Here is a 57,781-nt window from a genome sequence, read left to right as displayed (position 1 = left end):
AACTGCTTTTTAAAATAATCCACAGAGCAACTAAGGTGTGTTGCTTATGAAATCCATGAAGTGCTACAGAGAAAATTACATTTTATTTATGTAATTAACACATTTTGAACTCTTAAAGAAATATAACAAAAGGAAAGACACCCAGCTGAACTAAAATAATCCATGTAGTAAACAAAAACTGTTGTGAGCCGCCACCCTTATATCGCCTTTGGGCTTTTGGAGCCTTGACCTGACTTTTAAAAAGTAATTGGAAAAAAAAGCACTATGCTGCTAAAAAAAAACAAATATTTGCAAAATTCTGCCTAAATATGTATTTTACCTGGTTAATGTGTGTGGCGGGGCGTGGTCTGCAGCGCCGCTGCAAGGGAGGCGGACGCACGTGAGCGGCACCCGCAATCACGCCTCGCCACCTTAAAGTCTGTGCTCTCTGCTGTTGCGTTGTCGGGCTGTGAGCTGAAAAGCTACAGCCGGCTGTGTGCGTACAGCAACCGCGTGTGAAAAGTGGTCAATAAAGAGATGCTGAAAAGCGTGTTCATGCAAACACTGTCAGGTCTGCCGTGATATGTTTACAATAAGACTTATGGTCCCGAACCTCTGCGCACAGCGTCTGCAAATCGGGGCTTTCATCTTTACGCAGGACTGTAAGCTTTCATCTGTGAGGCGTGAGCGGTGTTTGTTTTTAACATAGTTCACGGTGGAGAAGTTACTGACATAATGTGGATCCGAAGATCCATAACTGGCCTATCTGGGTTTGAAAGTCGATAAATGCACGGCGTTTCGGCGGGTATACCGGCTTCCGCGAGTGTGACGCTTATTTTGAGCGATGAAAAAATAAGATATTATTTTATTTTTATATTTCAAAATCACAATAATCTTCCAATTTAGAACTACAAGTTTAAAAAAAGAACTAAACACAAATAAAATACACTTCAGCTAAATACTTCTAATTTCTTTTCCCAAACCACCCGGAGCCGCAGTATAAGGACTAAAGAGCCGCAGGTTTCCGTCCCCTGGTCTAAACAAACAATGATGCTATTTTGACAATTAGTGTATTGTGACTAACATCTTAGACAAGAGGATTTTTTTAAGTCTGCTTTAAATAACAAACTGACAACTGTGGATTTGTAGCCATCTTTCATAAGGAGGTGCAACTGAATTGATATATCAGCATAGATACAAAACCTTTATTTTCACAATATCAAAATTGACACACCTACAGAGAAGTGTAGATTAAAAGAAATTAAGAGGGCAATGGTTAATACATGACTCGTGTTGGGAGTCGTTACATCTCTGGTGTTAAGATGTGAGGGTGTGGAGCTCTCGGGAAGCTCTTGTTAAAAGGAGCACATGTGGTGGGAGACAGTTAAACAGCAAATAAAGAGAAGAGAGGGCATTTTGTTTAATCCTGGCAGCAACAATTATACAAAAATCAAAAACAGAGACAACATATGCATTGAAGGAATTTCTAAAATGATAAAACTGAAGCTTCCTACGGCTGCATACTTTAGAAAAATCATGAAAAAGGAGAAGGAAAAAAAAGAAGAAGAAAAAAACAGCACTCCTTCCAAATACGTCTAAAACTAAATGACAGTGTCTGTCACAGCAGGGGGACAAAAAAAAAAAAAACTACTACAATTGTAGTGAAAGTTGAGCCAGGAAAGGAGAAATTCATATCTACACAGAGTGAGGAAGATGAGAACAAATGGAAGGAGAGCAGAAAGAAATGGCCATCTTTATGTAGCTGAAGAGAAATGACAACAGTCATGGGCCCATTAACCACCTCGTCCTTACACCTTCCACAGTGACTGCTCTGTCAGGCTTGGGCAGTAGGGCAAAAAATCCAGCTCTTCAAGCTGAAGCTGTGCAGGAGCTTGGCAGGGTTTGGCAGGTTTTCTGTCTCACTGCTTTGAGTTCACACTGACAGAACGATCCAGCGGCAGGATGGAGGGCAGCTGATGTGAAACGGTACTGGAAATTTGGATGTGTCATGGCTGTCTGCTCAAAGACTTCACAGGAAATAGTCGGCTACTGGTTTCTTGGAGGGTATGCCTCTGGTCTCTTGTGGTGCTGCTTCAAATATGATGAACTCCCGCTGTAGATGCTCATCCAACTCCAAGATGGCTGCTACATTACCACATCTGTTAGGAGAGGAACAAACATTGGTTATACACAAAAAGAGCCTCGTGTATATTTAATTAGCACAGTTTCAAACATTTCTTTGGTATGAAACAACACCGAGATGGCCTTAACCATGCCTGATCACTGGAAACTTTTCCTTTTATTAGTCATGTAATGTATGTAATCCCATCTATTCTGATTGTCAGTGGCCTTTCATGCCGCCTGTTAAGAATAGAATGAGTTATATCAACTTTATATAGACCATGTTTCATATTTTGATCGAGGAAAATTTCTTTCACTTTAATTATTTTTAGTGTTTTATCACCCAGCCATAGCACAACGGTATAAACTGCTCTATAGATAAAAGTTTCCTTACTACTATGCTTGTTAAAATGCATTCCCCAAAGTGAGTATTGTTTTGTATCTATGCCAATTGGGTCAAAGCAGCAGACTGACATGCATGAAGCATTATGGGGAATCAAAATGTTACACAACGGCTTTTAATGCTTATTTGTCACAGGGGTAACCATCTCATATTTCAACAGTAGTAAGGTAAACAGAACAAATAGTCTGTTTATAAAGTAATCCACCATGAATGGAGGCTTGACTGGCCAATTCAGCTGACGTCAGTTGATGCTAGAACAAACCCGAACATGGTTCAACTTGTTGTACAGCAAGTCTCTACACAGCAGCAGGTATGCCTTTCCAAACATTTGCAATCTTAACATTGGCCTGCATAAGCTGTAGATTTCAATTTATAGTGCTGGAATTTCACTGGTAATTGCTGTTAATACTAAGACAACATGATCCGCCTTTGGAATATTTCAGGGACCAAATCAGTATTTACATGACGAGGACATCTTTCCCCATTCAAGATATCTGAGATTAATGTAGCTATGTACCTGTAGCAGTAGTTGGGTGCTGACCACACTGTGAGCACCGTCTCATTGAAGTGCCACTTGTAGCCTTCCATAACTAGCTGATGAGCTCGACAGATCATGTGGATGTCGTTGGCGGCGTTGAACTGAGCCACTACGTCACTCCCAAATAAGTAGCCGGCACCTCTAGGACTCACCCCCCAGCCTGTGGTGTCTGAAAGCAGAGAGAAACTGGTCACACAAACACATCCGTCATACAGTCCTTTAATTCTCCACTGCTGTTTCTTGTTAACGTCAATTTCAATTTTTAGATGTCCAAGTGAACTGTCTGTACCTTCAGGGTCTGACCACAGGAGGTCACACATTGGTCCATCATGGGGCACTTCCTGTTTTCTATCAATGGTCCGGATCTGATCCAGTGTCTGGATGGAGGGAGACAATCCCCCGTGCACACAGAAGATCTACAGACACAGAATTATATCAAAACAAATGAAACAGCTACGTTACACAGGGAGTTTTAAAAGCAGTAACATGTTCAGAAGAAAACGCTACATATGAAGTAAGTGCTGGATGACGTATCTAACCTTGCCATCGATAATAGCAGAGAGAGAAAGGTAGTCGAAAATCTCTGTGCAGTATCTCCAGACAGTGACTGAGCCATATTTGCGGAGGCACTCGTCATAGAAGCCGTAGACCTGGGTGATCTGCCGGGACTCGTGGTTTCCCCGGATCAAGGTAATCCGGTCTGGATAACGTACCTGGATCGTACAGCAGAGATAAAAGATGAAGAAAAGGGAGTTCTGACACCCCGTGGGAAAGTAAATGTAAAAACTGTGACTGGTGTAGCTCAGCAGTGGACAGACAAACTACCTTAAGAGCTAGCAACAGAAGAAAAGTCTCCACACTGTAGAAGCCTCTGTCCACAAAGTCACCCATGAACAGATAATTTGTCTCCGGGACATCTCCTCCCACCTGTCATGCAGAAAAATGAAAAAGAAGCCCTTTAAACAGATGCATACTGGTAATTTAATGTGCACAAGTCTCTACCTCCCCAACTCACAATAATGGGCTCCAAGACCTGCAATGCACCAAGATTGAACCATACCACTAGGGCTGCACGATTTTGCATAAAATGAGAATCACGATTTTTTGGCTTAGAATTGAGATCACGATTCTCTCACGATTTTCTTTTCCAGTATAAATATTTATCGCGCTTATTAAATGCACATCAACTTCGTAACAGTTGAGACTGAACATAAAAACAATAAATAAACATAAAAACAACAAATGTCTCACATTTTGTCGTTGCTGCAAAATGTTGTACTGCTTGAAATTCCATCTCCACCGTTGCTCGACGCTGCGTGTATAGAGCAGGTAGTGCAACAATAGAAAAATAGTTGCGGGACGGCACTGTGTCGCGTTTGTCTAGGGTGTTGATCATTTTCCTAAATCCCTCGTTTTGCACAGAGTTGATGGGAGCCATATCTTTGGTCAGGTGATAAGTGATAGCCTCCGTAATTTCTTTGTGCCTGCGGGAGTTCGACGGGTATAGGGAAGCGCTGTATAAGGTTCCCGTTATTGATGTTTGGGTGGTTGACCAGGACGGATTTTCTCCCGTCACTTTCTCGTCATCCCTGACGTGCTCTCCGTTGTTGTTTCCCTGCTAATTTTAGCATCACAGGCACAGCTTCTGTATCACGTGGTATAAGGCTCCGCCCTTGCCATTTGTTGAGCAGGAAGAGTGAGCGCTTGTTTTCATGCAGAGTACGTCCCGGATCAAAATGCGGTACAATCGTCGTCGTTTTTTTTTTTTTAAATCGTCATTTGGAAATGAGCTCGCACATAAGTATGAATCGAGATTGCAATTTTCTAACGATTAATCGTGCAGCCCTACATACCATATCTCAAAATATTACCTCACATGAGATTAGTAAAAGAAACTAGCATCAATTCACTATTTGGATGACATTTTGGTCCAATACTGACTCAAAGCTACACTGGGTATCGATACATTGGAGCAGCAGTGTACTGCTTGCACCCACTCTCGCTCTTCATTACGTCTGCTGTAAATCTTATTGAGAAGCCTCTACTGGAGCATTTACAGCAACATAACATGATGCCAAGTTTCTCGTCAGCTTCACTGTGTGAGTGTGTGAGGAGGTGTACTCACAGGAAGAGCCATAACAGGAGAAACTAGGATGTCCATAAGTAACAGCAGTATGAAATGAGACTCATGCATATTTTAGCTGAAAAATAAAAATGTACCCCCCCCCCCCCCCCCCAATTTTACTAATACCTTTTCACTGGATTTATATTCTTAAATATATTTATTGATGAATTTAGGAGCGCAGTGTGAAAGCTGAGCGACACGTTGCCTTAAACATAAAGAACGATACCCAGATTTTCATCAGAATTAAGAATACGAATTATTCATTTAATACAGTTATGGAATCAGTACTCAGTATGGTCACACACTCAAACTCCAGGCAAGAGTATCAAATTTAAAAAGCTGCATTTATTTCTAATAACTAACCAAGTTTAGTAGTGCTGTGCAGGATTGTAACTCAGCAACAGCAGTATCATACTTAAACGATGAAATATAACCCAATCAGAAGCAAAAGAGATTTTAAAAACAAATAGAAAAAAACTTACTCTAAAAAGTTCTTTCAAGTCATAGAACTGACCGTGTATATCTCCACAAACCTGTAAGAAATAACAGGAGAAACATTATTACCACATTTATCTGACATCCAGGCAAATTCGGAGACAACAGTGAGTAGATGTTACTTACCGTAACAGGAGAATCTACTCTCTGGACATTGCTTTCTTCAACCAAAATCTCTCTAAAGAAATAAAAATACATATGTGTATTTATTAATAAACAAATAACGCACAACAGCACAAGACTAACAGCAGACATAAAACAATCCTTGAGTTACAGACAAGCACCCCCTAGTGGCCACATCTACCGTTTCCTGTTGTGACTCCAGAAACACAGCTGACAGGTGATGTAACTGCAACTTGAAAAATATCCAAACTAAACAGATCGACTTTTTGAAGCCCAGTGACAGATCCGGGGGGGGGGGGGGGGGGCACCTTCACTCCTCCACCAACCACAATAATCATTTCAAATTAAGATCAGATTGCTTAAATTGTTTCTCCATCATCCTTATCTGAGTTACTTGATTATTTAATAATATCCAGGAGCAGCTGATTGGCTAACAAAGGTCAGTCAGGATAAGGCTCCATTTAATGAGTCTGTATGGCAGTTTGCATCCAGTAGACTTATCCCAGTTCTTCCTAGTTCACAATAGGCCTGTGATTGGTCTTGCGCCTTATCCTATAATGATCGTAGCATACCTTTGCGTATATTTTTTTTTTCCTGGACTCCTCCAAGATCTTCAATCTTGATTAAATTTAGTCTATAAACAACCTAGTCCTAAAATTCAATTCAATTCTATTTGTATAGCAACAACACTGACCTCAAAGTGCTTTATACAGTAAAGATCCTGTCAGATCCCCAGAGAAAACAATCAAATGGGCCTCTATGAGCAAGCACTTGGCGACAGTGGGATTCGTAACATTTATATGGTGATTGATTAAAATATTAACTTTAAATAAAAAATATTATTTTGTTTACTGTGCATTTGTGTATAGAAACTGCATGATCAAGGTCTACCCAACATACCCAGTAGCATGTTTATATGCACAGTGCATAGACATTTAACAGTCACCAGAGGGTTTAAGTTTTAACAACTCGTAAACTATTCCTGTTATATATCGTTAATAGATAAATATATTTTCTTTAAAATTCTCAGCTGTAACTGGTCAGCGTCTGATGCAGGTCTGGCTAGTCTAGTTAATCAATTTTTGGCATCTGTAAAACTGTGCCAAATCAAACATGCGGAGCTCACCCATGTAGTGACCCCTTTGTCGAAACAGCCATTGGTCTGCATATAGTTAAGACAAAGAGGCTGCCCCATTACTTTTGAACATTACATATAAATATATTTAAGCTCTACTAAATATCACCCCTCTTAAAGTACGTTTAATTCGCAATCCTTCCCGTTCTTTAAGTATTCAGTAATAAGACAACAGCTAAACAGTTTTCTGCCTTGAATCGAGAGTGTATAATTGATTAAATAAAAGTGCTGTTGGTCCAAGCACACTGATGCTTACCTAGCTTTGGCACACAGTGCTTTGACTTCATTTTCCTTGATGAGCTCACAGCGTCTGAGCTGCTCTATCTGTCGGTCCAGGTCACTGATGTCCCCCATTGTCACACACATAGGGAGAGCTGCTCACACACCAGGCACACACTCCTCTTCTCGCACACTGGGCTCGCTTAAATATGTGGCTCCAAGAGCGAACAGCCCAAACAAAAACTTCCTTGAAAGCAGCCGGGGGGCTTCAGCTCTTAAACGTCAGGGTATTGCTACGACGATGCTCGGAGTGACGAACTGCAGACAAAAAACATAAATTAGGTTATTCAACCGAAGTAATTCCGAGCTAAACATCGCAATAACAACCTGGTAGGCGGATAATCCAGTTTAGGTAATGTCTGCTGTATGATAAATAAGACCCGGTCGTACATAGAAATCCCTAACTAAACGCCAATTTAACACACCACTGTGAAAGTCATACGACTAGTTTGTTCACACCTAACATAAAAGTAGTCTCCCACAGAAAACTGATGTTATTCGTTAGGGAATGTAAGGCCTCGGGGCGTAGCAGTAAGCTAATATTAGCACGCTAGCTTACATCACAGCTAACGACGTCAGCGAACAACTGATTCTTTGATAACTTAGCCAACCATTTTGTTTGGGAATTTGAACAGATGCTTCACAAAAATGTCTGACAGTCGATACCAACAAACTACAGATAATCTATGTGCCAGAAAAAAACAAAATAAAAGCAATGTGTTAAGCGTAGTTGAAATGTTGCATGTTAGCGGGCTAATCGATGCCGACCTGGGCTAACTTACTTGGTTTTCGGCGTCAACGCTGGTTACTGCTAATGTCGCCAGTAAACTAGCTAACGCGAATAACACTATTTAAAAACGGCTCAACTCGAATAACCAAAAACAGCGAGCAAACGAAAAGAACCAACGTTAATATATTTCAGTCCATGGAGCGTCGGCTCACTCACTGGCCCCTCTTCTTCCCCCGGTCTCGTCTTTGCCGGTTTACGCCTGCCGTGCTCGTGAACACTTGCAGGTCGGCTGTAACTTCCGGTATAGGAAGCGCACTACTCAGTCTACTCAACCCGACATTCACTGTAGTGGTAATTTACAGATCGCTTACTAGTCCATCCCAAATACTGAATATCATGAAAAGTTTATTTTTGTTTTCTTTTTTTAAGTGATTAATTTAAAAAAATAAACTCGATATTTATTGTATGAAAAGTATTTCAAAACCCTTTCTTACAATTTTGATCAAGTTTAAGGACACTGAATAACGTCAGAAATACAGTATTTAATTTTGAGCCTCCCTATGGCCCCACAATAAGCAAGCAGGTTCAGGGTGGACTGAGCCGAGGTCAAAGGCAGGCCTCGGCTGTCCGATCCCCTCTTGCTGCTGTCTGAAACTGGAAAAGAGATATTCTAATATTTTGATTCAGGATTTCTGATTACCACCAGCTATAAACCATTATCATTAAAATCAAGAAAATATTGAACTACTGAAATATTTGACTTGTAACGAAGGTAGAATATACCCTTTTAATTTAATTATAAAGAATTAAAGTTTTTGTGTCATGTTCTGTGCTCCACTATGAAATGTAATGTAGTTCAAGTAGAAGTTTAACAAGAAAAATGTGTGTTATGGAACAGTAACCTATATTTATACATTTTAATTCATTTTGGCTTAGAAACATCACCTATAGCTTTGGGATACCACAGTATAAATTCTCCACTCTACAAGCATTTGTCTGATATATTAGGCACAAAGTGGACAGCAGAGAAAATACTGCAGATTGCTGACTATAGCAACCTTACTTTTTTCCCTAAATAATTTTGAATTAAATATTAGGTTAATAAATGGTTCACGAAACACCCCAGTTAAAGACCAACCTATGTTATTTTACATCACTATAAGTAATAAAGCACAACACATTCCAGTTTATGACACATACACTTTATATCAAAGAAAAAAATCGGTACAATTAGAAATGTCACGGCTCTCTGCGCAAGAAAGGACAACCACATGTTTGTAGCTAACTGGCAAGCTAACAAAGTCAAAGTGAACCTCATCTCTGATTTCCTGTAAAATTTGATTTGAAGCAAGCAGAAGATTAAAAATCAATATTATGTTGTAACAAGGTTCTTCCAGTTAAGCATTAGCATTAGCTTTATGTGGTCATTAGAATGTCAGTAGGACCGTTGGTCTGCGTTTGAGTGTTCAGGAGAAAACAGGACACATGAATCAAGTATTTAAGGACATAAACTGCATTCCAAGAAAAGAAAACAAATTCAACAGCCCACAATGTTACAAAAAAATAACAAAAGTGCTTCCAAGAATTTTAGTAAAATACATGTCAGCATGACGGCATGAGCAACCTCTATTTTCTTTATTTTACAACAAAAATATTAAAATCAACTTTGTTTCACATCTCAGCCATTCCCAGGTGTTCTGTGCTCCACCTGCAGTGACTAACTGTGCCACAGTTTAACAAGCAGTCTTTCATTAGAATCAGAAAAGCCACAGCTAAGCAAAATGATGTCAAGTTGCACACGATAAACATCACAAAAACAAATCTGTGTGTGACATTGTTTTTGTACAAATCTGAAACAAGTGGCATTTTAAAGCTCCGAATGATCTCCTGGTATTAAAAACTATAATAGAAGGCATTTTTGCTCGCTTTGTTACATACACTCACATTTTTGCTCGCTTTGTTACATACACTCATCATGGACATGAATGTCATGGTAATTTTGGACTTTAATCATTTCTTTGAATTGTTTTCTTCCCAGAGAGGAATGATTTTACAGCATCTGCAAAAACAAAAGACTTTGAAAATGAGAATTGGATGCACATGGTTGAAGTTAATTTGGAAAAATTTCCACCTCAATCAGGCATGATTCTGACGTTATATTTGACCATTATTCTTCTCTTGGTTTCCTGGTACCAACCTGGATTTTAAGCATAGTCCACAATCTTTCAGTAAGATTGAAGTCACCTATAGTCATGTCAAAAAAATAATGAAAATCCCAAATTTCAGATTCATTTCTACGATGAGTGTTTGCAAACGTTTGACTACAACTGAAATACGAAAGTAATCTCTGCTATTTATTAACATGAATTAAACTCTTAACTATAGAACTACTTATTATAGAAGGCACTTAGTGAGAGCCGTCAGGCTTCAGCATTATATTTACTCACAGTTTCTTCAAATAATAATAATAATGTATACTTTATTGATCACCGTGGGAAAATTCCTCTCATTTAACCCATTCACTCAATGAAGCAGTGGGCAGCCACCAATCTAGTGCCCAGGGAGCAGTACCTTGCTCAGGGTAGCTGTTCAGTAGATTCAAACCCCCAACCTTCCGATCATGGGGCAACCACTCTACCTACTGAGCTTTATTTGCCCCCTGAAAGCAATAGTTTTATAATTTCACCTCCCAAAAATTTAATTGCAGCATTCAATGACTGAGCTCTCTGACTTTTAAAATAGTTTGAAAATAGTAATGGCACATCCTAGCTGAGTAGTCATTCATAGAACTGTTTCTGAACCCAGAGTTCAGTTTGAGGAGTTAATGTTAAAATGAAGGTCAGTAAAATAACAGTTTAGATTTTAAGGTAAATCTTAGCGTTGAAGGTTGGTGTGGAGGGATTTCCTACACGATACTAGCTGCCTGGTCACAGCTCAGAGATACTTTATACTTAAAGAGGACTCTTTAGTTACCACAATTAAAACACAGTAAACTTGCTGAAATGACATCTCCTCTTCTGTGACTTTAAAATGTATTGCATTTATATATTTTTTATTCATTATGTCAAATTGAAATATATCCCGATCTTGTTTCACATTGAAAGCTTTTGTTCTGTGAACCACTGGAAGGTTTTTCATGAAGGAAAACCACAAAGAAACTGGTCATCAAAACAAGACAATATTTTCTGGCCTATCGGTTTCACTGATCTGTGTTTCAGGTTTACCTTCTGTGATCGTAGGTAGGATGTTATTGATATTATTTGATCTCTGGCTGAAGGTAAAAAACACTTTTGTGGACTCTGGACTTTCTATATAGTTCACTTGCTGTTATCTATAAATATGCAGCAAGTACAGGATGTGGAGTCAAAGACTTTATATTGACATTTTTATGTAATGTCTGCTTGTTGTCTCTAACCCAGTTCGGATTTAAAAATCGAACGCACCCACGTTTTGCTTACTCATCGTGCTGGTCAGTGTGTGGGCTTGGTTATAATGAACAGAAGTAAGTGTGGACAGGAAGAGATATGAGTCCAGCCACAGTTATGCCCAGGCTGTCTCCAATGCTGGCAGCAGCCATGGAGAACTCCCTGTGTCTGTCTTCAGTCTGTAGGAGAAAAGAGAAGACACTCTGAGGTAGATGCATGCTTACTGTGGAGTAAAAACAGCTCAACAGTGCACAGCTGCTTCTGTACTGATCTCCTAAAATAATCATTGTGACATTTGCAGAGTGTGTATGTATCCGTGAATGGATAAAAAATGAAATGCAGCTTTGCAGAGGTCGAAGAACAGAAAATATGGAATTATCCAGATTCCTAAAGTCAGAACTGTCTAGAATACTCCAGAGTCTAAACTATATGAATGGTTCTCTGAAGCTGTCCTTTACCTCCTTGCTGATGAAGTGGAAGGTGTTGACATATGCTGCTCCACCCAGCAGACCCTCATAGAGGATAAAAGTGAACACCAACCAAACAGTGGGCAGGAACAGGTAACGTACAGCAAACAGAAGAAACACAGCGTTCAGCGTCTGTGGAGAGGAGAGAGAAGCAGCTCTGAGAAACACAGCAGTGTCTGTAAAGTATACATTCACACACATTTAACAACCCCATATGCATGTACTATAGTTATCTGCATCACAAAGCAACACAAATTATTCAGTCACCTGAAAACAAACCATAAACTATGCAATGTATGATGGAAAATAATCATTTATTCAGCTCTCCTATTATTTCAGCCTGAGTGTCACTTTGTCCTAAACAGTTGTTGAGACACTCTGCAAAGCCACACCTCTCCTGGCTTCTTTCTTTTTCTACAGTCAGATTTTCTCCAAATTTCTTGCCTTAGAGGTGCAGGCTTCTCTCTTATACAACATCATCAGCACTTTCTCTGTTTCACCTGGAAATTTACACAGGGTCACTGTGTAAATAGTATGAACGTTTCCTTGTAAATATTACTAGATGAGGATCATTGTGTGGTCGTAATTTTTTGAGGACAGCTGCTGCGCCGTTTTGTTATTGGCTGCTCCTAACACTTCTATGCACTAATGCAGCTTCACCTACTGCCTAATGGACCAATTATGGATTTGTGCACAACATTTTATATGCACTACGTACACACAGATACACACAAGCAGCAAAAAATACTGATGTTCAAATCTATTGTTTGTAATGAGTAGCCAGTCAGAATAAAGTTGCAGGTTAAGCTCCTCTACCAAAAAAAGGGAGCCTAGCTTAACCCAGACATCCTTCTGGTGCTGATTTGTATTTTATTCTCATTTCTCACCTGCAGAACACTGAGAATCCACACTTTCCTGATCTTCACACAGTGCAGAGAGGATCGAGAGAGCAGTACACCAAGCTGGTACAGAGTCTGATACCTGAGGATGCAAACAAGAGACAAGTATAGCTGCACACCCCAAACAATCTGCATGAAGTCATTCATACTGAATACTCTCTGTAATGGATCACTGACCAGCGATACTGAGCTGCATGGGTCAGGAAAATATTGTGGAAGAACAGGAGTTCCATCTTACAGAGAGGGAAAAAATATTCCTGGTTCAATATTCTCACAACATCACACAAAATCAGAGCCAAGTTTCACTAACAGCATGCAGTGAGCTGAGTGTGCTGCTAGAGGGCATCAGAGGACTCACCAAACCCTGGTTGATGAAATACTCGGTTAAGTAGACCACTCCCAGTGGAAGCACAAACCTCCACAAGCCCTGCTCACAGAAATCAAGTTCAGTAACAGTTTGGCTGAACAGTTTCAGATCAAACAAGTAAACGGTGTACTTACTCTGATAACAAACAGTCTCTCTCTGAAACTGAGAGGCCCAGTGGGTTGGTCCTCTGCTACATTCAAGAGGAAGAGAACATTATTTCCCAATAAGCAACAGAACTTTAAAACGACAATTCATTCACATAAACTGTGAAGTTCCACAGCAGGAGATGAAGTCAGCAGCCTCATGTTCTCTGTCTTTGTTAAGTGTTAACAAACAGTTTGCAAAAAGAAAGCTGTGATAACGTGGTCAGAAATTACAAATCATTGAAACATTTCATTTCTGGGTACTAAATGATACGTATACACATAGCAGCCTCTCACTGAGGCCACTGTAAGGTAACATATACAAACTGTTGAGCAGCAATAGGAAGCAACTGCCAATACACTGAGTATCAGTATCAGTCACATGAGTAAGAACAGAGAGGAACATGTGATCCGTTTAGCTTAGCACGCAAATTTGTGTTCCAAAGGGTGGTCAGAAACTGAGACAGCTACTGCAGAGCCTGTGAGCGCTCGTATTTTACTCCGGCTACAATTTGGCCTTCTGGCACAGACGTACCGGAGCATTCAGGCCCTCACTGCCAGACCGCGAAAGTTTCTTCCCCCAAACGTCAGACTACTGACCACTCAGTGACTGGACTGACACACACACTTATCTGCACAATCTCATATACACAAACATGCACAACCAACTGTCATTGATGCACATTTCTGTTGCACTGTTGTGTCTGTATCGTTCTGTTCTGTCTGGTGCTGCAATGTTTTTTGCAGTTTTTGCACACTTGCACTGTATGTATGTATGTTGAAGCACCTTGAGGTGACTTTTGTTGTGATTATATAAAGCGCCAAATCAATTCAATTCAAATAAATAAAATTGAATTGAATTAAAATATGTAGTCCTGTGTTGATTGTCTTTTATATGTCATGTCATATATGTCATTGACCATGATACTGGAGGGACGCTGTCTCGCTTCACTGTGTACTATAGCACTGAACATGGTTGAAATAACAATAAAGCCATTTGACTTGACCTCAGGTTTTCCTGTAACCATTTCAAATTAAAAGCACTTTCGTGCTTCACTGGATAGAAACACTTAATTTCTTAACTGGGCTCTTATTCTGAAATATTATGAAAACAAACGTTTTTTATTTACTTGTTAAGAACCACCATACAGTAAGTGAGGAAGAGAGGAACATGCATAGTTTAAATGGAGGCAGTGAGAGTCAGGATGAAGCTGTGCACAGACGACTTTCTGCAAGTGAAACTAATGTTTGATGCCACTGCAGATGTGTCATTTGATATATGCAAAAACTCAGGTAACCTGCATGCACATGTGCGCTACACCTCTGCCAATGCAGTCACACTGTGGCTGTATCCCAATTCAGGGTCTGCAGCCTTAAAGGCCGCTTTTAAGGCCGATTACGTCACAGTGACGCGACGAAGGCTGTACCAATTCAAAGGCTGCTCGGTTTTAAAGCCTTTACTTTAAAATATACGCCGTTCAATAGCTGACCTTAATCCTACAGAGAATGTGATGATTTTATGGATATTTAACCTCCTAAGACCCGAACTTTTCCATGACATGCATTTTTAATTTCTCTTTGATATTTGGGCGTATTGAGGCCCGATGAATGAAAAACAAAGAATTACCAGATTTTTTTTTTATCTTATTTTTGTTTTTAAGAAAAATAAGAGCTACATATGAGGATATTTGTTTAAAATTTTGATAGAACAGTAGCAGTATAATGTCCTCGTAAGTGGATATCAGGCCCTTGTAGAGCAAAATTTAGTATTTTGGTCTAAATAACCCAAAATGTGATGTCCACATATGTGGACGCCAGGTCCTAGGAGGTTAAAGTAAACACTGAGACAAATTGAGTAATACCAACATATTAAAACAACAATATTTGTCTCTTATATATAACACAGTTATATATACAGTGTCAAAGAAACCTGTCTTTGAGTGAAGATTTAAGGTGACAGCAAATACAAATAAATGCAGCTTGAATCTTTACTGAAGCTCAGTATTTGAAACAGAATTCTTTCACTGCTTTAATAACTAATAATGATTGAAATAATGACTTTAATATTGTCCATATTATATTTACATTACCAAAGTAAGATGACTTTAGTCTCATGAACAACATTAGCCAATTGTTATTTACGAGCTAATCTTAAAATGACTGTTCAGTACAGAAGTGAAGCCCAATAATCATGATTTCACAGTCCTGTGGTCTCAGCCTCAGATACTCATCAAATCAAAGCTCATGTACAAACAAACAAACAAACAAACAAACAAACAAACAAACAAACAAACAAACAAACAAACAAACAAACAAACAAACAAACAAACAAACAAACAAACAAACAAAAGATTTTCTCCTTCATTTCTGTCAAATAATGCTGTATGAAACGTTTCCAGCTGTTAGTGTCATGGTTGCTAGGCAACCTGGGCAGTGCCACGGAGACTAGACCGTCCCATTTCACAAGCCTCGCACTTCCGGCCTTAGTCTTCCTTGAGTACGCGGCCCTTGTGGACCGTTAAGGCTGCAGACCCTGAATTGGGATACAGCCTTTGTGTAGGTCAAATGCTGATTGGTTAAAAAGGAAACAGCATGTTCACCTTGAAGACAGAGGCATTAAGAAAAATCAAAGACCAAAAAGTACACGAGAAAAACATGAACAATACTGCAGCAGACAGTTTTGAGGAAGTTTCACTTCCCCACTTCACCAGAGTCTCTTATGACTCTTCTGTGAAACAGAGGCTGAGCTAAAGAACCAACTGAAGGCCAAACATAATCCACCGTAGCCCACATTATTGGCTCTTTCGAGACACTGCACTTAGTGACAATAGGCAGCCACAACACATACAGTGGGGCAAAAAAGTATTTAGTCAGCCACCGATTGTGCAAGTTCCCCCACCTAAAATGATGACAGGGGTCAGTAATTTGCACCAGAGGTACACTTCAACTGTGAGAGACAGAATGTGAAAAAAAAATCCATGAATCCACATGGTAGGATTTGTAAAGAATTTATTCGTAAATCAGGGTGGAAAATAAGTATTTGGTCAATAACAAAAATACAACTCAATACTTTGTAACATAACCTTTGTTGGCAATAACAGAGGTCAAACGTTTACTATATGTCTTTACCAGGTTTGCACACACAGTAGCTGGTATTTTGGCCCATTCCTCCATGCAGATCTTCTCGAGAGCAGTGATGTTTTGGGGCTGTCGCCAAGCAACACGGACTTTCAACTCCCGCCACAGATTTTCTATGGGGTTGAGGTCTGGAGACTGGCTAGGCCACTCCAGGACTTTCAAATGCTTCTTACGGAGCCACTCCTTTGTTGCCCGGGCGGTGTGTTTTGGATCATTGTCATGTTGGAAGACCCAGCCTCGTTTCATCTTCAAAGTTCTCACTGATGGAAGGAGGTTTTGGCTCAAAATCTCACGATACATGGCCCCATTCATTCTGTCCTTAACACGGATCAGTCGTCCTGTCCCCTTGGCAGAAAAACAGCCCCATAGCATGATGTTTCCACCCCCATGCTTCACAGTAGGTATGGTGTTCTTGGGATGCAACTCAGTATTCTTCTTCCTCCAAACACGACGAGTTGAGTTTATACCAAAAAGTTCTACTTTGGTTTCATCTGACCACATGACATTCTCCCAATCCTCTGCTGTATCATCCATGTGCTCTCTGGCAAACTTCAGACGGGCCTGGACATGCACTGGCTTCAGCAGCGGAACACGTCTGGCACTGCGGGATTTGATTCCCTGCCGTTGTAGTGTGTTACTGATGGTGACCTTTGTTACTTTGGTCCCAGCTCTCTGCAGGTCATTCACCAGGTCCCCCCGTGTGGTTCTGGGATCTTTGCTCACCGTTCTCATGATCATTTTGACCCCACGGGATGAGATCTTGCGTGGAGCCCCAGATCGAGGGAGATTATCAGTGGTCTTGTATGTCTTCCATTTTCTGATGATTGCTCCCACAGTTGATTTTTTCACACCAAGCTGCTTGCCTATTGTAGATTCACTCTTCCCAGTCTGGTGCAGGTCTACAATACTTTTCCTGGTGTCCTTCGAAAGCTCTTTGGTCTTGGCCATGGCGGAGTTTGGAGTCTGACTGTTTGAGGCTGTGGACAGGTGTCTTTTATACAGATGATGAGTTCAAACAGGTGCCATTCATACAGGTAACGAGTGGGGGACAGAAAAGCTTCTTACAGAAGACGTTACAGGTCTGTGAGAGCCAGAGATTTTCCTTGTTTGAGGTGACCAAATACTTATTTTCCACCCTGATTTACGAATAAATTCTTTACAAATCCTACCATGTGAATTCATGGATTTTTTTTTTCACATTCTGTCTCTCACAGTTGAAGTGTACTTCTGGTGCAAATTACTGACCTCTGTCATCATTTTAAGTGGGGGAACTTGCACAATCGGTGGCTGACTAAATACTTTTTTGCCCCACTGTACCTGCCAAACTCATAGCTCCTATGGACTACCAGCACACATTCAAAAAAGGAAGAGAACTTTTAAGAAGTCTGTTGTTTATACTTTAAACAATAAAAATATAAAATTAGCCCCGTTTTGCAATTTTAAAATTTGGGCTATAAACCTGCTGACTGACAGATTAATAACATTACTTCTACCTTCTTAGCTGAGGTAAATATAAACTACTGTTGTGCTTTAAATACCTTTTCACTGTTTTCCATCTGAGCGACTCACATCTTCCCCTAAGTCATGACCTCCTTTTATCAATTTCAATAAAGATGTAGAATAGTGCGTTTCCTCTCACCATGTCAAACAGAAACTGACACGTGTTGATGACCATCTGATTAGATAACAGCAAAGCAACGCTCTGGGATCTTTCAGGCGTGTCTATTGGGCAACAGTGTAAAGTCATCATTGTAAGAAAACGTGAGTGTCTGTGGACAAACTTCAAATGTAAATGATTTTATATCTTCATCATATTTGTTGCATCTGCCTTTTTGTGCAAATTATTGCTTAAAATGTTAAAATTCATGTATTCTTACGGAAAAACAAAACTGGTGTCATGGAGGACTCAAACACTTACAGGAACTCATGTGTTCGTGTTCAGTTAGTAGATATATCAAACAATGAAACAGAGTTTGTCTTTACAGGATTTGGTTGCTGAACTTTATTTAAATTTCAGTTTATTGCTGATTTCATGCTACACCCTTCTAATGTGACATTTACCTGTGGTGGAGCTCTCGGGCTCCTCCTCGTCTGAACTGTCCAGAAGTTGCTGTCTGTCCTCAGAGACCAAAGCTGCATACTCAGTGTCCTTGGTCCTCCACTGAGGTAATGAAGGTGGACAAACCAGCAGGAGGAAATAGCTGGTAAAATTGTTGGGATGAAGAAGACGACAAATCATTTTGTAAGTTTCAGCTTCATTTATACGCAGTTTACAGGGAAAAAGTCTCAACAGGAAATACAAACTACATCCTGTCAATGTCTCATTTGACTGAAGTGAACTGGAGTCAACTGAACTCAATTAAAGTGACTATTTGGCCACCACTTCACCTCCACAGATGAAAGCATTGGGCTACCTACACCTTAGACCTACAGAAGCTTAATTCAAAATTGGACTCTTGTTAAGTCTCTGTTACGACCCAGCTCAAAAGCCGCAACATAAAAAAGGAGATGAATACCAGATTGTGGGTGAGAAGAGGTTTTAATCCTAAAATGCATAGCAGGTCGGCTAAAATGGCTGGCTAAAAAGCCTGCCTCAGATATGCCTTTATCAGCACCTGACTAGGTGAACACACTGAGGAGATTAGGGGCTGCAGAGGGACATAACACCTCCTCCCTCAAAAGGGTTCCTCTAGGACCCCTACATTTATTAAAAGCCCCCCTGAAGCCTTCAGGTCCTTGAACCACAAACCTGAAATAAAAGTAAAAGCTAACAGAAGCACAGTGTTCACATTATAGTAGGCATCTTTAAGCATGGATGCCCCTGCATGAGGATTTGAAGTTGCCACACTGAACACACAGGAAGTAACATGTGACCAACACAAAGGAGCACGACAGTCACAAACTCAAAATGATTACTTGACCTGCTACAACACAAAACCAAAAGTAGCAACAAATACCCACAATCAAGTGATCTGTTGTTTCCACCACACAAATGGTCACATTCAAATGGCCTTATACCACAAGTTACTTTAACCCTTTAAGACCTACCATAGAACCAAGTCCGCCAGAGCTTATATTATATTTTTACATGCTGTGGAGCCATTTTTGGGAGCATTTCAAGTTGCTATACATCAATACAACCATTATAGCCCAGATTTTAATAATATGTATTCATTAAGTGCATAGTAATTACATAAATTGCAAAAAAGTGCAATAAACTACAAAAAAATTGAAAATCGTTTTTGATTTTTTAACATATATTTGTAGTTAGAGAAATTTAAGAGGCTTATCCCTCAAAACTGTAAATACAAAAAAGTTGCACAAAATAGTTTCCCACCACAGGAAATTTATTTTGAGTGTCTTCATAGTTTTATTTTTGAAATACACCAATTTTTATATACTGCAGGAAAAACGAAAATAAATATTATACTGCAAATTTGCAAAAAAGCAGCATATGCATCAAAATAAACTATTTCCAGCAGTGCAATATGAGTCCTCAGCATCCCAGAAACGACACAGAAAGTCATAAAGTCAAAGATAACTTTTAAAAAGACCAGTATATGCCCTGAGGCCCTGATGGTAAAAAAGACTACATTTCCGCGAAAATGAAGTCACTTCCGGTTTCGGGCCGGTAATGGCGGAAATGCAAAAGTTCGCGCTGACGTCTATTCCAACTAGGAAGTGTTATGAACAGCTGATCGGATCGGCAAAGCGTGTTTCTGGAATATCATGTTTTTGTTCCTGCAAGCGCTTTTTATGCAGTTTTTGCAAAGCTTTATGTGGAAGGAAACCGTGACCTAGGACAATCTGATGGCATAAGATGTAAGTACAACTCCTCCGATTTCATATGCAAAAAAAAAATTTGCGCTAGCTTACGTGGTTGCAGAGCTACTGGGATTTAAAAATAGTTACGCAAAACAGAGCGTGTCCGCTCCGATCGGCTCTAAAGGGTTAATCCACAAGGTTCAGTAAAGAAAGCATACTAGTGACCAACCACAAAATGGAGAGCTATGGCCACACAATGATCACATCAAGGATGGCTCAGCACCCCTCAGTGTTATTGCCATCACCTGGCCAACAATACTCACAAGTGATCCAGTAGCCATATTTCCCACAGCACTAAAGGTCACAGCACAAAACACTCACCTCGTGAGGATGTCATTAGCATCCATCACCACTGACATATTAGATGCACACACGGTGTACATGCTATGACAACTTAAAAACAGCCTACCTGCCTAAGCCACAAGACCATAGTTAAAGAATGTCTTAATCCCCTGCCAAGTTTGGTGCCACTGATTCACTTTAAGCAACTCCCATCCAAAAATGCTAAAAACAAAATAAGATAATATGTCCACAAATAACAAAGCACAAACTAACTATCTGAGTGAGCGATGAGTCACAACACAAAAATACAGAGAATCCTTGTCCCTGCACACTTACCTTACCACCATAGTGAATGGGACGACCAGCATGATAAGCAGTGTAACCCGTGGTGAAAGGCCAGCTTGGATGAGGACTGAGTAAAGGAGGGCTCCAATAAGACCAGCAGCACCAGTGCCTGAGCCCCAGCCTTCCAGTACACTCCTGGAGCAGACAGAAAACCACCGTTAATGTTCCAGAGTAAAAATAAAAACACGGTTGGAAGACCATTCACAGCTTCTTAAACTCATTTCTGACCGGGACTTTATCTGCTGTGAGTCTAAGCTGTAAGCAGGATTACTGTTAGAAGGAAACTTGGAGTTACTGTGAAAAAGCTCTGTCATCGTGGAAACTGACATTTAAAGTCAAGCACCCAAACTACGTAACTCAGTGGAAAATGTCTGATATCAAGAATATCAGATTGATAACTCCTTCATAACTTTTCTTTTTGCAAACCTGTAGCAGTCCATCTGTTCTCTGCTAGGCATCAGCACAGCTGGTCACTGATGCCAGCTGATTTATGCTGCTGATGTCTTTTGAAGAAGGAATTATCTTACAGAGGCAATCAGTGGGCCCCAGGGCAGCTGTGGCTACAATGCAGCTTGCCATCACCAGTGTGTGAATGTGTGTGTGAATGGGCAGATGACTGAATGTAGTGTGAAGCGCTTTGGGGTCCATCAGGACTAAGTAAAGCGCTACGCAAATACAGGCCATTTACCATTTTTACCAAGATCATATAACTCTGTGGTGCAGACTGTCCAAGAAGTCTGGGAATTCTGGTGGTGTTTTTTATTAGTGTGTAACTTATTAATGAGCAGGTGTGTCTGTGTGCACAGCTCATGGAGACAGCACTCCAACCTCTGCTTGAGTCTGGCTCTATAAAACACTATGACGCTCCAGAAACAAATGGGTGGCATCAGGGAGAAAATGATGAATGGAAATTTGTGTAAAATGTATGAAAAATAAACTCACTTTGCTTTTCTTGTTATCATCTGTATTTTATTTCAGTTTTTAGTTAGAACTGTCAACAATCCCAACCCCTCTAAACTTTTGTTTTTATAAAACAACCAAAGCTCCTTACTCTCAACTTACATTTAAACTACTGTAAAATTACTTTCTGCAAACCTCCATTAATACTGCGCACTTGGTATTGTTCATTTAATTCTGACACATAGAATTAGTTTTGTTTTGTTTGTTTTTTTCAATTTTTCTTTTTCCATAGCAGTTAATTCACTTGGACTTTGTTATATCAACTTAATGAATTATTATTTTATTTATAATTTTTTATCTTTTCACAATTTTTACTAAGCAAGTGTAACAAAAAGTAATTTCCATTGAATGATTCTGGTTTCAAGCTATTCTTACTTCAGTCCTGGCAGAAACGGGATTCCACACAGCAAATAAAATACAAATAAAATTTTGTCTTTATGCAGGAATTCAAAGAATTCGACTGTGTAAACTCTGCCTTGTTCACAAACTTTACCCTACACTTTGGGCATCAACCCAAGTTCTGTCATCTGGACAAGCTCTGTTTGAATCTTTAATAAGAGAGCAGCAACTGAATTCAAAATTGGCAAAAAGAATGAGTGAAGAGTGTTTACCTGCTGAAATATACTGTTAGAGAGAGGAAGGACAACTCTCCCAGTCCTGAGCTGATACTGGCAAAGATCACTCCTGCAAACACAGCCACAGAGAACGTGATCAGAGAGAGCAAAGAGGAAGAATTTATTCTTTTGTTTGAAGAACAAACTTCAATAAAAAGAGCTCATTTACAGGACCTTTGTGGGCAGTCACAATGGTTACATTTTAGTTACTGGTGAACTGAATCGAATTTAGTTGCTCTTTACTGACTTATTTTATTCACATAGAGGTCTGCTTGATTCTAACAGTAATGTCTGAAATAGTGCTGTCTATTAAAAAAAAGAAACAATTTCCATCCACTGCTAATGGTATTTTGCTGCACAAGCCCTTTAGAGCCTATCAGGACATTTCTAGCAAGCAGGGGCCATCTTTGCATCTGGTATCCAGTTCTACCAGTAGATCTGTGGTGCCAGTATCACTACTGCTTTCAAGGTGGCAGCATTTAGTTTGGGGCTGGTACGTTTGGTGTCTGGAGGAGTGTATTTGATAGAAGCGTGAACTGGTACGATAAATGATTATTTATAGCAGCAGTAAAGCTCTATCAAGCTTCTGTGGAACAACCACAGATGCTCACAGTAGATAAGAAGAAATTAAACCGAAGAAAATAACTCAAAGTTTTATCTAATCCACCTTCTAAAAGCTCATCAGAGCCATATCAGACACCCTTAATGATAAAAGATCTGATCTGAATTATTAACAGGTTGCTTTACCGAGAATACTCATCCACACAGCTGAGGAGAAGGACACCAGGAGGAAACTCGTTGCTGCCATGATGGCACAGAACAACACTCGAATGCTGGGATAAAAGAACAGGAATTAACCAGGAAAGCTGGAAAGCACCATGACAGCGATGTTTTTATGCAGACAGCAAGAAGAACTCAGTCTGTTAACAACTGACTTCCTGACTATATCACACACAAAACATATAAAGTCCAATTTTTCTTTTCTTTTTCAGCTCTGATTAGTCAGCCGGGGCCACTGAAACCAGGCACAGCCATTAACCAAGTAGGTTTGTTTATTGCTCCAATTTCATATGTTTGGTCACTGCTAAGCTCTCATTCATAAATTTAACATACATGAAAACATTAAAGCCAGACGAAAACAAATGGAGATCATTATTGCCAAAAGACATCACAGCAGCTTAGCAGCAGTACAAAAAGAGCGCCAAAGGTGGGATTGAGTGGAAATAATATGCAAATAAAACAAAGTTCTTGTTGTTTTCTTCTTCTGTCTCTTTTTTTAAACCAAACTCAAACCTCATGTTGCCAGTGGGGCTAAAATCCTGACACCTGATACAAGCACACTACTGTAAAACAGGAAGGACGTCACAGTTTTTGTCATTTGCAAGTTTGTCAAAGAAACAACTATTTGTTTATTATCAGTGCAGTGAAATCAGATCGTACCAATAATGTGAGTGATGATTGTTAGTTCCTGTAAAAGCACAGCAAGTGGAAACAAAGAACAGCAATCAAAGTAATAATTACCCATAAGGCATTTTGTGGATCACAAAGGGAGCGAACAGTTTGATGAAGAGTGTTGGTAGGATGTCAGCTAACAGCACAGCCTGCCAAGAAAAATGTAACAACTGAACATCTGTGGACACAAATGATACAGCTTGTAGTTTCTGCCACACCATCCATCCTTATGCCCTCCTTCACTACCATCCATCAATCTCCTCTGAGGTCTTCCTCTTGTCCTCCTGCCTGGCTGCTCCATATCTAACATCTTTTGTCCTGCATTTTCAGTTTCTGTCCTCTGTACACGTTCAAACGCTCTGATATACTAATTTCTAATCATGCCCATCCTGGTCACTCCTAATGAAAAGCTTCAGCTCTACCTTTTGCCAGTGCCCACTGTTATCACACCATACATCATCACAGCTTTTACTACATTCCTAATTCCTCCTCTAATTCTTCTGTCACAAACCACCCTTTACAATCGTCTCCACTCCTCTCTGTTGTGCACTGCACATTACTTTGGATGACTGATTACAGGTATTTAAACTTATCTACCTTCTCCATTTCTACTGCTTGCATGTTCACCTTCTCTCTCTCTCTGACTGATGTTCAGTCCTCATCTCTCCCACGCTTACCTCCACCTGTCCACACTCTGTTCCACCTGCTCTCACTACATATCATAACGTCATCTGCAAACATCATCGTCCACAGAGACTCCTGCATGAACATCACAATCACAATCAAAAGGGGCTCACAGTAAAGAGTGCGGATGCCACCCCCAGCTTAAACCCATCCGTCACTCCTACCACACACCTCACCACTGCTGCCTCATACATCTGTCAATAGTTTTAATGAAGCTGGGAAACAACCAGAAATAAAACTCAGCTTTTATTTTTGGGTGTTAGGAGAAAACTCTGTAAAAAACCCAGGAGAAATAAAGACACAATGAGACAAAGTTACTTTCTTTGCTAAACGTGTACACGGGTGAGCTGCTGAGAACAACTCACACCATGCACAGTGGCTTGGCATTTTTTATAGGCACAGAGCACAGAGACAGTGAGAACAGGATAAGAAAATAATAAACAGATAAAATAAACAACTCCATATGTGGTACTAGTCTCGTCAGCAGAGAGCTGGGAGAGAGCTGTGAGAGATAAAACAATCTAAAACAATATGTCCCAAAACAATATGTCTTTGCTGGGAAAGTCTAAAAGGATAATTCTAAACTAATCTAACCATAGACAAAGGGCATCTTTGTACATTTAAAAGAAGGTAAAGAAACATAGAATCATTTTTCCTGTAACATTGGGTTTTGTGGATTAAACTGAGAACACATGTTAGACCTTTTTCTTTTCCACACTTTCAAATGTACCAACAAACAGAACGCATTATTTATGTGGAGCGTGCTACTACAGTGATGGTGTTTGGCTGGTCCACCATAATGTAATGGCCATGACAACTAAATTATATAATACATAAATGTATGTGCTCAGTAATGTCTCTATAATGATAATAACATTTTATGAGTTTTTCATAACCTCCAGGAACCTGAAATATTTATGATCTGCTAAATACTGTTGACTACAAACATGAACATGTTTCCTAACTTACTATCTAAGATACAATCTACAGTATATCTGTTATTATACCAGATATTGGACTGTATTTATTGATTGAATATACTTCTGTTAATATGTACACATTAGCCTTATTAGTGTAGGAAGCTTTCCTGCTGTTATCCTTCTTTGGTTAAGTGTTATACTAGTTTCAGTACCTCATCAATCATGTGACGTTTGTCTTTTTTAAAATAAACATTTAAAAGGCAGTCACCGCTTCTAAACGAGAGCACAAACTGTGAACCAGTCAAAAGTTTATAACATTTGTCTCGACACTAAACACCCAGAACAAACGTTTTACTGCATCAGTGCAGTGAACCTTTATTTACCGCAGTAGAGACAGGGTTGCAGTCATAGATGCTACTGTTGCTACTGTTCCCAACTTGGAAGTCCACGTGCAGTGAGGCTGAAGTCTGGGAAACAATAATAGAAATATACAGCTGAGAAGTTCACTTAACCCTAAACATAGAACGACTTTGAAACGTGACCACTGCCAAACTACACTGCTCAAAAAATAAAGGGAACACTTGAGTCACACATCAGATCTCAATGAATGAGATTTTTAACTTGAGAATATGAACTGGTAAAGTACATCATGCAGTTTATTGTGGAAAAATAAGATGTAACGATGGAAATGGAATCAGAGGAAACCAAAGTCATCCTCTGCCTGGAACATGATGAGTATATGAGCTCTGGCAGCGCTCCTCATCACATGACAGTCCTGCTGCAGGGTTAGAGCTGTGCACTCTGAATAGACTGCAGGTACCTTCTCTTACTATGAGCAGTGACATAGAAATAGTTATTGTTACTCCTCCAGTGCACCTTATGCATCTTTCATTTGCACCTAAGCAGGTGAAATGCATTCACAACAGTTTCTGTTTCCTGATTGGACAGATCAACATCTCTGAAGACTTTGTGCCAGAATCCAGTGATCAAGTATTCCTTTCATTTATTTGAGCAGTGCATATTTAAATACACATTTGTTTTCTTACAGACGCCGTTTCATTTCGTGACTCTTGTTTCTCGAGAATGTCATGTGCGGCGCTCAGCATCACCACGTAAGCAAAGTTGTTGCACAAACCGAGGAGCCTGTATAGATGTGGAAAGATAAAAACGAGATACGGAGATGCATCAAAAAATAACAACTTAATCAGCGGCTGCAAAATTTCTCTCAACATAAAACCCCCCAAAATATCGTGCACTCAGTACCGTGCACTTTCAAAACTTTTGCATTACCAAGCATTTATCAGCTACTCATAGTTTAGTTTTTTGAATTCATTTAAGGATACATTTTTTAAAATAATATTAAAACTTTTTCAACAAAGACCTTTTCACAGTCTTTGTGCTTTTCATGTCGTTAACCTTTGTTCTTTCAAGCTTCTTCAAAGTCTTCCTTTTCCAACCTGCCTTCCACCTTTTTCCTGTCCATCCTTCCAGTTTGCTTCCTCATTATTTTCTAGCTTTCATCTTCTTATAGCTTTGTGTATTTTTCCCTCCCTCCTTTGTTAATTGCTTGTTTTCCAGTAGCAGCTAAAGTGCCTTTTCATTTCACTACCTGCTATGCCACCTTGGGCTTTCCATCTGTGCTTCAGTTTACTTACTAATGTGAATTATCAGTGTGACAGAATTCAATGACAACTTTTCTTTTGTGACTTATTTGTGGCTTTTTGTTTTTACTACAAGGTGATGGTTGAATGGCAATAACGTAAAGAGACAGACCGAGGGAGAGACATGCAGCAAATGCAAAACACAACGGAACTCAGGTCTCTGCAATGAGTACGAAGCGGAGCACGAGTACTCGGTCCCTGGCCTTTCCTCTGCCTTTCTGTCTCCATTTTCCCTTTGCTCCCTTTCTGTCGTACATGCTTGAGACCTTTATTTATATCTGCGTTGCTCTCGTGAACCTTGAGCCGTGAGTAGGTGAGTAAGAGACGTGACATATGACACTGTGCTTCAGATACAGTGATAGATCTGAAGCAAAGACTCGAATGTACAAGAGAGGCTACTGATTATTCTCCTGCTCAGTCCTGATTATCATCTTTGCTTTCCCAGTGCCGACTCAAGTCTGTCGTTTTTCCACATAAAGACCTGACTGCACACACAGTGAATAGCCAATCTTAATGTGCCACCTTGAAGCAATTCCTGAAGTGCATGTGGTCTTAGGAAGGCTTGCTGGAGGAGCTAAATACATAAAAGGGGCGGGGCCCACAGCTGAAAAATCCGATTAATGGTGAGAGGAAGACTACAAATAAGACCTAAAAACATTTCCTCATTTCTGCGTGTGAATAAACATAGCAATGACGTGTATCTATAGGTTCTTATCACATCCCATTAAAGTTTAGGGAGAAATGAGAGATGACGAAGCTGTGGACTTCACTTTCACAGTCAGCACTTTTTATTCGCATAAGAAGTACTTACGAGCGAACAACGTCTTTTACTATAGATACGACACAACATGTATTTAGATGAAATAAGAGGGATCTTTCTTATTGGTGATCTGTTGAAAATATCGGGACACTCACCAAAATCCAATCCAGTTGCGGATTTGTACGCAACGACCTATAAATGAGAGGATAAAGCAAACGTTAGGGACTCACGGAGCAATAATGCTGATAGTTACACGAGTCCGCCGCTGACACACTCACCGGTACCGTCAAGTCGCTGAAGAGGATCTGAGTTGACACTGGCTGGCTGCTCCATGTTTACAAACCAGTCCAAGCTAAATGAAAGAGAAACTGAGTTGGTCTCGAACCGCTGAAAAGCACACAGCTCTCATTCTAACAGGCTCTGAGCTCCCACCAACACTGGCGAGAAGCTGTCACTAAGAACGCCCCGTAACTGCTTTTACGGTCCTCAGCTCAGCAACTTTCACAAACCTCACCGACGAAGCACCAGAGACGGCGCTTCAACCTAAAACCTCCCCGCGGAAACAATATCAGCTCTGAACGTTCCTGATCCGCCTGAGACATTAAGTTTGCTCAAATTCAAATAATGTCAAGAACACAGTTGGATTTTTATTATAATATGTCAAACAGATATTCGTGAGTGATGAAACGTTATTCTTATCAGCAGGTAGAAGCTGCAATCGGCTTGGGAAAAGTGATCGTTATGTTTCTCCTTTTTTTATCTGGTAAAAAAGTCTTTCCATCAAAAAATGCCTCCTTCAGAGATCGTAACAAATACAAAATCACAGTAAAGTAAACCAAAAAAAGACTTCTAAAAAGAGGACTGACTATAATATAGGTTCAATAACACATCATAAAGATACTTGCAAAACACTTTATTTTTAGAATCAGAATACTTTATTGATCCCTGGGGGAAATTATTTTTTGTTACACTTCTCCATTATAAACAAACATTAACAAGACAGACAATACGCTAACTAAGAATAGTACCGTGTGTGTGTGTGTGTATGTGTATATATATATATATATATATATATATATATATACCCTCAAGCTCCCAGGCCTCTGGTAGAGGACCCGAGCTTGAAGGATAAACCGCCCGCAGGGGCGTGCTGGGTGTTTTTTTTTTATATACATATATATATTAGGGGTGCAACTAGGGCTGCCACGATTTGTCGACTAGTCACGATTACGTCGACTATCAAAATCGTCGACGACTGATTTAATAGTCGACGCGTCGTTTGAAGCTTTGTAAGATCACAAAAGACGCAGGAATAAGTGGCAGGATTTAAGAGTGTAATACCGGACTGAAACAGAAGATGGCAGCATTGCATGTACAAGGATGTCAGCTACCGTTAAACCCCGAAGAAGAAGAAGAAGAAGAAGAAGCTGTGTCCCAGAATTCATAGCGCGGCCCAGCGCAGTTTCCAACAATGGCGGCAGCTAGTTAGTTTTAATGTTACTCTTATTATTCTTTCTGGGTCACAAAATAAACGTTTAACATATTTTCAGGCGAGAATGTAGCTGTGTAAACCTCAAATATCTGCTCAGTTTATCAGGACACCACATATTTTCAAAAGCGCTCCGACGTTTTCGGAGACATCTGTTACCCACTAGCTCGTTAGCGAGCCGGGGGCTAGGCTCACTAGCACCGTGAGAACACCGGACTCCCCGCAAATCGTTTTCAAACCCACCGCCGTCTTTCGCTACTCAGGTTAAATATATATATGAGTCACTTAGATAACTTAAAATGTTACTGTTTGGCTTTTTTTTAGTATTTTATTTGTTCCTGAGTAAATCAGTTTGTCTGAGATTAAAGTTATAGTTTTTACACAGCTGAATAAACGTCAAGCAGACAACTGATTATCAGAAGTTTTTTTTTTTTTTTTTTTTTTTTTCCAAAATCTTTATTTAAACATCAGTACAATACAAAATGGAATTAAGCAGTATTACAATAATGGTGATGTACTTACAGAAGAATTGTATGCATAGATAAACAAATACAAGAACAGCATTCAAAAACAACAATAGAAACATGCTAGGGGGAAAGTAACTAATCAAGCCAAAGAATAAAGTGATTGAAAGATCTTGATTTTTTCACAAACACCAATAGTTTTTATAGCTTTTGGGTTAGTGGAGTTCTTAATAGAGTTAAGATACTGTACAAGTTCAAAGGAGAATACATAGAAAGAGGGATGTCTTCCTAAATATTTGGACTTGTGAATATGAAATTTAGCCATTAAAAGTAACAAGTTAATCATATATCTGTTATCAAAATTGAATTGTTTTTGATTTTTGTGCAGACCAAACAAAACATATTTCCAAAACAGTACAAATCCTTTAAATATATTTTCTGAAATAAAAACACATAAGCTCTGCCAAAAATCTTGTACAAGGTTACAAAACCAAAAAAGATGTGTAGTAGATTCCTTGGAAGTTTTACAAAAGCTACAGCTTGTATCAATGTCTAATTTGAATTTGCTTTGAAGATAATCTTTAGAAGGATAAATTCTGTGTATTAATTTATAAGAAATATCTTTAATTTTGTTGGTAATTAAAAACTGATTAGGGAGTTTCCAAACTTCGTTCCACATAATACCATCTGACAGCCGGTTCCAGAAAAAAATAACATATGGTAGCGTGGTTATGGTACTCTGAAATAAAGCTCTAATCGATTTATTGTTGTTTTTAGATTGCTTAGAAAAGCAAATCTTGCCAACAAAAGTTTGTATGGGAGATGTCAACGGCCTGTGGAATGAAGTGATATTAGGTTGATTCTTAAACAGCATACAAACCCCTGATGGTATTGAGCCAAATACTTTGGTATAATCATGACGATTTATAGCTAAATTGAAGTGTAAACAAAATTCTTCATAGGAGAAAAGCATACCATTTGAGTCAAATAATTGGTTGACTAAAACAATGTCATTCCTAAACCAACTATCTAAGAAGAGAGATTTTCTTTTAAATAAAACATCCTTATTATTCCAGATATAATAACTGTGTGGACTAAAGTTATGCTTGTAAATAAGGGTCCAAGCTAAAAAAGCTTGACGATGAAAAGCAGAGATCTTTAAAGGGATTTTATCAATATCAAAATTACAAGTAAGGAAAAATTCAGTGCCACCTAACTTAGAAAACATGAACACAGGTATAGCATTCCAAATGGAAGTAGGATTAGTAATTAGATTCCTCAACCAATTTATTTTGAATGTGTTATTTAAAGTGTTAAAATCTAACACATTAAGTCCTCCGTTGACATAGGAGTTCATAAGAACTGTTTTTTTAATGTAGTGTGTCCTATTTTTCCAGATAAAGTTGAAAATTAACTTATCAACCTCTTTTATAAGCTTTTTATCAAGGTGCAATGCCAATGCAGCGTATGTAAGACGAGAGATGCCTTCTGCTTTAGTTATTACTACTCTGCCTTTTAACGACAAATCTCTTAAGAGCCACTGATTAAATCTGTGTTTGAGTTTCTCTAGAATAGGATAAAAATTTTGAGTTATTCTACTTTCCTGGTTCTTGGTTATTATGACACCTAAATAACGAACTTCTTGTTTAAGTGGAATGTTACACAAAGCTGTTTTCGAGCAGTCTTTTATCGCCATAAGTTCACATTTAGGAATATTCAAGTATAATCCAGAAGCTTTGGAAAGTATGGAGATTGAGTCAATAGCAATAGAGATTTGATGTTCATCTTTTAGGAATAATGTAGTGTCATCCGCTAACTGTGTTATGAGTAAATCTTTGCCAATTAGTGATATACCTTTTACATTGCTTGATTTCATATGGTTAGACAATAGTTGGGCAATTAACAAAAACAGGTATGGAGAAATGGGACAGCCTTGTCTTATCCCTCTTTGTATGTTAAATCTGGGTGAAGTACCGTTTGTTAATTTAATACTGCTGTTACTGTTATGGTATAATGTTTTAATCGCTGTAGAGAAGTAAGAGCCAAAACCATACTTATCCAGAGCTTGAAATATAAATTCATGCTCCACCGTATCGAAGGCCTTGTAGAAGTCTAAAAATAATATGAAACCATTGCAATCTATGAGGTCAGAATAATCCAGAACATCTAAAACCAATCTGATATTGTTAGTTATGTGTCTTTTGGGCATAAAGCCAGATTGTGTTTCATCAATAACAGAGTCAAGAACCATCTTAAGTCTGTTAGCTATAATTAGAGCAAATACTTTATAATCATTATTTAGCAAGCTAATCGGTCTCCAATTATCAATCATTAATAGGTCCTTATTAGGCTTCGGGATCAATGTAGTCAAACCTTGATTCATCGTAGTGGGAAGCTGTTGGTTTCCTATGCTTTCTGCAAATACCTCAAGAAGAAAGGGAGACAACTCTTCAGAGAAAGTTTTATATAATTCAGCAGTAAGACCATCCGTACCTGGAGATTTATTATTTTTCAATAGCCCAATTGCAACTTTAACTTCTTCTAATGAGATGGGTTGATCACATAATATAGATTCTTCTTGGCTGATAGATTTAACATTCAGCGATTCTAAGAGATGATTTGCATCTTCCTGAGAAAATGTAGAACTATAAAGTTCCTTATAGAAATGACTACAATATTTAGAGATTAATCTGTAATCCTCTGTTATAACTTCATTTATCATTAATTTGCTAATATTATTTATACTTGAGTGTTTCTTTTCTAAACTGAAGAAGTAATGGGAGTTACGCTCACCTTCTTCAAGCCATTTAGATCTTGATCTGATAAAAGCGCCTTTTGCTTTGTCTGTGTATAAACGATCTAATTTATCTTGTAATTTAGCAAGGTTCATTTTATCCTCTTCAGTTAAAGTGTCAATTCGTTTATTAGATAACTGTGTGATTTGAGAAATTATATTTTCTTCCTCCAATCTTTTGGATTTTGCATTAAGGCTGCCAATCTTTCTTAAATATTTGCCAATTTCAAATTTTAATAATTCCCAGTTATTACCATATTTTAAATCTTCTTGAGCTATAGACCAAAAGTTTGAGATCAGTTCTTTAAGATCCTTTTTCACATTGTCTTTTTGTAATAATGAGCTGTTGAGTTTCCAGTATGTAAATTTAACAACAGAAGAATTAGGTAGAGAAGTTAGATTTATTTTAATATATATGGCTTTATGATCTGTTGCTGGAGAAGGCCAAGCACCTACATCTATGCTATTGCTGTCAAAGCTCTCTGAGACTAACCAAAAGTCTATCCTTGAATGTCTCGAGTTAGAATTGTTGCACCAAGTAAACATTTTGGACTGAGGAAATTTGAATCTCCAAATGTCTGTAAGTTTCAGGCGTACCATAACAGCCTTCAATGTGGTATTAATTCTTTTCAAATGTCCTGGAGGAAATTTATCTAATTCAGCATCCATAATACAGTTAAAGTCTCCACCTAGTAATAATTTTGCATTTGGAAATTTATTTAACCAGCTAGATATTTTTTTTTCAATCGTCAAAAATAAATGATCATTTTCTAGCTTCGTGTTAAACCCATATATGTTAGTAACAATTAAGACTAAATCATTATATCTTATGACTTGACATATGTAATGACCTGCAGAATCACATTCTGTATGTAAAACATCCCCATTATATCTGTTTTTTAGGATTGATACCCCAGCTGATCGTTCAGTTCCATGAGATAACCAAATAGAATTTCCCCATTGAGATCGCCAAAAACTAACATCGTCGATAGTAGAGTGAGATTCTTGCAAAAACACAAAGTCAGATTTAAGTTGCTTTGCATAAAGAAAAGTGGCTTTACGTTTTAAGTTGTTACGAAGACCCCTAGCATTAATAGAAACAAAAAACAAAGAACACAAGTTGACAAAGAAAAGATATGTATTAAAAAGTAAATCGAAGATAAACTTTTTAACCTAACACTGAGATCAGCACTAGAATATGAGAATGTTCACAGTATAGAGTAAATATATATAAAAAAAACTTTAGACGCCTAATAAAAGCATAACAAAAAAGGTTTTACCTATTTAACAGTAATTTGGCTTTTTGCTAACACCAAAGAGCAATTTAGACAGCCAACTATTAATATCTACAAATATCAGGCACATCAATATAAAGAACACCTTGTAAACAAACCTGAGAAGAACTAAGGGTCAGGGAATATTGAAGAGTTTATGTGTGAACTTCAGCACCATTTACAAAGCCTCGACCTCCAATAAAGTAAGCAGACTTCCCTTCTTCACGTGCTTTCTTTATAATGGGCCACAGCTTCAGTCTGTTTTCTTTGTCCTCTCTCGTCAGGTCTTCAGTAAACCTCAGATGATTATTTTGAAGGAAAGTATTATTCTTGGCAGCTTTCCACACCGCATCACGAATTCTTCTTGAGATGAACCGGATGATGATCCCTCTGGGTCTCGGGTCATTTTGTTTTGGTTTCCCCACTCGATGAGCGATGTCTAAGACCTCTGAAAACTTTTCCTTCTCCGCAGGTAGAACCGTTTGGCATATCCCAATCGCCTTTGCGCGCACATCTTCCTTCTCCAACTCCGGTACCCCATACAGTCTCAGATTCCAACGGCGGTTGTAGCGTTCAACTTCAGAGATGCGTTCGTCACATTTCTGTGTAAGCGTTTCGTTTTTCTCAACCCTTTTCTCAATGACCATAATCTTATCACTTATGTCCTTTAAATCCGTACGAACTGTTCCTACCATTTCTTCAATTGCGTCACTTCTGGTGTTGATCAGATTAATCAAAGTGTTGACCGCATCAGCTTTCAGGGAATCGTCATCAGAGTGACTGGTAGACAGTGTTGGTTTTTTTGCCACTGGAGGCTTGGAAGGCGTAACTGGTAGGGGTGGAAATTCTTCTTCAACCATCTGCTGACACTCCATTTCTCTTATGTAGCTATGGTCGCTAGCTAGCATGCTAGTTGCATGTGGTTTGCCCGAGTTACTCAGCCTTTTCTGAGCAGATTTCGACATGTTGTTGTTGCAGAATTTGGTTTCAGGTTTAGCAGGTTTAGTGTGTTGATCTTCAAAAAAGTCTTGAAAGTTACAGAGACGTCAAATAAGCGTTGTAAAAATGCTTTATATCTTTCTAGTGCTGAGAGCTCGAAAAGACACTCCTCATCACGCCGCCATCTTGCTCGGCCCCCAACTGATTATCAGAAGTGTGAGATGCTCCAGAATATACTCCAGTGTCCTGTTATATTTTAGATAGCAAGGAGTTTATTAAACTTCACCGAAACAATCTGCAAATTTCATTAAAATTTAATAAACTATCATCTTTTCTTTATTTTTAGTTAGCACAGACCTTAAACACTTAAAGCTGTAAGCTAATGATAGTTATATAAGAGCAGATGCTGCTGGTGCAATAAGCTGTAGTTTTACGTCCAACGGATGATGATCTGATTAGTCGACTAATCGCAAAAATAATCGGTGACTAGTCGACTATCAAAATAATCGTTTGTGGCAGCCCTAGGTGCAACGATACACAAAATTCACGGTTCGGTTCAGTTCGATACTTTGGTGTCACGGTTCGATATTTTTTTGATACAAAAAAATGTTCATGCCTTTTTAATTTGTCATTTATTAAAATTATAAATATATATTTTAACTCAAAAGTACAGTTTTAAAATTTAACCCTAACTCTTGTGCGTGTTTTTTATTTTGACAGCGAATGCGTACCTGCGGACCACTTATGTGCAGCCCTGGTTATATAGCTCATCATATCACAGCCACAGAAATTATTTTGTCCATGAAACCATAAAGCTGCACTTTCTTTTTGCCTTATAGTCTGATTTGTCATAACTTTTCCGTTTTGTGGTAAGCTTTTCTTTGGCTGTCACTTCTTCACTCTGACCTGTCTTATTTGGCTCAGCAGAACTGAAATATATATCCTGATGCTTTTACACACGCACTCACATAAGCTCAGCGATTCTCTGCGCGATCAACCTCTCACATGTTTAAGCTTGCTGCGGGAGATTTCACTTGTCATGTTTGCATAGTAAGCTAACGATTAATAAGACGATGTCAGAGGAATTGGTGCACAAATTATCATCACTCACCAATCAGTGCTGTCTGAGCGATTGCAAAGTGAAAGCAAAAAAACAAGCGCAAATTCAAACGCGATTTCAATATGTCACATATTGACAGTGGCTCACCGATGCCAATGACATAATTACCCAGCTACATTTCCGAAAGAATGCAAAAGCATTGACATATATTTTTCCTTCCTACAATAGCCCGACGGGCAGGGCAGAGATAGATTTTGGTAGCTCGACTGGAAAAATCACTAGCCCCTGGACGTCGGGCTAGGGATATTGCGAGCCCTGTATCTGATTGAGGAATCATGCATCTTTGGAAAAGAGAGTTTATTACAGAGAAATGGCTCTTTCCAAAATAAAAGCTATACTACATGCTTCTTCTGGGCTATATTCTCAGCAGCATATTAAACATATCAGGTCCCCATAAGGAGACTCATGTGCTAACGGCTGTCTAAATGACTCGGCTAAAGTTTGTAGCATGCATGCTTGTTGTTTTTGCACTAGGATGATGTAAATGTGCAGTCATATTCGTTGTGTTCCCACTAGTGCTTTCAGGTTAATCTCGTTGAAATGACGTTGCCACAACACGGCAAATCTCCGTTAACGAGCTACCCCTGATCGCCCCGTGCATGGGGCTAGACGGCCAACACGTTAACGAGCTAACTGTGCTAACACACTAGTTCCCACCCATGTAATTGAGCATTGCGTGGCACATCCAACATACTGTTTTACTTTAGTCCATGACGCGCTTACCTTCAGGGTCATACGTCACATGAAAAAACCAAAATAATTCCAAACGCCAGATCTGAATGAGGGTGGGGGAGGTCCATGTTGCAAGGAGAGCTTAACTTCTGTCTCGCTAGCTTGCCCTGCGCTCTTCCTTCTGACGATGCTGTCTGTGTTGAGCGCTCAGTGGATCTGCGCTCGACAGTGCAGCCTAGGCGGAGTAGTCGAACGCAGATTCACTGAGCGCTCAACACAGACAGCATCGTCAGAAGGAAAGTTGATGAAATAAATTACAAATTTTGTATTGTTCGATACATATGCGTACCGAACCGAAAGCACTGTATCGAACGGTTCAATATCGATACGAATATCGTTGCACCCCTAATATATATATATATGTGTATGTGTGTGTGTGTGTGTGTGTGTGTGTGTGTGTGTGTGTGTGTGTGTGTGTGTGTAAAAGCTGAAAAAGAAACATGTGTAGTTGTAGCAGTATCCAGTGTGTTAAGTGGATGCGTTGTACAGGGAGCCACAGGCAGGAAAGATTTCCTGTGTCGTTCAGTGGTGCTTTTCGGTAATCTCAGTCTCTCACTGAACGTGCTCCTGTGACTGACCAGCATGTCATGGAGTGGGTGGGAGGTGTTATCCAACATTGTCTTTATCTTGGACAACATCCGCCTCTCCGACACCACCTTGAGGGAGTCCAGCTCCATCCCCACAACATTACTGGCCTTACGGATTAGTTTATCGAGTCTGTTGGCATCTGCGACCCTCAGTCTGCTCCCCCAGCATGCAACAGCATAGAGGATCGCACTGGCCACAACAGACTCGTAGAAAATCCTGAGCATTTTCTGGCAGATGTCGAAGGACCTCAGTCGCCTCAAAAAATAGAGACGACTCTGGCCCTTCCTGTAAAGTGCTGTGGTGTTTTTAGCCCAGTCCAGTTTATTGTCAATGTGTACTCCAAGGTATTTATAGTCCTCCACAATGTCAACACTGACCCCCTGGATTGAAACAGGGGTCAAGTGTTTCCTGGTCTTCCTGAAGTCCACGATCAGTTCCTTGGTCTTTGCCACGTTGAGCTGCAGATGATTCTGCTCACACCACGTGACAAAGGAGTCGACCACAGCCCGGTACTCTGTCTCATCAACCCTGCTGATGCATCCAACCACCGCATATTTTATATTATAATATAAAATATATTAATGAACCCTGTTCACTACAGTCTGTTTAACAATATAAGTAAAGATATTAGACATTAGCAAAACACAGAGAACAATTTTAAAATAACATCAATATGAGATCATTTCAGTGGAATAGGAGAAAGCAATCCCATAGTTGATCTGGTTTAACCTTTTATGCCTTACACTTTAACTCTATCATTACAATTTAAGTGGAAATTAAACACAGCAGTAGCAGGTAACTTTTCAAGCACACTGTGCCACACAAACAGGTCTGCAGTGCAGATAATGAAACAATAGAGGTGAAAACCTTGACACATTGGAAAAATGGTCAACCAAACTCTTCAACAATTTTTCCACTGTATGTTAAAATCGCATGTACATTTTTTTAGGTGTGGTTTGAGATGTAAAGGGCGGGACTAATGATAGTCATCTCTCCAGCAGTGCATATAAAGCTGCACTTGTTCCCCCCTCACCACACAGAGGTACTGCTACACTGTTCTTCATCACGGCCATGGCTTTCTGCAAACTTCTGCTAACTGTGTTGGTACTGCTGCACAACAGTGGTGGTGAGAGAGAAAAATGCTGAACCTTAATTTCCCAACTCCAGAGCCCAGATTTCAGAGTGCAGCCTCGATAGACTGATGCTCTAATGTTTATCATCCATTCTGAGCAAAATAGCAAACAGCTCTTACTTTGATGGGATTTAATTTTCTTAGATGCCTCAAACTTACATCCAGCATTTTGTTTGTGTTTTTCAGGTCTACTGGGAAATGAAGTGAGGAGCTCCATCATTGGTGCAGAGGATGCCAAAAAGGAAAGTTGGCCATGGATGGTTCACCTCAACATGACATCTCATGATTCGAAAATGGTGAAATGGGGCTGCGGCGGCACCATCGTTGCAAAGCAGTGGGTGCTGACTTCTGCACAGTGCGTGGCTAAGTAAGTCTGTGTGTGTTTGCAGAAACGTGTCTCATTATTTTTATGAACATCCTCCAGAGCAGTCATAACAAAAAAGCTTCACACTGCATGTGAGTATTTTGGGGGAATAATTACTCATAGGGACCTTCACTGTTGGCCAATAAAGACAAAATCATTTCAGGACACTTTCTGACAAGTGTCCTGAAATGGTCTGACAAGTTAGGTGAGTGGGCCTAACTTGTCAGACCTGGAGGCCTCAGTCAGTATTTAAATACACCATATGCACATTTCAGCACCTTAAGCTGTGTTTTTAGTGAGTAGCTGCATATTTACACACCCAGCAGACACCGCATCAAGTCCAAACTAATGTAATGTTTACTCCACTGCAGCTCCTTTTCTTTTAATTCCTGCCAACTATGAAAAAACATGCGCAGCCCTTTAAACTGCTGAATGCACCAGTGTCCACAAAACCCATGTGTAGTGTTGTTTTGTTGAAGGCTTGGTCATTCCAAAATACATGAGACTTAATGTGTGTGTTTCTCTTGTCATGCAGTTATGATCATCTTCGATCGTTCGTTGTTATCGGCGCATATCAGCTGCAAAAGGCGGCTCACCGTTACATGGGTATAGCCAATATTGTTCAATACCGAGACCTGGGCAACAGCAACTACGAAAATGACATTGCTCTGATCAAGCTGAGGAAACCGATTACATTTTCAAAAGATGTTGCACCAGTGGCTCTGCCTGACAAGGATGACACCTTTGGTCCATCATCTGAGTGTTGGATGACTGGCTGGGGGGAAGTGGGAAATGGTGGTAAGTTAAGCACAGGAAGTAGGCTTTAAAGTATACATGCTGTATCAAGGCAGGCTCACATTGTACTCCATTGTAATTATCCATACCGTCACCAATAAAACAGATGTTTATAACGTGCAAAGCACTTTACAGATAAGAAACATCACTGAGGAGCTAAATCATCGTCAGAAGTTTTATTAATTTGAAGTGATTTGAAAATGAAATTCCAAATGTTTATATTGAATACAGTGTGTATAGAAAAAAAAGAATTATTTTATTTGGACTGAATTATTCGTTTTCATTGATAATGTTTCGTTTTTTTGTTTTTTTTGTTTGTTTTTCACTTGTTTTTTTTTCTTCTTCAGTTTCAGACCTTTGAGCCCGTTGTGTGTTGTGGGCGTGTACAAAAAGGAGGGGCGGGGCACATACAAATGATTGACAGCTCCAGTTTTACCCCAGCAACAGAGAATATTGTTTTCTGATTGGCTGGGCTGAGCTGAGCTATAAACTGGAGAAGAATCGAAGACTCGACCTCAAATTCTAGACATCATTTTCAAATTTGAATCCCCCACTGTAATAGAGTGAATTGTTGCCCCCCAGTGGTAAAATACAGAAGTGCTTGTTACAGGGCTAGTTCTTGGTTGACCAACATAACAAAAAAAAGGTAGCTTGTGCACCGCTAAGAAAAACAAGAAGTTTGTGTGTGATGTCCTGCTGTTCAATAAAGCACGTATCGCGTCCTTCTGTCCTGATCTTTTCGAAGAGCCTAATCCAGAATATCACATCCACCTTAATACATCTATAATTTCAGTGTATATCAATATGGTCCATCACAGGCTCATCAGAAACCGTATGTCTTTATTGTTCGGCTAGTGCTGGCAACATTCATTGAAGGAGCGCCATCTTTAACCAAAGGCCTCATTTTTAACTTTTAACGAACACGACACAGGAGCTGTCAATCATTAGTTGATTTGATACATGCCTACAAGTCTGAAGCAGAAAAAAAAGACCTGAAATATGAAAAACGGGTTTGAAACAAAATTTTTTGATTTATAATAAAATAGGCAGCACGGTGGTTAGCACTGTTGCCGCACAGCAAGAAGGTCCTGAGTTCAATTCCACCATCAGGCCGGGGTCTTTCTGTGTGGAGTTTGCATGTTCTCCCCGTGTTTGCGTGGGTTCTCTCCGGGTTCTCCGGCTTCCTCCCACCGTCCAAAGACATGCAACTTGTGGGGATTGGTTAATTGGATAATCCAAATTGTCACTAGGTGTGAATGTGCGAGTGAGTGTGAATGGTTGTCTGTCCCTATGTGTTAGCCCTGCGACAGACTGGCGACCTGTCCATGGTGTACCCTGCCTATCGCCCTATGACAGCTGGGATAGGCTCCAGCGCCCCCCGCGACCCTGAAAAAAAAGGATAAGCGGAAGCGAATGGATGGATGGATGGATGGATATAATAAAATAAAGAAATAGAAGCCAAACCCCCTGAAACTATAAAAACAAAAAAAGATTTGCTTGAAAAAATAATTCATTCAATATAATAGTTTTCATTTAGTGTTTGAAAGACATTTTTTAATTTGTTGAATACCAAAATGTAAAATTTCTATTTCAAATCACTTTTTCAAATAAAACCGATTTAGCAAACCGTCACTTCCATACTTTTCCTGTGTGTCCATGCAGTACCACTGCCTGATCCAAAAACCCTTCAACAGCTGAGGATTTCCATCATGCCTCGGAGTACCTGTAACGAGACATATCCTCAGATAGCCCGTAATACACTTTGTGGTGCCAACAGGAAGGGAAGGGATGCCTGCAAAGTGAGTTTTATTTTATATGAGTTTTTTAAACTCTTTTTTTGCATTTAATTGAATAGATGATTATACCTTTGAAAACACTTGATTTATCACACATGAAGTACTTTAGTTTCACTCAACTGAAGTCACTTGACAGCTGTAGTTACTAGTTACTTTTTAGTGTATAATTGAATCTGCTGTGTTTTAAATGAGACCTAAACAGGAACAAAAAGGCCACACTAATCAGTGTTGTGTGTTTCATTTCCACAGGGAAACTATGGTGGTCCCCTGGTGTGTCGTAAAAGGGAGAAATTTGTGCAGGTGGGAATCATGAGTCATGGGAGTCCTGGCAGTTGTGGCCTCGCCAACCATCCTAGCGTCTATACCGAGGTTGCAAAGTATCTGACCTTCATAAATGATTACGTCCACTTGTCTGAGAAACCTTCAGCTTTCCTGTATTGCAAAGTCACTGCCTGTTAATGGAAGCTTACCCTGATTCAGTTGCCAGACTTCATTGCATAGGTCCTTTTTGTAATTTGATGAATTCCTGTTCATGCTTTAATAAAAGACACTGATGACACCTGCACATCCATAGCAACACCTTCATCAGGTACAGAGTTTCATTACTTGTGTGCTAATGTTTTGGTCTAATTTGTGGCATTTTAATAAGTCTATACAGTAACTTCACCTCAACCAGTGAAACCAGCAAAAATTGTACTGACTTGACATGTAAATATATATATATGTATGTATTATTGTGTAAAGTCTTGACCAGGCCTTACTTTCTTCATGTTTTGCTTCCAAGTAACCTAACTTTCTTGTCATTTTTTAAACTCTCTCGGCTTTCTGAAGATATTTTAAGGTTTTTCTTGAACACTGGCTTCTTTTTCACTCATTTTCAGTCCAGGCCTTATACCTGAACAGTTTTAGAGGCAAGTTTTGTTTGTTAAGCCTTCTGACACTGACCAATGATTCATTTCAAAAAGGCAACCAAACTAAAGTGACATGTATACTTTTGACCCTGCCTCTGGTAGCTCATTCCCCAGACTGACCAGTTTTGTAGGTTTTGTTGTCGTAACAAAAACAGAAGTGTCCATAGTAGAAGGAAAAACACATTCATTTATTGTTTATTGCTTAATTACTTTGTGTAATATGAATGTCCATAAATATGTTTTTTATCAGTAGGAAAAGGTGTAAAACTTATAAATATACAGTTAAAGGTGCAAACTGTATTCTTGTGCTTGTTTGTGGTGAGCAGCAGATCAAGCAAGGTAAGTATTATAAATGGCTTCAAGTGCAAATTCAGACACTCACATTAGGCAGATTAGACACACATATTTGTGTGTACACACTTTGAGCACAGCAGCCACAAATACTGATGTTCAAATCTATTGTTTGTAGTGAGGAGCCAGTCAGAGAAAGTTGCAGGTCAAGCTCCTCTACCTTGTCAAAAAAAGGGAGCAGACTCTGATGCTGATTTGTATTTTATTCTCATTTCTCACCTGCAGAACACTGAGAATCCACACTCTCCTGATCTTCACACAGTGCAGAGAGGATCGAGAGAGCAGTACACCAAGCTGGTACAGAGTCTGATACCTGAGGATGCAAACAAGAAACAAGTAAAGCTGCACACCCCAAACAATCTGCATGAAGTCATTCATACTGAATACTCTCTGTAATGGATCACTGACCAGCGATACTGAGCTGCATGGGTCAGGAAAATATTGTGGAAGAACAGGAGTTCCATCTTACAGAGAGGGAAAAAATATTCCTGGTTCAATATTCTCACAACATCACACAAAATCAGAGCCAAGTTTCACTAACAGCATGCAGTGAGCTGAGTGTGCTGCTAGAGGGCATCAGAGGACTCACCAAACCCTGGTTGATGAAATACTCGGTTAAGTAGACCACTCCCAGTGGAAGCACAAACCTCCACAAGCCCTGCTCACAGAAATCAAGTTCAGTAACAGTTTGGCTGAACAGTTTCAGATCAAACAAGTAAACGGTGTACTTACTCTGATAACAAACAGTCTCTCTCTGAAACTGAGAGGCCCAGTGGGTTGGTCCTCTGCTACATTCAAGAGGAAGAGAACATTATTTCCCAATAAGCAACAGAACTTTAAAACGACAATTCATTCACATAAACTGTGAAGTTCCACAGCAGGAGATGAAGTCAGCAGCCTCATGTTCACTGTCTTTGTTAAGTGTTAACAAACAGTTTGCAAAAAGAAAGCTGTGATAACGTGGTCAGAAATTACAAATCATTGAAACAATGGCTTGTACTTTATGCTGAATGAATTTCTGGGTACTAAATGATATGTATGCACATAGCAGCCTCTCACTGAGGCCACTGTAAAAGGTGACAACTATACAAACTTTTGAGGACGAATAAGAACCAATTGCCAATACACGGAGCATGACGTCCGAGTGGCATTGAGGAGAGTGAACACAAGGAAAGCGGCGGGGCCAGGCGGCATCACCGGCCGTCTGCTGCGCTGCTGTGCTGACCAGCTAGCAGGTGTGTTGACTTACATGTTCAACGAGTCCCTGGCGAAGTCTGTGGTCCCCACATGCTTCAAAAGATCCACCATCATCCCTGTGCCCAAGAACAGCAAACCCTCATCCCTGAACGATTACCGGCCAGTTGCACTGACCTCGGTAGTAATGAAGGTGTTTGAGAGGCTGCTGAAGAACATCATCTCCTCCTCCATCCCAGACACCACAGATCCGCTGCAGTTCACCTACAGATCCAACAGATCCACAGAGGATGCCATCGCCCACGTCCTACACACCACTCTCAGCCACGTGGACAAGAAACAGGGTAACTATGTGCGAATGCTGTTTGTTGATTACAGTTCAGCGTTTAACACAATAGTACCCTGCAGACTGTTCACAAAGCTCAGGGATCTGGGACTTAACAGCCGTCTGTGTGCATGGGTGTTGGACTTCCTCACTGGCAGAACTCAGGTGGTGAGGGTGGGCAGGTGCTTCTCCAACAGCATCACCATCAACACAGGAGCACCTCAGGGATGTGTCCTCTCGCCACTGCTCTACTCCCTCTACACTTCAGACTGTGTGGCCACCCATGGCTCCAACACCATTGTGAAGTTTGCTGACGACACAGTGGTGTTGGGTGCCATCTCCAACAACGATGAGGCGGCCTACATGGATGAAGTGAAGAATCTGGCATCATGGTGCCAGGACAACCACCTCCAGCTGAACGTCAGCAAGACCAAGGAGCTGGTGGTGGACTTCAGAAGGGGTCAGCACAGAGACTACAAGCCCATCATCATCAATGGAGCTCCAGTGGAGAGGGTGCAGTCCTTCAAGTATCTTGGTGTCCACATCTCCTCAGACCTGACATGGGCTGCCCACATTCAGGTCCAGACCAAAAAGGCTAGGCAGCGCCTGTATCACCTACGACAACTGAGGAAGTTCAGGGTCTCTCCAAAGATCCTCAGGATTTTCTATACAGGCGCTGTGGAGAGCATCCTCACACAGAACATGACATCGTGGTTTGGGAACAGCTGTGTGAAGGACCAAAAAGCTCTCCAGAGAGTGATCCGTACAGCAGAACGCTGCTGCAGGATTGCTCTCCCCCCGCTTCAGGACACCTACACCAGGAGATGCCGGACTAGAGCAGCGCAGATACTGAAGGACCCGTCCCATCCTGGCAACAAACTGTTCCAACTTCTGCAATCTGGTAGAAGGTTCCGCATCTTCCGGGCAAGGACAGAGAGACTCAAGAGGAGCTTCTATCCCCAAGCCATCCGTGCCCTAAACACACACACCCGCCCTCTCACATCATCTATAATTGACTGAGTCAGGACTCTTCCAGACACTAAACCAAGGCACAATGTACATTTCAATTCCTTTAATTTTAAATATGTTTATATTGTCTATCCTGTAAAATAGTCAGATGTCTATTCTTATTAATGTACAGAATTCACCTGCTTCACTGTGTGTTATACTTTTATAACTGTGCATGTGACAAATAAAGAACCTTGAACCTTGAACTGAGTATTATTATCAGTCACATGAGCGACTCCGGCTACAATTTGGCCTCATCAGAATCAGAATCAGAATCAGAATCAGAATCAGAATCAGAATACTTTATTAATCCATGGATAAATGTAAAGCTGCTAGAATGTGCCAGAGCAACGCACTGCTACTTTCTTCTGTCCTGACGAAAAAGAAGATTTGGTATCAGCTTTCAATCACATGACAGAGCCAAGAAAGAATCTGAATGGTCAAAACTGTCAATTGTCAAACTATGTAGAGCCAGATCTACTAAAGAGGCCCAGCGTCAGCTGAGCAACCCAAAAGCCTGGACAGTGATTCCACATATGGTTTTATTGTGTATATATTTCCCTTTTAGAGCACAACATTATGAGAGGAGACAATTTAAATGAGTCACTCAGCCACGAGATACTTATGTTAGCAGATTGCATCAAATTTAACACTGAAATAATTCTGTCCTGATGAGGTCGTGACAGCTGCGAGATGCATCAGTTTATCTGGAACGAGAGAGGGAGATGTTATCATGACGAGTACGAGTGCAGCTCGAAGCCAGGAGAGTAGTGAACGCGCAGTGTAGCTCCTCAGCAACTAAGCCTCATTAATAATACAGATATTTTATTGTAACAGTACTGAAGTGAATTTAGCGTGGAGCAGTGAAAAGACAGAGATACACATTAACATGTGTCTTTTGTTCATCACACAGCTTACACCCACACACCCACAGTCACCTATAACTGAACACACACACATCTAGACAAAAACAAAAAAATGTCCAACTGTACCCTCATACACACAATAATAACATGGACCGAACCACCACTCACAACCACTAGCACTTTATATAGCCACTGTAGAAATTAGCCACATATCTCACTGATCTAAACTGCACTACTGTAAATTCTGTACAGACAATCATTCTGTATGATAACAATTATAGTTCTACAACTGTTTATAACTTGTATAGTTTCATATTACTGTATAGGTCCAGAGCAGGTCCACTGCCGGTTCAGATAGAGGTAGAGGAGGTGGAGGTGGTCAACAAGTACAAGTACTTTGGTCTGTGGGTGGACAACAAACTGGACTGGTCATGCAACACAGAGCACCTGTATAAAAAAGCCCTGAGCCGACTGTACTTCCTCAGGAGGCTGAGGTCTTTTAACATCTGCAGGAAGTTCCTGAGGATGTTTTACCAGTCAGTGGTTGCTGGAGTACTTTTCTATGCTGTGGTGTGCTGGGGGAGCAGCACAGCAAAGAAGGACTCATCCAGGGTAGAGAAACTGATCAGGAAGGCTGGCTCTGTGGTCGGCATGAAGCTGGACACTCTGGTGACAGTGGCAGAGAAAAGGACACTAAAAAAGCTGCTGGACATTATGAACAATGCTGGGCATCCTCTGCACACGGCCATTAACAACCAGAAGAGTCTGTTCAGTGACAGGTTGCTTCTCTCAAAGACAAGAACCAACAGACTTAAAAACTCCTTTGTCCCACACGCCATCAGACTGTTTAACTCCTCTCTGGAGGGGAGAGGGAGGGGAAACAGGAGGACAAAGGAGGGGGGGGGGGGGGGGGGGGCAACTAAGCTGTAGTGCCTTTTCACTGTGCAATACTTTTTGTTAATATCCAACGGTGCAATAGACTTCAATACTTGAAATGTGCCATTCCCTTGTATTATTATTCCTATTTATTCTATTTATCCCTTTTGTATTCTCTTTATTTATATATGTCTCTGTATTTATATATGCGTATGGTATTCTGCTCACATTCTGTAACTTCTGTCAGTGCTGTGTTTTTGGAAACCGAATTTCTCGGAGGAACCCACCCGAGGGATTATTAAAGTTTTATCTAATCTAATCTAAAAGCTTGAATATTTATATCCTGTTCATATCCTGTACATAGCTTGTACACTCACTACAGCCTGTACATACTTATAGTTATAGCATATTCATAACATACCTTCATACCGTGTACATTGTAACATACCTATAATAGACCCATTTTTGTAATATATCTATATTATTGCCAAAGCACTTCTGGATGGATGCAAACTGCATTTCATTGCCTTGTACTTGTGAGATGTGCAATGACAATAAAGTTGAATTCTATTCTATTGCACATTGAATTCAGCTTCATACTTGCAAACTCTAAATAACCTCAGCACCGTCTCCCAGTTAACCCTGCTCTCTTAATAAGCTGTCAAATTATTCCAGGAAACAACAGTCTCAGCTTCCAAGACCCCAAATCAAAAAACTGTTAAAACCTGTCATAACACTGCATTTGTTTTGTTGGTGCATTACACGCTCCCTCTTGGAAACAGTTCATTATCCACTTCTCTTAGCCCCGCTCAAGTTTGAACTGAATTGGCTACACAGTTGCTCAAAAATGAGCACATTAGAGTAAATTATCACACCCTTCACACACACTCTTCACTCTGCTGCCTTCTGGCAAAGACGTACTGGAGCATTTGGGCCCTCACTGCCAGACCGTGAAACTGTTTCTTCCCCCAAACGACTACTGAACACTCACACTGGACTGAGACACACACACACACACACACACACACACACACACACACACACACACACACACACACACACACACACACACACACACACACACACACACACACAAGTACGCACACCTTAATGCATCAAGCTACATTTTGCACAAAGCTCAGAGTTTTTTGCGCAACCAGCTGTCACTGATGCACATTTCTGTTGCACTGTTGTGTCTGTATCGTTCTGTTCTGTCTGGTGCTGCAATGTTTTTTGCAGTTTTTGTATACTTGCACTTTATGTAGTCCTGTGTTGATTGTCTGTTACATGTTATATATGTAGCACATGTTATATGTTACATGTTATATATGTAGCACTATGGTCCTGGAGGAACGTTGTCTCGCTTATTCTTTTTATAGGAATCTGTTGTGGAAAACACAGACACCTTTTATTTACATGTTAAGAACTACCATGCAGTAAGTGAGGGAGAGAGGAACATGCATAGTTTAAATGGAGGCAGTAAGAGAGTGAGGATGAAGCTGCACAGATGACTTTCTGCAAGTGAAACTAATGTTTGATCGTGTAGTCAGTTATAGCTGATTAATATATGTACAATGTCAAAGAGGTCTGTTGTTGTTTAGACTTCAAATAAAATAATAAAATAATAAAGTGAGCCCTGTTGTGCAATTTGCAATTTTAAAATTTGGGCTATAAACCTGCTGACTGACAGATTAATAACATTACTTCTACCTTCTTAGCTGAGGTAAATATAAACTACTGTTGTGCTTTAAATACCTTTTCACTGTTTTCCATCTGAGCGACTCACATCTTCCCCTAAGTCATGACCTCCTTTTATCAATTTCAATAAAGATGTAGAATAGTGCGTTTCCTCTCACCATGTCAAACAGAAACTGACACGTGTTGATGACCATCTGATTAGATAACAGCAAAGCAACGCTCTGGGATCTTTCAGGCGTGTCTATTGGGCAACAGTGTAAAGTCATCATTGTAAGAAAACGTGAGTGTCTGTGGACAAACTTCAAATGTAAATGATTTTATATCTTCATCATATTTGTTGCATCTGCCTTTTTGTGCAAATTATTGCTTAAAATGTTAAAATTCATGTATTCTTATGGAAAAACAAAACTGGTGTCATGGAGGACTCAAACACTTAGAGGAACTCATGTGTTCGTGTTCAGTTAGTAGATATATCAAACAATGAAACAGAGTTTGTCTTTACAGGATTTGGTTGCTGAACTTTATTTAAATTTCAGTTTATTGCTGATTTCATGCTACACCCTTCTAATGTGACATTTACCTGTGGTGGAGCTCTCGGGGTCCTCCTCGTCTGAACTGTCCAGAAGTTGCTGTCTGTCCTCAGAGACCAAAGCTGCATACTCAGTGTCCTTGGTCCTCCACTGAGGTAATGAAGGTGGACAAACCAGCAGGAGGAAATAGCTGGTAAAATTGTTGGGATGAAGAAGACGACAAATCATTTTGTAAGTTTCAGCTTCATTTATACGCAGTTTACAGGGAAAAAGTCTCAACAGGAAATACAAACTACATCCTGTCAATGTCTCATTTGACTGAAGTGAACTGGAGTCAACTGAACTCAATTAAAGTGACTATTTGGCCACCACTTCACCTCCACAGATGAAAGCATTGGGCTACCTACACCTTAGACCTACAGAAGCTTAATTCAAAATTGGACCCTTGTTAAGTCTCACTGTGGCATGCAAAACTCTAAAAATGATGAATGGACTAACTGTCTGAGCTTGGAGGCCAGCTTGGATGAGCCCTGAGTAAAGGAGGGCTCCAATAAGACCAGCAGCACCAGTGCCTGAGCCCCAGCCTTCTAGTACACTCCTGGAGCAGACAGAAAACCACCTTTAATGTTCCAGAGTAAAAATAAAAACACAGTTGGAAGACCATTCACAGCTTCTTAAACTGATTTGTGACCAGGACTTTATCTGCTGTGAGTCTAAGCTGTAAGCAGGATTACTGTTAGAAGGAAATTTGGCTGATTTTCTTGAAGGTACTATTAAAAAGCTCTGTCACAGCTGGCTGCCGGCAGAGCCCGCGGGCACGCCACTGCAACCCCCTCTGGCCTCTGCTCCGTAGCTGCTGGGTGACCTCTCGTTTGGGGTTCTACTCAGCTCTTCCCAGGAGGGTGGCACGGTTCCCCTCCCCCTTTGGTGGTCCTCCTCGGGTCCTTGTACTCTGGGGCCTCTGGATATCTGGGGCCTGGATCTCTTCCATACCTGCTTGATCCACACAGGTATGCACACAAGTGTACACACGGGTATTCACAGACGCGGACTACAGCTTTCTTGGCTGCTGTATCTACTTAGTATCTACTGTTATCTACTGCTAGCTAGTTTATTGTGATGGTGCTGTTTTTTATTGTTTTACTGTTTTTTTTTCTCCATACAGGTGATCCAGGTGTTTTGTTTGTTTTTCTTTCTTTCTTCCCCCCTTTCTCACCGTCTCTTCTCCCCTTTGGTTTTCTTTCTCTCCCTCTCTTTCTTTCATTCTTTCTCCCTGTCCTATCCCCCAGTCATGTCTGTCACGTTTGTAGCAACAGAAAATAAATTCATAATTATAATAAAGGTCAATCAAATGGACCAATATGGCAAGGCCATGATGCTCCACTTGGTAAAATAAATCCGCTTGGCATCTTTCTTGGCCTTAAGACAACAATTCTGATGGCTAAAGATCCAAGCGGGACAAAAGAAAAAAAAAAAACCTGATTGAAATAATGGGCTGAAACTGGATCGTTGTGGTCGGTTGCAATTACAACCGAATGCTTTCTGCAGAAAAAAAAGAAAAAAGAAAAGAAAAAAAGCTCTGTCACTGTGGATCTTGATATTTAGAGTCAAGCGCCCAAACGACCTAACTTAATGGAAAACGTCTGATATCAAGAATATCAGATTGATAACTCCATAACTTTTTTTTGCAACCCTGTAGCAGTCCATCTGTTCTCTGCTAGGCGTCATCACAGCCAGTTACTGAGGCCAGCTAAATTTGTGCTGCTGATGTCTTTAAATTATCTGAAAGGTCATATAACCTACTCTGTGGTGGAGAAAAATCTGCTGGTTTGTGTTTTTTGGTTTTTTTTAGTGTGTAATTTATTAATGAGCAGGTGTGTGTGTCTGTGTGCACAAGTCATGGAGACAGCACTCCAACCTCTGCTTGCTTCTGGCTCTATAAAACACTATGATGCTCCAGAAACAAATGGGTGACATCAGGGAGAAAATGATGAATGGAAATTTGTGTAAAATTCATGCAAATTTTTTCATCATGCAGGAACTTAAAGATTGTGAAGAAAGTAGAATTTCAAAAGTGCAAACTTTACCCTACACTTTGTCACAGACCCAAGTCATTTAATCTGGACAAGCTCTGTTTGAATCTTCAATAAGAGAGCAGCAACTGAATCAGAATCGTGTTTATTGCCCATGTATATGTGCAAACACATACAAGCAATTTGGTTCCGGTAGATGGTGACTCCCAAGCACTGCAATGTAAATCACAACAATATGTAAACAACACAATAGACACACAAATTCAAAATTGGCAAAAAGAATGAGTGAAGAGTGTTTACCTGCTGAAATATACTGTTAGAGAGAGGAAGGACAACTCTCCCAGTCCTGAGCTGATACTGGCAAAGATCACTCCTGCAAACACAGCAACAGAGAACGTGATCAGAGAGAGCAAAGAGGAAGAATTTATTCTTTTGTTTGAAGAACAAACTTCAATAAAAAGAGCTCATTTACAGGACCTTTGTGGGCAGTCACAATGGTTGCATTTTAGTTACTGGTGAACTGAATCGAATTTAGTTGCTCTTTACTGACTTATTTTATTCACATAGAGGTCTGCTTGATTCTAACAGTAATGTCTGAAATAGCGTTGGCTATTAAAATACAGCATTTCTAATGCTACTGCGAATGATATTTTGACACAGTCCACAGAAAACACTGAACTCTCCCAGTTGCAGAGAGTGAGCACAGATCTAAATTACTATTTGTGCAAGCATTCACCTTTACCTACTGATACAAATATCAATGCTTAATTCGCCCCTCTTTGTGATGTAAAATATCATTTCCAGACTCACCTCTCCACTGTGTTATAAAATATTTCACTAGCTGGGCCCTTTACAGCCTATCAGGACATTTCTAGCAAGCAGGGGCCATCTTTGCATCTGGTATCCAGCTCTTCCAGTAGATCTGTGGTGCCAGTATCACTACTGCTTTAAATTAAATGTAAAATGCCAGTTTGGCCCCATATCAGCAAAAAGTCCACTCATCTTTAAAGGTTTACATGCATACACAGCCAGCAGGATTACTATAAAAACACTAGTACTAGTATCTACGGTGGCAGCCTTTAGTTTGGGGCTGGTATGTTTGGTGCCTTGGATCACCTGCTGCATCACCTTTAGACTCAGCATTTCCTGAAAGCACTCCCTCATCCACTCTTTCACTGGTACTTTTCCAATCGACAAAATGTTGGTCATCTTCAATTTGTGATTCCAGCAGAGTACTTTGTGGAGTCATTCCAAGTTAAATACAAACTAGTACACAGAAAAAGAGCAGGACAAACAGGGTCATTAAAATGGCTCCATAGCTCATCATGGGACATGCCGAAAATTCATCGAAGCATTATCGCTGTCCCGTAACCGACTGCTGATTCATATTAAACTGCCTACTTCTCATAAATTCTTTGATATGTGTATTTGACAGAAGCGTGAACTGGTACGATAAATGATTATTTATAGCAGCAGTAAAGCTCTATCAAGCTTCTGTGGAACAACCACAGATGCTCACAGTAGATAAGAAGAAATTAAACCGAAGAAAATAACTCAAAGTTTTATCTAATCCACCTTCTAAAAGCTCATCAGAGCCATATCAGACACCCTTAATGATAAAAGATCTGATCTGAATTATTAACAGGTTGCTTTACCGAGAATACTCATCCACACAGCTGAGGAGAAGGACACCAGGAGGAAACTCGTTGCTGCCATGATGGCACAGAACAACACTCGAATGCTGGGATAAAAGAACAGGAATTAACCAGGAAAGCTGGAAAGCACCATGACAGCGATGTTTTTATGCAGACAGCAAGAAGAACTCAGTCTGTTAACAACTGACTTCCTGACTATATCACACACAAAACATATAAAGTCCAATTTTTCTTTTCTTTTTCAGCTCTGATTAGTCAGCCGGGGCCACTGAAACCAGGCACAGCCATTAACCAAGTAGGTTTGTTTATTGCTCCAATTTCATATGTTTGGTCACTGCTAAGCTCTCATTCATAAATTTAACATACATGAAAACATTAAAGCCAGACGAAAACAAATGGAGATCATTATTGCCAAAAGACATCACAGCAGCTCAGCAGCAGTACAAAAAGAGCGCCAAAGGTGGGATTGAGTGGAAATAATATGCAAATAAAACAAAGTTCTTGTTGTTTTCTTCTTCTGTCTCTTTTTTTAAACCAAACTCAAACCTCATGTTGCCAGTGGGGCTAAAATCCTGACACCTGATACAAACACACTACTGTAAAACAGGAAGGACGTCACAGTTTTTGTCATTTGCAAGTTTGTCAAAGAAACAACTATTTGTTTATTATCAGTGCAGTGAAATCAGATCGTACCAATAATGTGAGTGATGATTGTTAGTTCCTGTAAAAGCACAGCAAGTGGAAACAAAGAACAGCAATCAAAGTAATAATTACCCATAAGGCATTTTGTGGATCACAAAGGGAGCGAACAGTTTGATGAAGAGTGTTGGTAGGATGTCAGCTAACAGCACAGCCTGCCAAGAAAAATGTAACAACTGAACATCTGTGGACACAAATGATACAGCTTGTAGTTTCTGCCACACCATCCATCCTTATGCCCTCCTTCACTACCATCCATCAATCTCCTCTGAGGTCTTCCTCCTTCCTCTTTTCCACTCATAAAAGCTGAGAAGTTCACTTAACCCTAAACATAGAACGACTTTGAAACGTGACCACTGCCAAACTACACTGCTCAAAAAATAAAGGGAACACTTGAGTCACACATCAGATCTCAATGAATGAGATTTTTAATTTGAGAATATGAACTGGTAAAGTACATCATGCAGTTTATTGTGGAAAAATAAGATGTAACGATGGAAATGGAATCAGAGGAAACCAAAGTCATCCTCTGCCTGGAACATGATGAGTATATGAGCTCTGGCAGCGCTCCTCATCACATGACAGTCCTGCTGCAGGGTTAGAGCTGTGCACTCTGAATAGACTGCAGGTACCTTCTCTTACTATGAGCAGTGACATAGAAATAGTTGTTGTTACTCCTCCAGTGCACCTTATGCATCTTTCATTTGCACCTAAGCAGGTGAAATGCATTCACAACAGTTTCTGTTTCCTGATTGGACAGATCAACATCTCTGAAGACTTTGTGCCAGAATCCAGTGATCAAGTATTCCTTTCATTTATTTGAGCAGTGCATATTTAAATACACATTTGTTCTCTTACAGACGCCGTTTCATTTCGTGACTCTTGTTTCTCGAGAATGTCATGTGCGGCGCTCAGCATCACCACGTAAGCAAAGTTGTTGCACAAACCGAGGAGCCTGTATAGATGTGGAAAGATAAAAACGAGATACGGAGATGCATCAAAAAATAACAACTTAATCAGCGGCTGCAAAATTTCTCTCAACATAAAACCCCCCAAAATATCGTGCACTCAGTACCGTGCACTTTCAAAACTTTTGCATTAGCAAGCATTTATCAGCTACTCACATTCACTCACATGAATAAGACTTTCACAGTCTTTGTGCTTTCCATGTCGTTAACCTTTGTTTTCAAGCTTCTTAAAAGTCTTCCTTTTCCTTCTTCCTCCTGTCCATCCTTTCAGTTTAGTTCCTCATTATTTTCTAGCTTTGTGTATTTTTCCCTCCCTCCTTTGTTCTTTGCTTGTTTTCCAGTAGCAGCTAAAGTGCCTTTTCATTTCACTACCTGCTATGCCACCTTGGGCTTTCCATCTGTGCTTCAGTTTACTTACTAACGTGAATTATCAGTGTGACAGAATTCAATGACAACTTTTCTTTTGTGACTTATTTGTGGCTTTTTGTTATTCCTAGAAGGTTGAATGGCAATAAAGTAAAGCGAGAGATTGAGGGATATGCAGCAAATGGCAAACACAACAGAACTTAGGTCTCTGCAATGAGTACACAGGTCTCAATAGTTGGAGCACGAGTACTCTGTCCTTGCCCTTTCCTCTTCCTTCCTTTCCTCTCCATTTTCCCTTCGCTCCCTTTCAGTCGTACATGCTCAAGACCTTTACTTAGACTTAGAGTTTTTTATTGTCATTGTGCAGTTTCTTGCACAGTGAAATTGGGTAGCTGGACCACAAAGGTGCAAAGGTAAGAAGAGAAAACAATATACAACAAGGGGAAAACAAATAAATAATTAAAATAAAATAAAAAGCATATATGGATACATATATGTGAGTGAAACTATATACATGGAGTATGCGTAAGAACCATTGTGGAAGGGCTAAGGTCATTTAGGGTGGAGATGGAAATTCTACTGAGACCACACCTTTTATGCCTTACACTTTAACTCCACCACCCCCCACTTTTAGATAATTTAAGTGGAAATAAACACAGCAGTAGCAGGTAACTTTTCAAGCACAATGTGTCACACTAACAGGTCTGCAGTGCAGATAAATCAAATAAAAGAGTTAAACTCTTTCATCAAAGATGGCATTCGATTGTTCAAAATATATATTTTTGTCACGTTGCCAGAATATTCAACCAAAGTCTTCAATTATTTTTCCACTGCATGTTAAAATCGCATGTACATTTTTTTAGGTGTGGTTTGAGATGTAAAGGGCGGGACTAATGATAGTCATCTCTCCAGCAGTGCATATAAAGCTGCACTTGTTCCCCCCTCACCACACAGAGGTACTGCTACACTGTTCTTCATCACGGCCATGGCTTTCTGCAAACTTCTGCTAACTGTGTTGGTACTGCTGCACAACAGTGGTGGTGAGAGAGAAAAATGCTGAACCTTAATTTCCCAACTCCAGAGCCCAGATTTCAGAGTGCAGCCTCGATAGACTGATGCTCTAATGTTTATCATCCATTCTGAGCAAAATAGCAAACAGCTCTTACTTTGATGGGATTTAATTTTCTTAGATGCCTCAAACTTACATCCAGCATTTTGTTTGTGTTTTTCAGGTCTACTGGGAAATGAAGTGAGGAGCTCCATCATTGGTGCAGAGGATGCCAAAAAGGAAAGTTGGCCATGGATGGTTCACCTCAACATGACATCTAAAGATTCGAAATTGGTGAAATGGGGCTGCGGCGGCACCGTCGTTGCAAAGCAGTGGGTGCTGACTTCTGCACAGTGCGTGGCTAAGTAAGTCTGTGTGTGTTTGCAGAAACGTGTCTCATTATTTTTATGAACATCCTCCAGAGCAGTCATAACAAAAAAGCTTCACACTGCATGTGAGTATTTTGGGGGAATAATTACTCATAGGGACCTTCACTGTTGGCCAATAAAGACAAAATCATTTCAGGACACTTTCTGACAAGTGTCCTGAAATGGTCTGACAAGTTAGGTGAGTGGGCCTAACTTGTCAGACCTGGAGGCCTCAGTCAGTATTTAAATACACCATATGCACATTTCAGCACCTTAAGCTGTGTTTTTAGTGAGTAGCTGCATATTTACACACCCAGCAGACACCGCATCAAGTCCAAACTAATGTAATGTTTACTCCACTGCAGCTCCTTTTCTTTTAATTCTTGCCAACTATGAAAAAACATGCGCAGCCCTTTAAACTGCTGAATGCACCAGTGTCCACAAAACCCATGTGTAGTGTTGTTTTGTTGAAGGCTTGGTCATTCCAAAATACATGAGACTTAATGTGTGTGTTTCTCTTGTCATGCAGTTATGATCATCTTCGATCGTTCGTTGTTGTCGGCGCATATCAGCTGCAAAAGGCGGCTCACCGTTACATGGGTATAGCCAATATTGTTCCATACCGAGACCTGGGCAACAGCAACTACGAAAATGACATTGCTCTGATCAAGCTGAAGAAAGCGATTACATTTTCAAAAGATGTTGCACCAGTGGCTCTGCCTGACAAGGATGACACCTTTGGTCCATCATCTGAGTGCTGGATCACTGGCTGGGGGGAAGTGGGAAATGGTGGTAAGTTAAGCACAGGAAGTAGGCTTTAAAATGTTCACGCTGTAAAAGGCAGGCTCACAGATCCATTGTAAATTGCCATACTGTCACCAGTAAACTGTATTTAATTGTGTATAAACATAGCCTACGTCCATACTTTGCATAGTAAGGTACTTCACAGATAAGAAACATCACCTTTCTGTCACTTCCATACTTTTCCTGTGTGTCCACAGTTCCACTGAAAGCTCCAGAAACACTTCAGCAGCTCAAGATTTCCATCATCTCTCAGAGTACCTGTAAGGAGAGGCTTCCTCAGATAGCCTCTAATACACTATGCACAAATGACAGCAAGGGAAGGGGTGCCTGCAAAGTGAGTTTTTCCCTTTTTTTAGTCTTTTGCATTTAATTAAATGGATTATTACCACTTTGAAATAAACAAACACTTTTTGATTTATCACACATGAAGTACTTTACTTTCACTCAGCTGAATTGACAGAAACTAGTAGTTACTCGTTACTTTGGAATTTATTGTTGAATCTAAGTCTAAGTTGTGTGTTTTGCTTCCACAGGGAGACTATGGTGGTCCACTGGTGTGCCGTAAAGGGGGGAAATTAGTTCAGGTGGGAGTCATGAGTTCTGGTGGTTGTGGCCCCAAGGACGGCCCTGGCGTCTGTACTGAGGTTGCAAAGTATCTGACCTTCATAAACGACTACATCCACCGTCCTGGGAAAGCTCCAGCTGAGATGTGAACTCCTCAGAA

The 57,781-nt window shown here is 40.0% G+C and overlaps 5 protein-coding genes across 8 annotated transcripts; 2 read left to right on the top strand and 3 right to left on the bottom strand.

Moving 5' to 3' along the window:
* Positions 1-1,162: 1,162 nt before the first annotated feature.
* Positions 1,163-8,244, bottom strand: LOC308411608 (serine/threonine-protein phosphatase 4 catalytic subunit B). Of its 3 annotated transcripts, none has more exons than XM_080905562.1 (9): positions 8,106-8,244; positions 7,176-7,456; positions 5,788-5,839; positions 5,649-5,699; positions 3,867-3,968; positions 3,581-3,754; positions 3,331-3,457; positions 3,021-3,210; positions 1,163-2,138 (listed from the first exon to the last, which is right to left on the bottom strand). In XM_080905562.1, the coding sequence occupies exons 2-9, from the start codon at positions 7,283-7,285 to the stop codon at positions 2,009-2,011; spliced, it is 936 nt and encodes a 311-aa protein (XP_080761688.1). In that variant the 5' UTR covers positions 7,286-7,456; positions 8,106-8,244; the 3' UTR covers positions 1,163-2,008. The 3 variants fall into 3 exon arrangements, with proteins under 3 accessions (XP_080761688.1, XP_080761689.1, XP_080761687.1); XM_080905563.1 differs by having other exon boundaries at positions 8,145-8,229; XM_080905561.1 differs by having other exon boundaries at positions 7,981-8,186.
* Positions 8,245-9,118: 874 nt separating this feature from the next.
* Positions 9,119-28,412, bottom strand: cln3 (CLN3 lysosomal/endosomal transmembrane protein, battenin). Of its 2 annotated transcripts, none has more exons than XM_080906175.1 (15): positions 28,149-28,412; positions 28,026-28,062; positions 26,496-26,592; positions 25,833-25,916; positions 23,915-23,994; positions 23,141-23,226; positions 22,391-22,463; positions 20,811-20,954; positions 18,429-18,568; positions 13,221-13,276; positions 13,078-13,146; positions 12,897-12,952; positions 12,708-12,801; positions 11,812-11,952; positions 9,119-11,532 (listed from the first exon to the last, which is right to left on the bottom strand). In XM_080906175.1, the coding sequence occupies exons 1-15, from the start codon at positions 28,201-28,203 to the stop codon at positions 11,416-11,418; spliced, it is 1,329 nt and encodes a 442-aa protein (XP_080762301.1). In that variant the 5' UTR covers positions 28,204-28,412; the 3' UTR covers positions 9,119-11,415. The 2 variants fall into 2 exon arrangements, with proteins under 2 accessions (XP_080762301.1, XP_080762302.1); XM_080906176.1 differs by having other exon boundaries at positions 13,221-13,273.
* A 9,929-nt stretch (positions 28,413-38,341) lies between these two features.
* LOC308411805 (tryptase-2-like) lies at positions 38,342-42,929 on the top strand (the record flags this gene model as incomplete). Its single annotated transcript, XM_080905831.1, has 6 exons — positions 38,342-38,396; positions 38,589-38,769; positions 39,302-39,564; positions 41,224-41,360; positions 41,607-41,791; positions 42,845-42,929. The coding sequence occupies 6 exons, from the start codon at positions 38,342-38,344 to the stop codon at positions 42,927-42,929; spliced, it is 906 nt and encodes a 301-aa protein (XP_080761957.1).
* Positions 42,930-42,963: 34 nt separating this feature from the next.
* LOC308412085 (battenin-like) lies at positions 42,964-49,422 on the bottom strand. Its single transcript, XM_080906177.1, has 4 exons — positions 49,167-49,422; positions 43,352-43,407; positions 43,209-43,277; positions 42,964-43,083 (listed from the first exon to the last, which is right to left on the bottom strand). The coding sequence occupies exons 1-4, from the start codon at positions 49,342-49,344 to the stop codon at positions 42,994-42,996; spliced, it is 393 nt and encodes a 130-aa protein (XP_080762303.1). The 5' UTR covers positions 49,345-49,422; the 3' UTR covers positions 42,964-42,993.
* Positions 49,423-55,810: 6,388 nt separating this feature from the next.
* Positions 55,811-57,770, top strand: LOC308412005 (tryptase-2-like; the record flags this gene model as incomplete). The annotated part of the gene is made up of 5 exons (XM_080906075.1): positions 55,811-55,877; positions 56,070-56,250; positions 56,783-57,045; positions 57,255-57,391; positions 57,591-57,770. Exons 1-5 carry the CDS (start codon positions 55,823-55,825, stop codon positions 57,768-57,770), a joined length of 816 nt encoding a protein of 271 aa, XP_080762201.1. The 5' UTR covers positions 55,811-55,822.
* Between the last annotated feature and the right edge of the window lie 11 nt (positions 57,771-57,781).

Source organism: Rhamphochromis sp. 'chilingali' (assembly GCF_963969265.1).
Source record: "Rhamphochromis sp. 'chilingali' genome assembly, chromosome: 15".
NCBI classification, from domain to species: domain Eukaryota; kingdom Metazoa; phylum Chordata; class Actinopteri; order Cichliformes; family Cichlidae; genus Rhamphochromis; species Rhamphochromis sp. 'chilingali'.
This window is presented reverse-complemented; position numbering and strand designations above follow the sequence as displayed.

What these genes read in the sequence shown, in the direction of transcription:
- LOC308411608 (XM_080905562.1), bottom strand. Translation starts at nt 7,285, where the DNA reads ATGTGTGTGACAATGGGGGACATCAGTGACCTGGACCGACAGATAGAG. An exon ending in ACTTGAAAGAACTTTTTAGA is followed by an intron (nt 3,969 to 5,648) that starts GTAAGTTTTTTT and finishes TCTGCATGACAG; the next exon opens with GTGGGAGGAGATGTCCCGGA. An exon ending in CTGCTATTATCGATGGCAAG is followed by an intron (nt 3,458 to 3,580) that starts GTTAGATACGTC and finishes CTGTGTCTGTAG; the next exon opens with ATCTTCTGTGTGCACGGGGG.
- cln3 (XM_080906175.1), bottom strand. Translation starts at nt 28,203, where the DNA reads ATGGAGCAGCCAGCCAGTGTCAACTCAGATCCTCTTCAGCGACTTGAC. An exon ending in CTAACAGTATATTTCAGCAG is followed by an intron (nt 20,955 to 22,390) that starts GTAAACACTCTT and finishes TGTCTGCTCCAG; the next exon opens with GAGTGTACTGGAAGGCTGGG. An exon ending in GGATTCTCAGTGTTCTGCAG is followed by an intron (nt 11,953 to 12,707) that starts GTGAGAAATGAG and finishes TCCTCTCCACAG; the next exon opens with ACGCTGAACGCTGTGTTTCT.
- LOC308412085 (XM_080906177.1), bottom strand. Translation starts at nt 49,344, where the DNA reads ATGATTTGTCGTCTTCTTCATCCCAACAATTTTACCAGCTATTTCCTC. An exon ending in CCCCGAGAGCTCCACCACAG is followed by an intron (nt 43,408 to 49,166) that starts GTAAATGTCACA and finishes TCTTGAATGTAG; the next exon opens with CAGAGGACCAACCCACTGGG. An exon ending in AGAGACTGTTTGTTATCAGA is followed by an intron (nt 43,278 to 43,351) that starts GTAAGTACACCG and finishes TTCTGTGAGCAG; the next exon opens with GGCTTGTGGAGGTTTGTGCT.